Genomic DNA, 72,089 nt, shown 5'->3' with positions numbered 1-72,089 from the left:
AAAATCAAAGACTGAACATAATTTCAGCCAACTAACATTTAACAAAGTTTCCAAGCTAGACAAAAGAAAGCATTTTCAAAACATGGTGCTGGGAAAAGTGGATGTTCACATGCAGAAGAATGAAACAAATCCAATATTTATATCCTTAAATAAAAAGTAAATCAAAGTGTATAAAATAATTAAACATGAAATTTCAAACACTGAAGCTTCTAGAAGAAAACATAAACAGTACTATACATGATGTAGGTGCTGGATTTTCTGAATAGAACTCCATATGATCAAGAATTAAGGTCAACAATTGACAAGTAGGTTTTTGTAAAGCTAGCAAGCTTCTGTGCAGATAAGAGCAAATAATCTAAGAAAAGAGGAAGCCCACAGGATAGGAAAGAATCTTTGTCAAGTATACACCTGACATAGGATTAATATCTATAATATACAAAGAGCTCAAAAAATAAACAAAATATCAACCCTCTCAAAAAATAAGTATGGGACATGAGCAGTGTTCTAAAAGAAGGAAAAACAACAATGGCTAAAAAATATTTAAATTATATTCATCCCTAGCAATTAGTAAAATACAAATCTAAACAGCTTTAATATTTCATTTTATCCCAATTAGAATGGCCAAGATCAACAAAACAACTAAAAACAAATGTTGGGCATGTGAGGCAAGCCATCATTCACTGTTAATGGGATTGCAAATTGGTACAGCTATGGAAATCAGTGTGAAAGATACTCAAAAAGCTAAAAATAAATCCACCTTATAATCCAACTTTATAGCTTTTGGAAATATGCCCAAAGGACTTTACATCCTACTTCACAGTTTCACTGTTATATCCATTGCTATTCAATTTACAATAGCTCAAAAAGGAAAACAGCTTAAATTCCCTTCAACTAATAAATTTATAGTAAAAATGTAGTACAAATATACCATGCAAAAATATTCAGCCTTAAAGAAAATAAAATCATGAACTTTGCAAGTAAATGGAAAAAAACAGAAAAGATTTTATTAAGTGAGGTGACCCAGAAAGGCAAAGTGCTATGTTCTCTCTTATGGGAGGCTCCTTACTACAAATCTTCAGATAAAATTACATATCATGGAGTAATTGCAGAAACCAGTAGAGTTAAATGGGACCATTTCTCATATAGATTGGTGGGTAGCAATAGAGAGGGTATGTGATCTGGTTGGGGAAATGGGCAAAATAAAAGAGACTTAATTAGGAAGCATAGAGAGATAGAGACAGTAACAATAACGTTGTCTGAAAAAGAAATAAGGAATCATATTATTAACAATCTATTGAAAATTTTAAAAATATATAATATATGTAACTTAGCTTAACCAAATTTTCTCTTCTGGATTGATGGTAGCTCCTCTCAGAGCCAAATATCACTTAACAAAATCCTCAACAATTGGCATGACATCTCTTTTAAGTTGTAGTATGTGTAGTTATAGCTTGTTTCTTCAGAGAAGAGATTTGGTTACAAAAAAGTAAAAAAAAAAAATGTTGTTACACAAGATATGGAGGTAAACAATATAAAGCTTTAGACATTTTAAGTTTCAAAAACATTATAACAAAAAATAGGCCTAAACATATACAGCTTAAAGATTTATATGCCTCTATTTGTCAAGTGTCATAATCAAATGAGGAAATACATGATCTATTCAGATAAACATTATGTTTTTTTTTCAAGAATTTATGCAAAATTCATACTGTAGGCTCCATTCTCTCTTAGTTGGGTACTCATTGTTACTTATCTCTTTACTGTGACCTGTTATAATCAATGAATCTGATTTTTTTTTGTTATCAAGGTTAACATTATTTGAAAAAGAATGATGAAAACACAAATGTTTCTTTATAATGATCTTTAAATATAACACTGACTTCAATTAAAAAGCTTCTATATTCATTTCTTCATACAGTTTCATGATGTGATTGTTAATTTACCAGGCTATACAAAGCTAAGATTACATCCAAAAACAAAAATGATATATGTGCGAGATACAAGATGACCTCATTGGACAAGGGAATAGAGGCATAAAGGCAGATTCAGAGTCTGAGATACTTTGTAATGTGCCAATGCATAATATTCAGAAGAATCTGGAATAAATATAATTCCTGATTCCTAGCAGGAACTTCATCTTAAAGTCTTTAGAGTTCTTTCCCTGCCAAGTACAAATTTAGTTTCCACCAAATTAGAACTTCTTGGATATGTTATTTAACCAGTCTTATGTAATACTTGAAGTGCCAAACAAATTCAAGAAAAATCAAAGTATTTCTAAAATTTCTTACCAGTGGACAAGTTTTTATATAGAAAGATATTTTATCAAACATTAGATTTGACAGTTTAAGTATATTTGAAATGCATAAAGAAAATTTATTTACATATATACAATTAGGATGAAGCTCTGGTGCTTCAAAGCATTATCATTTTTAAATATTTAGATTATTTTGAGGTTTCACTGAGCAGAACCACAACTCTACCAATTTTCATTTGTAATGTAATGTAATTGTTCCAAATAAGTCAAAAATCCATAAGTCAAAATGAAATTAACATTTAATTGTACTGGAGCTGTATCACACTATAGAATCATATTTTTATAGACTACCTATTTACAACATTTTATAAGAATTGTTATTTATGATCTTAAGGAGATAAATTCACAATTACACTGTAAGTATTCCCACCCTCAGTTAAAAAACAAAGCAAAACACGAGACTGTACAACTGTTTTTATTACAGGCATCAATTTATAATGCAAGACTGGATAACACTGCATCCAAGAACAAGTCTATTACAAATTAGATAAAGCTATGCAAGAAGGAAGTATGCGTTCAAATAGGATTTTTTATTTTAAAAGCTACATGTTTTTCTTTTTAAAAGTTTATACAGTATATATTGATCACATGTTTCCTTTTCCCAAACTCTTCCCATACCTTCCCAACTTATCAACCCACTCAACCCATTTATCTTTCTTTTCCTCTTTAGAAAACAAACAAGCAAAAAAAAAAAATCAAAGCCACGCAAAGGGAAAATTATAAGAAATTCTCTCTCTCTCTCTCTCTCTCTCTCTCTCTCTCTCTCTCTCTCACACACACACACACACACACACATACACAAATATACAAAACTGGAGACAAGCCATTTATACAAGCAAAGCACCAGTAGGACAAAATTTCCCCAAACGAAGCAATATGAAACAAAGAAAAGTCCACAAAAATACCATTGAGCTCATTTTTTGTTTTCCATCAGCTCTTGATAATGGGGCCTACCCTGAAGTGCTCGAGCTCTGTAGAGCACGTTGACATCAAGCATGGATATGCAAAATTTGGAGTTTGTCCTGATGGTTTTTGAATTTGCTTTGGTCCAGTATTCCTCACTATGTTCTTTTTCCTTCTTTTGGAATGGTAAAATATGTTTTATGCCACTATATGCTAGAAATATGTAATTTGATCTTTGGTTTCTGATTGTACACAAGGTTATAGTTAAGATATCTCAGAAGAGACTTTGAACTTTGTACTTTTAAACAGTGTTGAGACTGTGGTAGACTATGGAGATTTTTGAAATAGGTCTAAATGAATTTTGTATTATTCTATGGGACAGGCCAATGGGAGTCAGTGAGTGGAATGTGGTGGTTTGAATAAGAATGACTCTTATAGACTCATATATTTGAATGCTTAGTCATCAGGGAGTATATAATATCCTTTCCTATCTTTTCTGGTTCATTTGACTTGATATTGATTTTGTCAGATATTGAAATGTCTATACCTGTTTACATCTTGGGTCCATTTTCTTGAATACTATTTTCTATATTTTATCATGAGGTGATGTCTATTATTGATGGTAAAGTGTATATATTCAATGTAGTATGAAAATAAATCCTTTTTTAAATCCAGTCTGTTAGTCTGTATCTTTTTTTTTTGAAGAATTGAGATCATTGATATTGAGAGTTACCTATGAGTGTTATATAATGATTTCTGATATTTAGGTGGGTGTAGGAATCCCCTCTTTTTGATTTACTCTTCTGAGATTATTTATTTCTTCTGTCATCTTGGATGTGGTTTAGACAGTTTTCCTTCTATTGCTTTCCATAGAACTAGACTGGTAGACAGAAGTAGATTGAATTCAGTTTTATTTATTTATTTATTTTTTGAAAAAAAATATTCCGCCTCCTCCCCGCCTCCCATTTCCCTCCCGCTCTTCCCGCCCCTCTCCTCCTCCCCCCACTCCTCTTCTCTTCCCTCTCCAGTCTGAGGAGCAGTCAAGGTTCCCTGCCCTGTGGAAAGTCCAAGGTCCTCCCCCCTCCATCCAGGTCTAGGAAGGTAAACATCCAAACTGGCTAGGCTCCCACAAAGCCAGAACATGAAGTACGATCAAAACCCCGTGCCATTGTCCTTGGCCTCTCATCAGCTCTCGTTGTCCGCCATGTTCAGAGTCCAGTTTTATCCCATGCTTTTTCAGTCACAGTCCAGCTGGCCTTGGTGAGCTCCCAATTGATCAGTCCCACTGTCTCAGTGGGTGGGTGCACCCCTCGTGGTCCTGACTTCCTTGCTCATGTTCTCTCTCCTTCTGCTCCTCAATGGGACCTTGGGAGCTCAGTCCGGTGTTCCAGTGTGGGTCTCTGTCTCTATCTCCATCCATCGCTAGATGAAGGTTCTATGGTGATATGCAAGATATTCATCAGTATGGCTATAGGATAGGGTCATTTCAGGTTCCCTATCCTCAGCTGCCCAAGGAACTAACTGGGGACATTGCCCTGGGCACCTGGTAGCCACTCCAGGTTCAAGTCTCTTGCCAACCCTTAGGTGGCTCCCTTAACTTTATAATGGGATCTTTTGCTTTTACCATTCACTGTAATTGATATCTTCCTAGGTATAGAGTCTGGCTGGAATCTGTAGTCTTGGCCCTTCTTGCTTTCTGAATATCCACTGAAAAGTCAGGTGTTATTCTAAGGTTTCTGGCTTTATATGTAACTTAATCTGCTCTGCTTGAAGATTTTAATATACTTTCTTTGTTCTGTTTAATATTTTGGTTATCATGTGTCCTTTGGAACTTTTCTAGTCTTGCTTATTTGGTATCTTGTATACTTCTTGTTTCTTTATAGACATCTCATTGTTCTGGTTGGAGAAAGCTTCTTCTATGACTTTGTTAGAAATATTTTTTGTAGAGTGAGATGGTTGAGATGAAGGAAAGATGGATATGGGAGCAGGAAAGAAGATATCTTAATTAAGGGAGGCATTGTGGGGTTAGCAAAAGGCTTGGATCTAGAGGAGTTCCCAGGTGTCCACAGGGATGTCCCCAGCTAGGACCCTGGGCACTGGAGGAGAGGGTGCCTGAACTGGCCTTGTCCTGTAGTCAGACTGATGATTATCTTGAATATCATCATAGAACCTTTGTCCGATGACAGATGGAGATAGAGACAGAGACCCACATGGGAGCCCTGGACTGAACTCCCAGAGTCCAGTTGAAAAGTGGAAGGAGGGAGAATATGAGCAAGGAAGTCAGGACTGCGAGGGGTTGGTCCACCCACTGAGACAGTGTGCCTGAGCTAATGGGAGCTCACCAAATCCGGGTGGACTGGGACTAAACGAGCATGGGATTGAACTGGACTCTCTGAATGTGGCTCACAATTGAGGCAGAATGAGAAGCCAACGATAATGGCACTGGTACAGCCCTTTTTATTTTTCATACATTGAGCTTTTTTCTATAACATGATCAAGTGGCTCAGTTAAACATGTCCCTTTTGTGTTATTAGGCAGGCTTTAGTTATTCGTTCTAATTCCAGTATAAATAGCCTGACTAACATGTAAGCACTTCCAGAAATCCTCACCTAGGCAAAGGAGATAATGGCTGGCATTTTCTAATAGATATGTTTTCCAGATGAAGTGCTTTTTATGGTTAGATACCATATTATTCTTCTATAGTTCGTATAGTTCCCCTGCACCCAACCAAAAGTCTTTTATGACCTTAACTTCTTGTCCTTATGTAGAAGTTCTGTTTCAGACCCCTTTTGTGGTGAAGCCTATGAAGTTCATGAGTGACTAGTATTTAAGATAGAATTAATATGTCTCCCCCACAATCTATAATCCTTCCTTTGTCCTCTGGTATTCTGTCCATAGGTTGTCACAGACTGGGGCAATCTTCAAAAGGAATCACAGTCTGTTTTACTCTTGTAGGCAGTTCCATCACAGCACTAGATCCAAGGGATGATCTGTGGCTGGACTGTTTCTCAAGAGAAGCACCAAATGAAAGAGATAAAATGAAAACCCCTCTGGGAGGCAGTTAGTTATACTGATGGGTGTCTATGAATTGGAGTTGCCTTGGAACAAGGTTGCTCTCCAGAGTAATTTATGAGACAGTTGAGAAGACTGAATGATGATTCTATGAATGTATTTTCACAGGATTAGGAAGGACATCAGGATGCAGAGTAGGAGCTGTCATCTACATTCTGAAGTCATTTTGAGATAGTTAATTTCAGAGGCTGATCTAGGTCAGCTCTCATTATACACTCCTAGCTAATGTTCACACAATCTTGGAATGAGTATGATGTATCCACAGATTGACACTATAAAAGCTTAGGGAGTAGTAAGGATTGAGCAGTTCTCGAGTGGCATTAGTCAGCTCTTTTAATACCTCCTGGAGGCAACTGTATCCACACTCTAGGAGGTCCTCTGAGTCCTTTAGGAACAGTGGAAGGAAGTGACTAAACATGATCTCAAAAGGAGAGTGGCTACATATACAGGGTATGCAATGTGCCCTAAACAATACAATTGGAAGAATTTCTGAACAAGGGAGGTCTGGTTCTTGACAATATTTGATCAATGTCATTCTCTCAACTGCTCTGATGATTAGGGATAATACTATATGCACAAGTTCCAAGTAAATTGTCTGTACAGGTAGGAAGAGCTTCTGCCAAGCCTGAAAAGTTATATATAATAAACAGCAGGTGTCATTACCCACTGCTGGTTGGAATGCCAGTAAAGGCCATTTCTAGATGTTTAAGTGCATAGGACCCCTGTTTTTGTGTTAACATGGGAGTCTTGGATCCTTGCTGGAAATTGTTCTAACTCCCATTACAGACAGGTGTTGCTAGCTTGTTGGGTCAGTGTTGGTAATCTTAGGACCACCAAATATCTCTGCAATAATTTTTCATAAGGCAGCTTTTCCAGATGGGTTGCTGGGCAAGGGTGGGGGCTAGCATCTCAGGAATTGCTATTTTTCTATCTGTGGTATTCAATCAGCCCTCTTGATTTTTGGTAGCTTCTTTATTGATTGCTCTTCTCCTATCTTCTGGCTTACATGAGAGAAGCACTGGGAACACAGGGAGTGTAAACATACCTTCTAAAGGTAAATGGCAGGGACTGCAGAACTCTTTCTTCATAAAGAACATTGTTTTGATGCCTTGCCTTATTGTTTGTTGCCCAAACTCACTTGACCTTGACTCTGTGTGAGCCTGAGTACCCAGTCAGCCTCTAGGAAGAGCTAGAAGATTTGGTCTTTGTTTTAATTTCTCTTCTGAGGTAAGCAGTCCCCTTTCCAGATATACTGCTGTTTTGATTCCTTAATATGAAGGACTATTCCCTCTATAGGGGCTTCAGCTCCCATCAGTAACTGAAGAGCAGCCCATCCCTGATATTAGGAGGTATGACATAGAGATGAATACTTCATATTGGTATGGATTTTGATCTGTTGATAGAAACATCATTCATTTGTTATTATTCTCTCTCTCTCTCTCTCATTTATGGCTACCATTAAAACTGTCAAGTCGGAAAATTATTTTTTTGTTTCTTTCAAAGAGTATTTAGGAACTCAATATTTAAGAATATCATCATTACTTTTGAGGAACAAATAAAAATTCATGTATTTTCCAAGAGTTTTTCACTTTTTTCTTTTTTTTTTTCTTTTCTTTTTTCTTTATTTTATTGAGACACGGTTTCTTTGTGTTGCTTTGGTGCCTGTCCTGGAACTAGCACTTGTAGACCAGGCTGGCCTCAAACTTACATAAATCTGCCTGCTTCTGCCTCCTGAGTGCTGGGATTAAAGGCATACACCACTACTGCCCAGTTAAGTTTTCTCACTTTCAATATGATTATGATTCAAATGTTGAATGTTACGTTCAAGTCATTCTAAAAAGTCACACATTAAAGAATTTTGTACTTTTGATTAGTCTGTGTCCTAAGGCAGTCTTTTGAATCTCCTCCCTATATTTATTTATAAACAATTTTCTAATAATTTGAGAAATCATATAAACAAGGTAACGTTCTTCAAAAAATATTATTTTGTGATAAATATATGTGATATTTGGCATTTAATGTCAGAAAAAGTGCATGTAGTACAGAAGATTAGATCATCTCTTCAGGGAAAAATAATTGAATGTGTAACAAAAGGGAGCTGTCTGCACCACCTTCTGTGGCCACATGAGGTCTCTCTAATGCAAGGTTATTAATTACGGAAGATAGAAAACTCAAAAGACATATTTTGTAGATAAAATTATTTAGAACAACAGGACAACACAAATTTTGAAACATAAGGTAATTCTAATTGCTAATATTATACACGATTTCACAAGACATAAAAAAATGAATCACTATTTGGAGAGTTCTAGAAAGTTTACGAGGACACTTGGTAAGGCTGATGAACAGTTCAGAAATACCACAGTAGATATGCACTTGGTTTTCCTTGCTATGTTTTCCTCTCTATAAAACAAGATGGATAAAGAAGATTCCATGCCTGGAAATGCTAGAGTGAAATTTAGATATATCAAAGACCCAGACATTATAATTATTATAGTTGTAGAGTTGCAGAGATAGCCTAACTTATCAGAACGCCAGGCTACAGTTAGTGCTACAATAGTATAGCTCTGGAGGAGTAGAACCACATAGAAGAGCTCTGGAGGCTGGAGCCACAATAGAACAGCTCAGCTCTGGAGGATACAGTCACAATAAAACAGCTCTAGAGGCTGGAGTCACAATAGGGCAACTCAGCTCTGGAAGACAAGTGTCCTGACTATGAGGAAGCCAGGCTACCTGAAGCTGGGGTGCAATGAGGGATGATCTCTTCACAGGATATAACAATCCTGCTTTTCTACTAGAAAGCAGGAACAGCTGAGCTTAGTTCTATTCTCTTACGGGAATGTCCTAGCAGCAGGGCTATGTGCTTCTTCTCTGGCCCAAGATGTTTCTTCTTTTGCTAACACTCTACTACAGGTTAAGCCCCTGCAGAAATGTAGCAATCTCTCTCCTCAGGTGAAAAGTTACTTTTTTCTGCTCTGCCTTTCTCAGCCCCCCCCCCCTTAAGGAGACCTTAGCAAGGTTCTTCTGTTCTACTCCTCTTTGCTCAAGCCCCCTAAAAGAGATTTTCAGCAAAGTTTTTCAGCTCAGTCCCCTAAGGGATGTCCCAGCCAGGTTCTTCTATCATGCACCAGCGAATGAAGATCATCACTCAAGACTATTTTGAGAAAGAGATTTATTTGGGAAGGAGGAGTCCAGGAGAGTGGCTGCCACTGCCAGGGAGGGATAAACAGTTGCCCTTTAACTGAACAGTCAGAGAGGCTTATTTAGGATTTCTTAGGGGTGGAGTTTTCCCAGAAAGAAGAGGGACTGATTAGTTTTCTCTGCTCAGGGATGGGTTAGTTTAGTTGATCAGGGTAAGAGATAGCTCTGAATTCATGGCCAAACTGTGTTTCTTTTATTGGTCCATTTTTTTTAAAAGCTTTTTGACTCTAATCTTAGGACCAGGCATATTTCTTTAACTAGCTCTGATTCTAAGGACAAAGTGTATTTCTTTGACACTGGTTTCAGAGTCAGGGCATATTTCTTTGGTCCTGAGTCCTGGGATAAATATGTTTCTCTCCCTGGCTCAGGTCTCAAACCCAGGCTGTGTTTATTTCACTGGCTCTGGGTTTAGTGTCAGGGTGCTCAGTGATTAGTTGGTTTCCTGCTCCAGTTGTCCCATTTTACCCTACAATAATGCTCTCAGGAAATTGGATCATCATCAAAGAAACAAAGATTAGAAAGAGACAGAACAGTGAAATGGATGTAAGAAAAGGAGGTTTGGATGTGTTTGAGGAAAGAGTGAAAATTGAGTGTAGACTGAAATATGCTTTTTAGAAATAAAATGTATATAATATACATCACTAATCTATCTACCCAACAACATGTCAGAAATGCATGTATATTAAAAAGTCTTTTCTAAACACTCATGAAGTAAATAATAAAATTACTTATTCTATGACATACAAGAAGTAAAGTTGCTCAAATGACATCATAAAGTATTTTTGTCTTCTAAAATCTAACTGTTGAAGAAATTAAAAAGACTATGTAAACTCAGTCTGAATTTTTAGAAAATATCAGCAGGTTGAAGAAGAAGAATATATATATATATATTCATACCACACACACACAGTGCCTTCATTTCTGCTAAGTGGCTGAAAATGCAATGGAAAATATGTAGGAGATGATGGCTGAAATTATCAAATTTCTTTCAAGAAATGTAGCTAAAAGGCTGTGATTTTTAGTCTGATAATATTCTGAAAAGATTGATATTTACCAAATTATTATAGGAATGAATACAGTGTTCATTTTTGTAATGCTGAATTGGGAAGCACTGTTTTTGTTTTTTTTTTGTTGTTGTTGTTTTTTGTTTTTTTTTTTTGGTTTTTCGAGACAGGGTTTCTCTGTGGCTTTGGAGCCTGTCCTGGAACTAGCTCTGTAGACCAGGCTGGTCTGGAACTCACAGAGATCCGCCTGCCTCTGCCTCCCAAGTGCTGGGATTAAAGGCGTGCGCCACCACCGCCCAGCAGGGAAGCACTGTTTTAAATCTGAAATAAACTCACAATTGTGACATTTGAATCACTGTAAATAAAACCCTATGGCATTTATGGATTTCTATTTGTGGTTTAAATATATACACAGTGCTCAAAATGTCTCCTAGGCAAAGCAATGACAGTAATATTCCCTTGGTATTTTCTTAATGTGGTATTCAAAACATTCTGTATCATGCTGAGTATAAAATGCAGTTTGAGTTTTGGGTGGGGGAAATGTACCCTGCCTTTAAACTAATCCCTATGCCCCAAAGATAATATAAGTGCATGCTTACTTACAGATAGAATAATTGGCTTTTCAAAGCTCATCACCTCTGTTTCTTAATAAGCCCTAAAAATAGCATCCCTTGAGGCAGGAAACTATTCTGTTCTTCCCAGAGGACAGGTTTACATTGGATACCATAGCAACCACAGCTAACTGCTTTCTCTGACTTTTTAAGCTTAGTGTGGGTTTCTTTGCAAAAATATTATTCTGTAAGTCACCAGTTCTGAAAATCTTGTTTGGGGAAGATCTTGGCTTTGTCCAAACTCAATTTTTATTCTAAATAAAGAATAAATTCTGTCATTCCTCCACTTTGCTCGAGTGCCGGTAACCCTTCCAAAAAAAAAAAAAAAAAAAAAAAGATGCAGACCTGTTGCTAGAACCATTGATGCTGAAGCATGTAATTCTGACATATCACCATTTTTGTCACTAACACAAAAATAGATAATCCTAGACTTCAAACGTAGTTTTTATAAAAAGCTTTTAGCAAAAATCATAATGTAAGCACAATATATCCATGATATCTAGTTTAAATTCTCCTTTATACATTGCCTTTTAGTAGTCTATGAAAGTATAGCAGGTAAATTTTCATTTTAGACAATTTTTGGCTGTTTTTTAGTTTCCTAAATTTCAATTAACTTATTGTCCTAGAGTTTCTAGTGCTGCAACAAAACATCATGACCAAAAATCAAGTTGGGGAAAGAAATGGTTTATTTGTCTTACACTTCCACAATGATATTCATCACTGAAGGAAGTCAAGGGAAGGAATTCAAACAGGGTATGAATCTGGAGGCAGGTGCAGAATTAGAGCACGATCTCCCACCTCTTTGTGTACTATCAGAGTACAGGCGCGTTCGCCGGACTTTAGTGGCAAGTTTAAAACGTGTGACAAAACTCAAGCTCGCAGTGCATGTCGGACCCGACCTCACCTCCACTAAATTCGCAATGCTACACGTGCACTTCTATAAGAGTCCTATGGCACACTCGCTCGGTCTAAGAAGAACTGCGCACGTAATCCCACCCTCTTCAGAGATCTGAGCGGGCGAAGGCTCCGTGGGAATCCGAATGCGCATGCGTACTGCTCCGGCGCATGCGTCGCAACCCGCGCATGCTCAGATGCTCCCACCGCCGGGCTACTGGGGGCCTGAGGAAGGCTACCCCGCCCCGTCCCGCCCAACCCCGCCCCGTCCCTGGCGGCTCGAAGCGCTCTTGCCTGCCGGGTCGTCCTCACTTCTCTTTCCCACAGGCTGGCGCCTGTCCCTTGCGTTTCTGAGTCTCTGCTCGCGCACGTCGCGGGATCCATGCCGCAATCCATGGCCAGGCCTACGGGGCTGAGGAGATGGGCGACCTCCCGGCTCTTCGCTGCCGGTGAGGAGCGAGAGGAGCGAGCGGTGGGAGGTTGTGCTGGGGATGAAGCCGAGCTGGGTTGGGGCTGCGCCGCGGGGAACCTAGGACGTCAGTGGGCCCTGGCTTCCTCAGCGGAACTATCTGCCTTCCGATGCCCGAAGGGTACAGCACTACCTACTGTGCAAACAGGAAGTTTCCTTGACTCCACTAATAAGACTGAGGATGTTGAGCCCCAACTTGGCATAGGTTCTGAGTCTAAAAACGGGATGATGCCTAAGGACAGATTTTGGACAGATAGCCAAGACTGTGTTGTGAAGAGAGACCCAATGTCTTTTAAGGTGTCAGCATGGAGCCGGGCGGTGGTGGCGTACGCCTTTAATCCCAGCACTCGGGAGGCAGAGGCAGGCGGATCTCTGTGAGTTTGAGACCAGCCTGGTCTACAAGAGCTAGTTCCAGGACAGGCTCCAAAACCACAGAGAAACCCTGTCTCGAAAAACAAAACAAAACAAAACAAAAAAAAAGGTGTCAGCATGGAATATTTGGGTTCTCTGTGGTTCACCCGACTTAGCCACCAATTTCGATACCCGTGTGAGCCAGGCATTGCCCTGTAATAAGTGCTATAACTGGAGCCCAGTTTTGTCATATTCTACCTATTTTAGGGAATTGCAGTTGGACTTTGTACCAAGGGGATAAATGCTACTAGAGAAAAAGAAAATTATTTTTATCTCTAGGCCAGAAAATTAGGTTAGCGAGAAGAAAAAATAAAGCGAGTGGAAATATGCAACTATGTATTATGTGTACTTACCTACATAGTGCTTGCCCTTTGCAATATGAGTGAATGCATTGTAAATCTTAATGAGTGAATGAACTACTTTTGCTTTTGTGTCGCTTAATACCTTGTAATGGTGAGCTTTTTGGTAAATAGTAATAAATAAATAAATTAAACTAACATTTTATAGGCAATTTAGACTTAAGGTAAAAACAAAGTGATAAATCATTTATCTTCTATATTTTGTCCTTTCCAGTTATTTTACTTGACCTGGCTGTCTGTAAAGGATTTGTAGAAGATCTAAATGAATCGTGAGTATACATATATGTGTAAAATACTATTATATACTATTTAACATCATCTAACTCAGATGGCCGTGCAAACTTCTGCACAGGAATCTCATTTTTTTAAATAATAGGTGCAGTGGTGACTGATGTTAACATATTGCCAATTTTGTTTCAGTTGTTTTAAGTTCCATTTACATGCAAAATTGAGGAGTGCACCAGCAAGTTTTGCTAAGTTATAAAGTGACAATCCAACCAATATTTCTATATTGCTTCTTTCTTTTAATTTAATCATACAGAGTGAGAGCTGAAATTCATGGTTTAATCTGTAGTATAACAGGTTTATTCGCAAGATCTTGCTCACACAGGAGGTGAAAAGTCTAACTTTATTGCAAAATTCAGGGTCAGTCTTTCTGCCTTGACTGCAGGGGATAATAATCTTTTCCCTGGCAGGCCACATGGGTGCCTTTCCTCACACCAAATTTGATGTATAACCAGTCTCTGGAGGGACTTGTAGTCAAGGACTCAGGCCTCCCATGCCAACCAAGCTCATAAATATACCAGCACTCCCAGCCTATTTGTTGAGTCATTATTGGCATCTTCACCTTTTTTATATACTTTACTACTAAAATGTTTTTGCTGAGGTCTTTAGCTTGGTCACTTTCCCATTTAGCGAGAGGCAGAAGTCTTTAAGACTTCTGTGCTTCTCATCAGTGAGATGGATATCTCTGTGCTACATCTGCTTGATGTTTGTATGGTACTGTTTCATAACAGGAACAAACGATACCCATCCAAGGAGTTACCATTTTTTTTTTAATCCCTCATATCTTTCACTGTTAACAGTAGATCAATCAGGACTTGTTACTTCCAGGTTTGTGTGTGTGTGTGTGGCGTGAATTTGTGTAGATGTTTGTAGTTTGTAGTGTGTGTGCACGTGTGAACACAACCTTTGCATGCATGTATAAAGGACAGACAATCACTGGAAGTCCTGCTTTACTGCTTTACGTCTTACTCCTTTGAGACAGGATCTTTCTCACTGAACCTGGTACTAGCCAGTATCTAGCAAGCCCCAGAAACTCTTCCTGTTTCAACCCCAGTGTACTGAAATTACAGGCATGGTAAAGGCTTTTTTGTGTGTGCTAGAATCTAAACCCAGGTCCTCCTTACACAGCAAACCCTCTTACCAACTGAACAAGTTTTGTAGACGGTTAATTTCAATTTTGTTCTTTGTCTCCATCAACCACCTTGGCACCTGACTGTATGACTGAATTGCTTTAGTCAGATCAGAGTAATGTGATCATTTGAATAAAGGTACTCTAATGGTACTACATTTCATATAGTAGGAAAGAAAGATACTCTAATGGATTGGCAAGACGTATGAACATCTCATGGGTCCTAGTCATAGCAATGGGCCATGTGGGTATGTTTGAAGATTGTTTATAGAAAATGGTTTTTGAGGAAAACTCTGATATCAAGAAAGTAGCTTTTTTTAACTCAATGGTGCCTTGCAGGGCATGTCACTATCAACCACCTTTTCACTCTCTTTTAATAATAAATAGTAACTCTGCCTGAGAAGAGTCTCACTTCTAGTAATCATTTTGCTGCTTATGTGAATGCTAACCTGAAAGACTCTTCTATTGGGAAATGTTAATGATAGAGAACCTTGCTTATTGGCTAAATGAGAAAAGTAAATTATATCTTGTAGTAGTGCCAGCAGATGTTATCACTCAGATCCACAAAATTCAGACATGATCCCAGACTGAGCATGGAATTTATTGTGAAAAAGCACCAAAACATATGAAAGAAAAAAGTGTCATTTCTCATATTCCAGTGAAAGCTAAAGATACCCCAGAAGGAGATTGCTGAAGCCCAAATTCATAACATTCCCACTAAATGGAATATGCTGCACCCTTTGTGTTGTCTGTAATATTCCTTGGGACCTGACTTCCAGTGATGTCACTGAGTTTGCTTAGTCATCCCCATGCTTTGTGCTGACTTGACCCACTCTGTCTAGGTCATGGGTGCCATATTTGCTTCCTGTTGAGGTTGTCTAGGAGCGATGCATCTCATGGTAACTGGTCCTGGAGTTTTGAATTAGCCTATACTCAGTTGACTTATTCGGGAGTATACAATTAAGTCCTATGCTGTGTCACACTAACCCGCAGGACTAGGTGAGTGTTAAGATGCACAGTTAAAGGACAATCCTAACTTAGCTGATGGCATTTTACAAGTTTATTATAGCCTGAAATATGAATCTCAGACCTTTGATCCCATTACAGCAATTCTGGATTTGCTGCATTTCACGAATATTTTATGAGAACAACATTCTTTACCAGGAAATGATGGAACTCCTAAAATCCACACTCTTAATACAAACCAGAGACATATCTTGTTAACAGAGTTTCCTATGAATATCCTTAGGCCACTGCATTAAATTTCTTGCGTGAATTTAATATGGAATACAGAAAAGAAGAGCTTAGGAAACACATCACATCCCTCAGTACTCATGGAGGGAGATTAGTTCCAGGATTTTCTGTAGATAGCAAAGTCTGGATGCTTAAGTACATTATATATATAATAGCTTATTTGCATATATCTGTACACATCTGTGTATTTTAGTTCATCCCTAGGTTTTTTTTGGTAACACCTAACAAAGCATAATGTAAATACTTTTGCTGTATTGTTAATGTAATAAAGACAAGAAAAGTAAAAAGCAGTACTTGTTCAGAATAGAGAAGCCCGTTCCTCAAGTGGAATATCAAAGGAAACAGACTACATTTGTGGTTTTTACCCATATTCTCCTTTCTTTTGTTGGAGTTTTTCAGTTCTTTAGACAGTTTTCAATTTTAATTCTTAAAGTGCTTGCTGGGTAGGAAAAGATTTAGTAGTTACTGAGTAAAATTTTTATATGAAACTTAGAAGATTTGTTCTGTGTTCTTTTATTGATCAGTTCAATATTCTTAAGTTGCACATTTGTAAATTATACTAGTTATTGTAATAAATACTATTGGTAGGGATATTGTTTGTGAACATAAATAAAAAATCAGATTTATTTTTCCTTTTGTTTTTAGATTTAAAGATAATCGAAAAGATGACATTTGGCTTGTTGATGTAAGTATGTAAATTTAAGTATCATTTTTGATCTCTTCTATGCAGAAAAACCAATTTGTTTTCTCAGATATTGCTACTTTCATTTCCCTCGTATGTATGTGTGTGTGGTGTTTGTGCATGTATGCGTGGGTATTTCTAAATGTGTGCATTCACTTATGCATGCAAATGTTTATGGTGTATATCTGTGCCTGTGAAGGCTGGAAATTGACACTGTGTCTTCTTCAGTTGCTGAACACCTTGTATAATGTGAAGCAGGCTCTCTCACTGATCCCAGATGGAAATCAAAATTTTCTCTGTTTTGGTTAAGTGTCTTGCTCTGGGGATTCCCCATCTCTTTCTCTTATGGACCATGATATGTTCTTGTTGCATGTAGCCACCTGGGTTGTACTTGTGTTTTGGTGCTCCAAATTCTGGTCCTTAGAAATGCATGGCAAAAGCTGGGCGGTGGTGGCACATACTTTTAATCCCAGCACTCGGGAGGCAGAGGCAGCTAGATCTATGTGAGTTCAAGGCCAGCCAGGTCTACAAGAGCTAGTTCCAGGACAGGCTCCAAAACTACCAGAGAAACCCTGTCTCAAAAAAAAAAAAAAAAGAAGAAGAGGAGGAGGAGGAAATGATGACGACAACGACATGCATGGCACCTCTTTACCCTCTCAGCTATATTCCTACCCCTACTTTCAAGATTCTGGCAAAGGAATTTATTTTGATAAAATTCTGGGAGTAAGGTCACATTTTTTGAGGAAGTTGGGGCCATTTCTTACAACGAAATTGTAGATTATATCTTAAGGAGATTACTTTATGATTTCAGTATAGACTTTACCCTTGTTTCTTCATTTTTTAAGAGATTGAGTTATAATAATATACAGTAATGCCAAACATGCTTCATCCCAATACTGAGCAAAATTAAGTTTGAGTGTTTGCTTTAACATGTATCAGTGGGAAAAAAGTATAGCCCACAAAGTGAAACAAGAGAGCAGAGTTAATGATTGTTGGGAGTGGAAAATAGAGCCTGAAAATCTGCTGCTTAAGTCTTCCTCCTTTTATTTATGTTTAAACATTTCCATGGAATCACCTTGAAAAATAAGTCTCATTTAATGAAAATACATAAATATTGTGTTAATACCATATAAATAGAATACCTAATTGAATTCTGTTTGATTCTGAAATATGAAGGGCAGTGGTTGTAATCAAACTGACTTGTCCCTGTGTCAAATCTCTCAATGATCATGCAAAATCCTGCCAGTGAAAACAGTAGAACTCAGCAAATGTATCTACCTCTGTGTTAATTTTTTGTACTAGAAACAGATGTTTTCCATGAACACAGATTGAATGTGGTATGGTGCATGCATGTTTGTTTAGTAGTTTTATCTTATGTAGAACATAAACACATTTGCACAGAATTAAAGATTTTTTTTTTTTTTTTTTTTTTTTGGTTTTTCGAGACAGGGTTTCTCTAGCTTTGGAGCCTGTCCTGGAACTCCCTTTGTAGCCCAGGGTGGCCTCGAACTCCCAGAGATCCTCCTGCCTCTGCCTCCCGAGTGCTGGGATTAAAGGCATGCACCACCACCGCCCGGCCAGAATTAAAGATTTTGAACCAATCATGATTCTATTCTAAATAGGTATCGATAGTCAATTAAAATGAAATTAAAATATTAGTTTTGAGGTATGCCCTAAGAGGTAAGCGATCTAGATTCATGCGTTTTTTTTTATTTTGTTATATTGCAACTTAAAAAACTATCTTGTCTGAAATAGATTAGTAATTAGATTGCTTAAATAAATTCTTTGAAAATTAAGGTTGAGCTTCATAGTGGTACAAGGTTTTAGTGTATTTTTTTTTTTCTTTTTGTGTAGTTTTATGCACCCTGGTGTGGCCATTGTAAAAAACTGGAACCAATTTGGAATGAAGTTGGATTTGAAATGAAAAGCATTGGTTCTCCAGTTAAAGTTGGAAAAATGGATGCTACTTCATACTCTAGTAAGCTCATAGTTAATTATTCTGTTATTTTATTAATGGAAATATTTTAATTATAGCATTCAGGGTAAGTAGAGGAGATGCTTTATCATGGAAAGTTATCTTATTAAGCTAAGACTATATACTTAGAGTTAAACAAAATTACCATTAAAATTTTAATACACTGTATGTGCTAATCTTAAGCATAGCATAGATATGCAAGTCATTGTTTGCTCCTAGTTGAGTCTACATTGATAATCTTATAGGAGGCAACTACAGAAAAGTTGAATTTGTAAGTGTAAGCTGAGGAAGCATAATATGGAAAAAACTAGGTACTTACAAAATGAGTTGAGTTAGGAAAAATATAAATGAAGATTAGAAAGGTACTGAAAGTTGAAAATGAAATTTGTGAGTTGGTACAGAGAACTGAATGATGCTGAGACGAGTATATGGCACCTCATAGGCCAAATTTGTTCTGCTGCTTTGTTTTGTAAATAGAATTATTGAACTATTGCTACAGTCATTTGTGTATTGTTATCTAGACTATTTTCATGCTCCATTATCAAAACTGAATTGTGACAGAACTACATATTCCCATAACCTAAAATATTTGCTATCTACCATTTCAGAAAATCTTTACTAGCAAGTGTCTTAAGGAAAATAATAAAAGAAGAAGTTAAGTTTACGGAAGTATGGGATGTCATATCAATTTGGAAAGAGTATAGCTTCAGAGAAAATAATAATGCTTTTGTTTGCAGTAGTGGGAATTCTTCTAAAGGCCCTAAACTTTGGCTTTATTGGTAAACATTTAGTTGTGTTATTTCTTTTACTGGCTGTTTTGAACTTTGAATGATGTGGCATATGTTAAATCCTTCATATTCAATAAGATTGGTTTCCTTGTCTTTTACTTCTGAAAGTAGAAGTATGCTATGTGGCAATATAGCACAATATAGTTTTAAAGACTTACAGTCTTACAAAAATGGGACAAAATCTTTCCCTGTCTAAAGACTGGCTTAGAACTTTCTATGAAATCTGTAGACTCATATCAGTATCCCTCCTCAGTCTCCCAAGTACTAGGATTACAAGTATGAATCAACACATCCTGCTACTTACTGTGCTTTTTTTCTTTTTTCGGGAAGCTAAGTATATGTTCTAGGTTGTACTTTACGTCAAGACAGACCCATGTTTTTTAATTTCAACTCTTATGCTCTACTTTGTGGCTTTGGGTAGGCTACTTAACCAAGTTTTAGTTATTGAATCTGTAAGGGACCAATAATCTTAAAGATGGAGACAATTGTATAATGCTTCATACTTAAAACCCCTTGGTGCAATGGCTAGTACATACAGAAGGTACCATATTGTTAAGAGTTTCCCAAGTGAGAAAGTGTTATACATTTTATCATTTGTCAATTGAGAGAGATTACAATAGAGGGAAAGCAAATGACTTGATAAAAATGTTTTGGGCTAAAACTTATGAGATCAAAGAGAATAACAATACATACATGAAGATTATCTATGTGAGCTTTCATATTTATTCTGTGTAGGATGCTAGGAGCTCAGAATTGAATGAAAACAGCAGAACTGTGAAAATATGGTAGTAAATGCTGGTAGTATTTATGGTAATAAATATATGGTAGTAAAATATGGTAGAAAAATGCTGGTAGTCATTTGCAAGGCTGAAGTTACAGATGGGATAGATTGCCATTGTAATCCTTAGTATACTTTGTTAAAAATGAGGCCACTTGTTGGTTCCTGGTTGCTCAGTCCCGAAATAATCACACAGAAACTATATTATTTAAATCACTGCTTGGTCCATTAGCTCTAGCTTCTTATTGGTTAACTCTTCTTAATTTAACCCATTTCTAGTAATCTGTGTATTGCCATGTAACTGTGGCTTACCAGGTAAAGTTCCCAGTGCTTATCTCCTTCAGGGGCTACATAGCTTCTCCCTGACTCTGCCTTCTTTATCCCAGCATTCAGTTTAGTTTTCCCAGCCTACCTAAATTCAACCATATCAGGCCGAGCCAGTTTCTTTATTCATTAACCAATAAAAGCAACACATAAACAGAAAGACCTCCCACACCAGTATTTGCTGAGCTGTATATCTCCACTGCTGTATGGCAAAGCATATTGTTTAGTTTTTTGTTTATGTTCACGATGTCAGCTAGCCCAAGTCTGCAATCTTTCAGATTACTGATGTTAATGAATCAGTGATCTAGAATGTAGTTGAGTTGTTAGAGTTGGAATTCCTAAATGAGATAAGAGGACTGACAGACCGCTGTTGAGGAGAGGGAGAATGTTTGGGCTAGTATATTTGAATTAGTTTTTAACTGTATTAGAAGAAGGAGTTGTAGAGATGGCTCTGGTTGAGAATGCTTGCTACAGTTGCAGAGGACCTGGATTTTGTTCCCAGCACTCGTATGTGACTTACAACCATCCTGAACTCCAGCTTCAGAGACTCTGACAGCATTCTTCTAGCCCTGAAAGCATTGTACACATATGGTACATGAAAGCATCCATGTTGTGATATATTGTGCACATTCATACGTGAAGGCAAAACACTTAAAAAATAAAATAAAACAAATAAATATAAAAGGAAAATAATGTTAAAGAAGTTTTTACATTCAGTGATTACCAACTGTGAGTAGTTACATCTTGATTATATCCGCAGCCATGCATATTTACTCATCTCACATACTTATTTATGGATATACTCATTCACTGAATAAGATATCATTTTCTATCTATTTATGAACTCACATTCCATTCTTTGGAGACTATTGAAAAGCTCACAAGTTTCATTTGGCCAGGAAATACTTATAGCCTATTAGAGAGAGAAGGAGGAATAAATTATTAAGTGCAAAAAAGTCTGGAAAAATGGCAGATTCATTGATCACTTGAATCATTTAGTGGAAAATAGAATAGCTATATTAAGAAGTTACTGGGAAAACACATACATATAATTTATATAATGCATTTAAACTGGAAATATCATAAAGATAAACTATAGTGCCTCTGTGATATTTACATTAACTCAAAGCTTGCAGTATCTGATCCCTTGATATTTAAATTTTGTATTCTTTAAGTGACTCTATTAAAGGAGTTCTGAGATTAGAAAAAATAACCAAAATAAGGGCTAGAAATGTTCCTCAATGGTAAAGCACTTCCTTGGGATGTATAAAGCCAAAAAGTTTGGTTATAGTTCAGGTGAAAAAATGTTTAAGTTGAGGAACTATAAAGTAGAATATTTTGATATGTAATTACATAGTTTGGGTTTGATTTCAAAGAGGACCATTCCAAACAGTCAAGTATAGAAAAATTGTCTAAGATTGACAGTAGCTTACTCTTAGCTGTAATTGTGGCAGAAACAAATGTCGTCAGGCTCAATAAAACAAATCCCAATGGATAGGACTTTTGAACAGGAATTTTGAAACTGTGGTTTATTTTTTTCTGTGTTGAAATTGCACCAAATATTTTTGATGCCATTTTAATTAATAATTAGTCAACCAAATTTTATAAAATCTGCACAGAGATCCGTTCTTCCTGGAATGAATACTAAGAATATTTTTCATTTGGAAGTTAAATCATATAGTTTCCTCTATCATAGTGAGTTTATTTCTATTCTGGAGCCCCTAAAACTCTGCTTACTGCACCATTCCAATTTTTTGTTTTTGTTAAAGGATTAGTTTTGAAAATTTCCTTTCTAGGTCACAAATTCTTTTGAATCTGTGACTGTAATTGATGGTTTTTCAAACTTGTATTATTGACATTTTAGACCAGCTATTTCTGGTTTTTTTTTTTTTTGGGTTTTGTTTTATTGTTGTTGTTTGTGCTATATAAGTTATTTTCCATGTATTTTTGGAATTTTTAGCAGCACCATATCTCTGACTTCTCTAGATTAAAGAAAGATTCCTACACATCCCAGTTCTTCCTCCTATGCCCATATGTAAATTAAAAGTTTCCTAAGAGTCATTATTTGTGCCCTTTTCATGTTGGTCATATGGTAACAAGAAGTATGAAAAAAATAGTATTTTTTTAGCTAACTCCACCTCCCTTTTCAGTTCATAGATATTAACAGAAGGTAAATAAGCAAAGTGAAAAAAATAATCTCACATGTCAAAATTAGATGCCAAGTTAGGCCCGGAATCTTCTATGAAGGGATTAATAACAAGTTTGTATGTGAATCATTTTTCTTTAATGTTAGAAGAAAAGCAAGTCTATCAGACTGAGTTTCTACTTCACTCTTGCCTCCTAATTGATATTTTCACCCAAATAATATTCCAAGTGTTCAAAAGTTATGTTTTATGTGAGAATGGACAAGTTTTTCCTCACACAAAATTATTCTGAGCTACATTTAAAGGATTTTAAAGCCAGTTACAATATTCCACCTCAGTATATATTAGCATGTATACTGTGATGTGCAATTAGATATCACTTAGTAATGAGTTCAAGATCAGGGATCAGGAACTAGATCTTCAGTTGTGGAGTTCTGTGTGCTAGACTGTGTGCTAGAAATTTTCCTGTTTGTCTTCATTTAAAAATCCTTCTGAGCCAGGCGATGGTGGCGCACGCCTTTAATCCCAGCACTTGGGAGGCAGAGGCAGGCAGATCTCTTTGAGTTCGAGACCAGCCTGGTCTAAAAAGCTAGTTCCAGGACAGGCTCCAAAGCCACAGAAAAACCCTGTCTCGAAAAACAAAATAAAAACAAAAAAAAAAACAAACAAACAAAAAATCCTTCTGCACACTTCAGCTCATGAGTCTTTAGAATTTTAATTTGCTTGTGTGTCTGTGTGTGTACGGGAAGTATAGATCATAAAACTAGGAGAGGGACCATGAGAGGGAAAGAAGATAAGAGAAGAGGGAGGACAAAGTGTAATCATTGTTTTTTTTCCGATTAATTATGCATGCACACGTCATCCACACACACAGAGAGACATTCATTCACAGCACAGACAGAGACAGACACATTCACACACACAGAGACTCGAACCGCGAACCTCGGCACTGCAGGCGGCGCTCCAAACCTCTGAGCCAGCTCTCCGACGTAATCATTGTTTTGATAGTCACTTTTTATCTTTTCAAAGTATTTTCTGAAGTTCATATGTGAGATTATTAACTAATTATAATAAATTTTCATGTTTTTGTTCTAAGATTTTAATATTTAAAAACATTCACTTGGGTTTGTGTGAATGCACTTTTTTTTAAGTAAAATGCTCATGTTACCCAGTTTTCTCTGTTTAAAAAGAACTTAGAAATATTTATTCTTTTCCTTATCAAGGCATTGCTTCAGAATTTGGAGTTCGAGGTTATCCAACAATTAAGCTGTAAGTTGAGTGTTGTATATTTATGTGTATATTTTAAATAGTTTACTCTTTTTACAATTTATTTATTCTAGTACTTTCTTTGGAGGTTGTAAGTTTGTGTTTTTAAACCAATTGTGTGATCAAAGGTGAGAGGCTCTATATGTGTGTGAGGTGTACAGCTAAGTGAGTAACTGTATTCTGAGTGCTTGCTGTATATTATGCATTTACAGAACGAGGTATACATTCATAAATTATGAAAGGTCTCCTGAAGGACCACATTATATATTCTGCTTTGCATCCGCTAATCACATGAAACAGATTTCATTCTTGTATATTTAAAGAGACTTACTTCATTAGAGAAAAAAGAAATCAAGAAAAGGAAAATTGATAGATGTTAATTTTAATAGATGAGTATTTATCAAGTCTCGTAGAGAATTTAAGCTGTAAAAATGATATGGTGATTCTAAAGGAAATTGTTTTATAATGATTTTGCTACATTTTGCTATTTTCATTGACCTTATTTTGGCATTATGAGTAGCTAAGCTTTCTTTTCAAAGTTATATTTATAAGTAAGCTAGCTTCCCCCAATACTTTAAAACCTCAGATTTTACAATTTTAAGTAAGTATATTATTCTGGGGTTTTTTATTGATATTTTTCTTTTGTTTTTGAAAATGTTACAGTGTGTGTTAATGACCCTTTCTCTTTGTTATTAGGAGTTCTGTTTTGCTTATTAGTTGTTTTTTTCCTGTACAGTTGATTAGATATAAATTTATTTATTAACAGATTTCTTGGAAGATAATCTATGTTTTAGGAAAGCCATTTTTATTTCTGATTTATGATGAATATTGGAGAATTTATCAAGTAATTTGTATTATATTGGTGAAAATGAGCTTTGCTACCATTCTAGTTCCTTTTTTTTTTTACTGCTTGATCGAGCGTCTAATTAAAACTACTCTGACTTAAGCCCTTTACTGTAAATGTGCAAATTACTCACTTTTTTTAGACAGTGCATACTAAAACTCAATACCACAGAGTAAAATGTATTCCTCTTGTGTGAGTGAAGTATATTCTTATGCATCTTAAGGTGCTGTTTATCAGAAGACAGTTGCATATTGTTTTACACAAGTGTGCTTCTTGTAAAGTTTCCCCTTATTTGGCATTTTGTGCATTTTAAGTTTATATTTCAGTAAATTATGATTGAGATTAAAAATGAAGAAAGTTAATTTCCAATTTTTATTTTTAAGATTGAAGGGGGACTTGGCATATAATTACAGAGGACCACGGACTAAAGATGATATAATTGAGTTTGCTCACAGAGTGTCTGGGTAAGTTGAAAAACCTTTAATATGTGAATTTAATATTTGAAAGAAAATATATTTTAGTAGACCACATTGGAATGCATATTTTAGATACAAATGTGTTGTATACATGTATGAAACAACCTAAGGTTTTATAGCATATGCAGTGAAATTCTGTAAAGATATATCGTATTTTGTAATATATGTTAATTTTGTGTTTAAGGCCATTTTATGTTTAAAAGAATCGTTTTTTTCCTCCAGTGAATTTTAATACATTTTCAAATTTTTTATTATAACAATCTTTTTTATTTATAAAAGACATCCTAAGCTAACCCTGACACCACCCTCAAGGGATGCTTGAAGTGGTGCCTACTACCAGACCATATGAACGTGCTCTATTTCTTTCTCTCAAAATATCTTGTAAAGAAACACTTGAATTCCTTTCTTTAGTATCTGTATTTCCAGTATCACTAACTTCTGTACTTTGGGTCCTTCATTAAACAAAGTAAGAATTACTTACACTTAACTCGTGCAGTTCCTTCATAAGTCAGTCTGGTGACTCAAAAGGCTGTAGAATTGCTGCTAATGGGCAGGTCTTGTATACACCATGCTGATGGAGAAGGGTCATTTGTCTATTGGTTAAGGTCATTTGTCTATCTGTTGCTTTCATTGATTAATTAATAAAGAAACTGCTTGGCCTTTGATAGGACAGAAAATTAGGTAGGCGGAGTAAACAGAACAGAATGCTGGGAGAAAGAAGCCGAGTGAGGCAGTAGCCATGATTCTCCCACTCCAGACAGACGCAGGTTAAGATCTTTCCTGGTAAGCCACCTTGTGGTGTTACACAGATTATTAGAAATGGGTTAGATCAATATGTAAGAGCTAGCCAATAAGAGGTTATAACTAATGGGCCAGGCAGTGTTTAAAAGAATATAGTTTCCGTGTAATTATTTCTGGTAAAGCTAGCCATGTGGAGCTGGGCGGGAATGCAGCCCACCTCCCCTATTACAGCACCATGCATACACTGATCGAAGAGATGATTCACTGGCTTTCTATCTATGTACCTTTGAGGGAAAATAGTATAGAGTAGGGTTTCATAATACTCAGAGCAGTGCACAATTTAATTTATGGACTGTTTCCTGTGAAAGCTTGTATTTAGTACTATCAGACCATAGTTGCGAAGGGTAATTGGAAACATGGGAAATGAAATGGGGAGGATTACTCTAACAATTTTTTGAATCTTAACTTTTAAATATATTTTTCTTATGTAGTAATGCCTTATATCAACTTTGATTTCTTTTTCTCTAATTTCAGAATCTTAAGAGAAGCCCAGAATGTTCTTATTCTGATAGTCTTGGGATTCTATCCCTAGTTTGTGGTTCTGAAAATATTTTTTAGATTCACCTAAATTAATTTTTTTTTTACCATCATATTTTTTATGCCATCTGCAAAGTGATCTGACAGTATGTGTTTATCAGATGATATAGTTAGAACCCAGTGAGCCATTTGCATTGAATGACAAATATTTGACCTATTGCTGGTCAGGAAGTAGATCCTTTCACAAGCAATTCTTACTAATTTAAATGTGATTCTTAAAAAAAGTCTGAGCCGGGCGATGGTGGCGCACGCCTTTAATCCCAGCACTCGGGAGGCAGAGGCAGGCGGATCTCTGTGAGTTCCAGACCAGCCTGGTCTACAGAGCTAGTTCCAGGACAGGCTCCAAAGCCACAGAGAAACCCTGTCTCGAAAAACCAAAAAAAAAAAAAAAAAAAAAAAAAAAGTCTATACCTTGCTAAGGTGTAGAGAATATCAGTGTTTATAATTATATTTATGTGTTTCTCTTTTGAAGAACATTTGTCAAGATTAATCTATATTGCCTTTAAAGTTCTAGGCACTTTCATATTAGCTTGACAAGATAAATTATAAATAGCTTTAAGTTAAAACATGATAGTTTGTTGTATAAAATGATGCCTCAGAATATCTGTATAAATGCACAAAACTAAGAATAATTTATGTTAAAGTTTGTGATGCTTATATGTGTAATTTCCATTGTATTTTCTCATTGTGATTGCATATTTCTCTTCATTTACTTTGTGAATAAATTTTGAAATGGTTTTGTTGGAGATGAGTACTAGTGAGATGCACTTGAAACCCCCATGACTTCAGATAGCTTTATGTTTTGCAGTTATGTTAATTTTTCTTTAACTCTAAAAAGGAATTCTCCTGATGTGAGGGTGCCTCTGAAGTAGGGGAGATTTCATGACTCAGTTCTAATGTTGCATCACTTACTGGTTAATTATGAAGGATTGAAGCAGAAGCTAGGGAGAGTTATACAATGACCTTAAGAGCTGTGTGTTTGGAAAGTGTTTGCCTTTGCAAAATAGGTTCTGTTCATTTTGTAAGTTTTGAGTACTGAAAGTATGATAATCTATACCATATTTAAAAGAAAAAAGCATTTACTCATTTCTTAACTGTATTTTATAAGTGATATGTTTTATAATACTCTTTAGTATTGATGTATTCCTTTTTTTAAATGACTATGATAAATTCCATAGAAATATTTTCTCTTTGTATTATTGTATAACTATTGCTACATTTTATTTTTCTAAAAATAACTAATTGAAAGCTTGGGTCTTTGACCTCCATAGGGTACTTAAGAAGTATATAACTTTTAGATTAAATCATATTATATAAATTTTAATTCTTTTTATTTTGTTTTGTTTTTTGAGACAAGGTTTCTCTGTGTAACTTTGGAGCCTGTCCTGAAACTCTCTCTCTCTCTCTCTCTCTCTCTCTCTCTCTCTCTCTCTCTCTCTCTCTCTCTCTGTCTCTCTCTCTGGAGATCTGATTGGCCTTGAACTCACATAGATCCACCTACCTCTGCCTCCCAAATTCTGGGATTAAAGGCTTGCACTACCACCACCTGGCTAATTTTAGCTCTTGTTGACTCCTGGGATACTGTTTCATAATCTGTTTCTTTAAAACATGCTTTTGAAAAGGAAAATTTTTTCAGGTGAATTGTCTTGCTTTTAGTCAAGGTCTGTAAATAAATACTCATTGTGTCTTACTAATCAGAAATATTATTGATGTTTTTCTAAAGAGATATATTTGAAACTGCCAGATTTAATTCTGGGTATTACAATAAGCATTACTATGTATTACACAAGCACCATAGACTGAAATTTTACTTGAGTAGATTTGGGATATACTTAAGTGCAGATAAAACATTGCTAGCATTATAAATATTATCAGCTATCACATAATTGGTATGAATTGTGCACTGTCTTTAGTTCGTACCCATTTGTTTTCTTTTCAAATAGAGCTCTGATTCGGCCACTTCCAAGTCAACAAATGTTCGACCATGTACAGAAGAGGCATCGGGTATTTTTTGTTTATATTGGTGGAGAATCACCCTTGAAAGTATGAAGTTATCTTTTTTCCACATAAGCATACATATTGTAATTCTTTTTACTGTACAGTTATGATTTTATGAAAACTTGAAAGCAAAATATTTTAGCTTATCTAAATATTTTTCACAATGAAAATACTTTCTTTAATCTCCCTTACTAAATTGGCCATTATGAAATTGAGGTAAGTGAAAAATTTGAGAAAATATTCCCTGCCATAGTAATTTTTATGTAACTAACTTTATTATTTAATTTTTACATTTTTAAACACTTTAAGTGAAAGACTGGAAACTGCAGTGAAATGGTAACTTTGTAAAACAAAACACTGTGCCGAAGTTTCCTTAATGTATATGTGTTTCTGCATACCTTGCCTACTGTGATCACCATCATCATTATTCATCATTGTTAATCTGTTAATAACCTGAATCGACTTTGTGTTATAATTTATCAGTTCTCTTTGACGGGGAGGGTAGGAGCACTTAATTGCTGTGATTGTTTGTGGTCACAACAGTGTATTTTGTTTGGTTATATTTTCTCCTTTCACTGAAAGGTGACATGGTAAAAACTTCTTATACTGCTTATAAATAGCTTTGATTGTTAAATGAGAATCAAATTTTAATCTTTGATATTCAAGATATCTTTTTTCTGTTTGTATTATCATAGGAGAAATACATAGATGCTGCATCAGAATTAATTGTATATACATACTTCTTTTCTGCCTCAGAAGATGTGGTTCCTGAGGTAATATTTAATATCTGGTTTAATGACTAAAAATTACTCATAAGAATTAATATTTGATTTTATGTATCTGAGAAATTTTTACTATTGGTGTCAGATTATTTATAATTCATGAGCCAGTACATCCACAATCATGACATATAGAGACTGTCGTGTTTAGTAACTTTTTTCTCTATGAAATAACTGGTGAGCAGTGATATACATCAAACTCCAAAGATGCTTGTACGTATGCTGCAAATACAGTCTTCTCTTGTCCTTTCAAACACTATAGTAAATAAATATTACAGAAACAAATTTTCATTGATACTATCAAAGTAAATAGGTAGTTTGAGAGTTGGAATAGGTAAGGATGGACAACTTTTCTGCATTTCTTTGTCCAAAAACTAAAGGCAGGAAGAAAAGAAGAGAGGGAGGTCTCAGAGTAGAAAATATTTGAACTGAAAACTGCCTCATGTGGAAGAGCCTCACATAGGTCTATGAACAGAATATATCAGAAACAAGTAAGATAGATGCCCAGGATAAGAACATCTGAGGAACAGTGCAGTAGCCAGTACTGTGAGAAGGGAATAGAAGCAAGCAGAAAACAGATCCTGTCTTGGGCATTATAGTGTGTATAATAAAGTTGAACTTCATTTGAAAATACCAAGATCACAGTGAATTGAACAAGTGTGAAAGTAGGTCCAGAGATCAGTTGACCTTTGAGCTTGAGAGTCAATAAGAAAGCAGGGGAATATGAAATAACTTAAGAATGTTCACCTGAGCCGGGCGATGGTGGCGCACGCCTTTAATCCCAGCACTCGGGAGGCAGAGGCAGGCGGATCTCTGTGAGTTCGAGGCCAGCCTGGTCTACAAGAGCTAGTTCCAGGACAGGCTCTAAAACTACAGCGAAACCCTGTCTCCAAAAACAAAACAAAATAAAAAAATAAAAAAAAAAAAAGAATGTTCACCTGATACAGTGCTTCTCAAACTTTTTAATGCTGCAACTCTCATGTTATAGTAACACCCAACCATAAAATTATTTTCATTGCTACTTCATAACTAATTTTATTACAGTTATGAATTGTAATGTATATATCAGAAATGCAGAATATCTGATATGCTACCCCTGTCAAAGGGTAGTTTGACCACAAAGGGGTTTCAACCTATAGGCTGAAAACCACTGGTCTAGTACATATTTTGATTCTTATATTATAATGGGAATTCTGGAATGATTTGAGTTTGTTGAAGAACCTCTATTTTTTCCAATCTAAATCCATTCCAGTTTTCCTAGTTTGTTTTAAGACATGTTATTTTTCAGAGCAGATCATGTTCATATCCTTAATTTGAGATTTCTCCTTTGTAGCTCTAAGTATTGATGTTTATATTTTACAGTGAGACCCTCCCATTTTGGTATTCAGGCATATGATTTTTAGCATATACAACTAGTTGTATAACCACTACATCTTTGAAGATGTAGAATTAGCTGGGCAGGATATTGTACACCTGAAAATAGAAGCAACAGCTCAAGGCCAACCTGGGCTACATTAAATTTTGTATTTAAAAAACAAAGAAACAAAAAATTAAAAATATAGAGAACAGACGGACTACCCCATGCAATGTGTAAGTGAACGTCAGGGAATGTAGGAGACAGATGAATGTGGAGCTGGATTATCTGCAACAAGTTCTTCAGGAAGGACCGCTTTGTTGCTTTGTAAGGGAATATTGCTTTGTGTTGAAAATAGAACGTTTATATCATTTTTGTGGATGAGTTGCCAAGAGCAAATGGATCTAGTCATGTTTAAGAGCTTTTTCACTACCTAAGGTAGTTCTTTTCATGATGTTTAAATCTTAGTCATAATGTTTCAAGACCCTTTATTATATGGCCTCTGTGCTGAGATGAACCTGGATCCTTTTATTTGTTGTTATTTTTATATTTCATGTGTTCATGGGCAATTGCTTAGCCAAATTATTTGTCTTCTGATAGTCATAATTTTACCTTAAATAAATGCAAAATAGAAAATGTATTTTTAGGTGAAATATTATGAATGACAATTGTGTTTCAAAAGCACTCTGTAGAGTTCTTTTTTCCTAATGTCATTCATAATTATCATAAGCTTTGTGATTCTAGAATGCTATCATGCTATCCACACACTTTGTGTTTCTAGAATGAGGCAGTCAACTCCCTATATAAAGTGGCTGCATCTCACATAGCTGGTGAGTGGTGGGAATGACATCCTTAGGTAGGCGGTTGAAGTGTTGGTCCTCCTGTTCTGTGCTCCAGAACCCTCCATCTTTTCCAACCCAGGATGCTATCTGTGTTCTTTTTTAAACTCTTTATGAGTTGTCTGATTTTTCTCACATTTTTGGTCAAACAGGATGCTTTCTGGGATGTACCTGAAAACATTCAGACAGAAAAATTGGTTGAATTTAAGATTATACTCTTTTTAGTCTTTTGTTGTTGTATGTATGTTTCCTTGTTCTTTTCTTTCCTAGTGCTTTTTTTTTTTTTTTTTTTTTTCTTTTTTGGTTTTTTGAGACAGGGTTTCTCTGTAGCTTTGGAGTCTGTCCTGGAACTCCCTTTGTAGACCAGGCCAAGCTGGCCTCGAACTCACAGAGATCCGCCTGCCTCTGCCTCCCAAGTGCTGGGATTAAAGGCGTGCGCCACCACCACCCGGCTTTTCCTAGTGCTTTTGAAATTGTAGGTACTAATTGGATTGTTAGTGTTAAAACTTAAACTTCTGATATTTTTCTGCAGTATGTGACACTGAAAGAGATGCCCGCTGTGCTTGTTTTCAAAGATAACACTTACTTTGTTTATGATGGTAAGTTCCAAAGCTTTAACTCATACATATAAAGCCTTTCATAATTGCAACATTGTTACAAGGAGGTATTTATAAAAGTTTTTTTTTGTTTTTTTTTTTGTTTGTTTGTTTTTTTGGTTTTTCGAGACAGGGTTTCTCTGTAGCTTTGGTGCCTGTCCTAGAATTAGCTCTTGTAGACCAGGCTGGCCTCGAACTCCCAGAGATCCGCCTGCCTCTGCCTCTCGAGTGCTTGGATTAAAGGCGTGTGCCACCACCGCCCGGCTTATAAAAGATTTTATGTGTCGCCAGTATCACAGTTCCCAATGGTAGAATGATCTTTTTAACCCTTCAATAGTTTTTCCATTAGTGCACTTTCATCCTTAGTTTCTTTCAGTGATTTTGTATATGTGTATGTGCATGCGCGTGCGTTCATGCATGCGTGGGGGGGTATGTGTGTGTGAAATTTTTTGCCAGTTTAAGAATAATATGTATGCGATTTCTATGCATTAAAATGTTCAGACTTGATTTTTAAGAGGGCAATTAACATTTCACCACACACAGATAAAATAAAACATCCTCAGAAAAATAGAACCCTATACCGTCTTTAAGTATTTCTCCCCCTCTGTCTGAAAACACTTCCTTAAAGTGAGTACTTAATTTCAGCTAAATTTTATTTTGATACCACCCATGCATCATAAAAAGAATGATATAATACAACCCTAATACTCACAGTAATATTAAATGGTTAACTGGACCTTGCTGTATTTGCTTTAGTTTTGTTGTTTCTCTTTTGAAGCATTTCAAAGCAAATCCTAAAGGCATTTTGTTACTGTTTCATTTTTCTTTTTTTTTATTATTAAAAAAATGTGGGCTATATATTTAGGTAACCACTTGGTTATTGGACCACTAAAGACAAAGTTTTTTCTTTGTTTCAGTAAAGGAACATGTTATTTTGATAATTGTGCAGAAAAAACTAAGCATCTTTTTTTTTTGCTGGGTTTAATTGAACTAACTTTAATTTCTTGATATACAATCATCATTACTCTATATGCTGTTAGTATATAGGAGGTATACAGTGTTAACCTACTTAATGAAGGTCCTACATCACTAGAACATTAAATAAAGAGATTTATAGAATGAAACAGAAAGTAGTTCATAGGCTCATTCATTCAGGGGTTAGTTATTTAATGTTTACAGTTATCACCAAACAGTCAAATGTTTGCTGTCAAAGGAACTTGAGAGGAATTATTCATACATAAAAATGAGAGAAAAGACATAACCCATATCTGTGTCTTTACCTTCCTTCTTTTTGATGACAGAACAGCTACTAGAGGTACTCACTATTGTTATTATTTTATGTATTTTTAAAGTAGAATATTTTCTTTTTTCTCCCAAGTTAAAATGCTTATTAACAGTATCTTAAGTCAACCTTCTCATCTCATTACTCTAGTCCTGCTAAGAGGTCCTTAACACAGATACCTTCCTTTTTTACTTTCTTAGAAATTAAAAAAAAAAGTTATATCTGTTTAGATTTTACATATTCTTTGTACCTGCCTAAGAAAGTTCCCTTCCTTTTGTCTTGCTTCCTGCTTCAGATGTCTTTTGTGCTTGAGACAGAAGTAGTAGGTGCAGTTTCTGCAGGTGTTGTACATGTCCAGCTTTGTTGCTATTTCACAGACAGTATTTTGAAGTCTTCAGGTGGACAATAGGTTCCATAATGCCTCAGATGTTTACTCTGCTGCTGATTATTTGTGAATCTGGAAGCATTAAGATGCTTCAGGGACAGTTTATCTGAAGAGTTTTAAGTTTATCATATGCAGTCTTTAGGAAATTTGCTCTGGACATGGAATTAAGATTCTTGCCCAGTAATCACTTTGTAGTTTTAGGTTTGTTGCAAGGGAGAGGCTGCTTGTTCATCCCAGCCATCCGGCTAGGTTAGCCCTGAAATAACCAAACAGAAATTGTATCAATTAAATCACTTGCTTGGCCCATTAGTTTTATCTCTTATTAGCTAACTCTCACATCTTGATTTAACCCATTTCTATTAATCTGTTTATCGCCACGTGGCAGTGGCTTACCGTGAAAGATTCTAACCAGCTTCCATCTCAGGCGGAGGATCCATGGCTTCTCCCTGACTCTGCTTTCTTCCTCCCAGAATTCAGTTCCGTCTTCTCCGCCTACCTAAGTTCTGCCCCTATCAGGCCAAGGTAGTTTCTTTATCCATTAACCAATACAAGCAACAGATAGAAAGAAGGACCTCCTGTTTAAACAGAAAAAAGGAAGATGGGCATCTGGGATGAACAAGCAGGCCCCTCCCTACAACATAGGTACAGTTTTCTAATTTCTAAATTCAGCTCCACAAATACTTTTAATTTGACATTTATTCTGTAGGTTTGATTGTTTAAAAATAGTTTACTTAGCTTATATAAGAGACAGGAAAAGCACACCTTTCAGTCAGTGGGTACAATATAGTCAAAACACACTGATAGGCGTTTAAAGGCCTATACTTTTAATGGTTTTTTCATGTCATTATCATGTTTCCAAAAGTATTTCAGAACTCGATTTTTTTTCCAAGACAGGGTTTCTCTGTAGCTTTAGAGCCTGTCCTGGAACTAAATCCAATAAGGAGTAAATTTCCCCCTAAATACCATATTTCCTGTCAGTCTAGGAAAGGAAGTACTTGATGTTGAAATAAAACTCATGAACTATGTTTTATGTTTGTGTTTAAGTTGTATATATGAGAAAGAATTATAAACTAAGATAAAATCTAATAAGCAGTACAGATTACCAGCAATCATAGGAACCAGGTAAAACCTTTACCAGGCTGTCATTTTAGGAGCATATGTTTTCTTTGATCAGTCTGTAACTGTCTTTCCAACTTCATTTTTAAGTGAATATTGAGATTATAATAACTTTGCATTTAACTTATGTAACTTACTTTTAAATTTATAAGTGGAATTTTCAGCTTTTTACAAAATATATTCAGTTTTGTTTTAGGGGATTTTAATTTCTCTTATTTGAATTCTTTGTTAATTTTAGTTGGTGCTATAGTAAATAACTGCATTGTTCATTAATCCTTCCCTACATCTGATTAATAGAATAAACTACCTTAGAACTATCTTAAGATTTTAAAATAATAATACTGTATTAAATACTTTATTCACATTGCCAGATTAAGATAGTACAGCTATCTTGTACTCCAGTATATTTCATTTGCTTTGTTTTCAAGAGTATGAAGATGGTGATCTGTCCTCATGGATCAGCAGGGAGAGGTTTCAGAACTACCTTACTATGGATGGCTTCCTTTTGTATGAACTTGGAGACACAGGTAACAAGCATATGGCCATTCCTTTTTCATTACAGAATTTTTCTTTGATTGAATACTTAATTACTGGTTCTTTTAAAGCTGCATTTCCTAACTAAAGTAGACTTATGTTTACTAGGTCTGCTTTTTAAGAATTGAAACTTAGGTATCCATACCACATTTATAACTATATATTCTTAAATGTACTTTCATATGAGGATCTCTTTTCTTTTTGGTTTTTAAAGACACGGTTTCTCTGTAGCTTTGGAACCTGTCCTAGAACTCACTATGTAGACTAGGGTGGCCTAGAACACATAGAGATCCTCCTGCCTCTGCCTCCTGAGTGCTGGAATTAAAAGCATGTGCCACCACTGCCCTGCTGAGGGTTTTTCTAACACCTAATGGTGAAGAGCAAAACAAGGAGATTGGATGTTTAGTAATGATGGGGGAAAACAAAACAAAACAAAACATAAAAGCTTTGCGTTAAAATGAAGCTTTACCAGCACTCGGGAGGCAGAGGCCTCTGTGAATTCTAGGCCAGTTTGGTCTACAAGAGCTAGTTCCAGGACAGGTTCCAAAACTACAGAGAAACTCTTTTTTGAAGAAGAAAAAAACAGAAGAAGCTTTCTTACAATTTTCTAAAGTCTGCTTTTACTTGTGAGTAGGAATCAGTCATATTGTTCTATTTATTTTCTTGCTTTATTTGTAATTTTCTATTATGACCTTAACTACACATAAATAGAAAGTTCAGAACTTACAGGACACCTGCATTTTTAGGAGAAAGTGTTGTGCATACTTAGACTAATTTTAAGTGGAATATCTATTTGTTGGTACCACATGTGTTTCCTCTCACAATTTCATGGTCATGGGTTGGAAGTCCAGCTATAGAGAAGAGACATTTGAAAATTAAATTAACACAGAATAAAAACTAAATAAGAGCCGGGCGGTGGTGGCGCATGCCTTTAATCCCAGCACTCGGGAGGCAGAGGCAGGCGGATCTCTGTGAGTTCGAGGCCAGCCTGGTCTACAAAGGGAGTTCCAGGACAGGCTCCCAAGCTACAGAGAAACCCTGTCTCGAAAAACCAAAAAACAAAAAACAAAACAAAAAAAAAAACTAAATATGAAATATTTCAAGAAATGAAATAATCTTTATAGACTGATGTTTTAAACAAAAAGATAACAGTGAGTTCAGATTGTATTGTCTAAAGATGTATTATGCTGGGCAAGATTAGAAAAAGCAGCAAAATAATGTAGAATTATGTGCTTTGTTTTGTTTTATACTTAATCTTGTTCCTGCCCTTGTCAAATAATACTCCAGTATATTTAGGTATAAACATTCATTTAACTTCCCTTATAACTCTGAAAAACTATTCTTTTCCTGAAATGAATGGGAGTTTCTTGAAGCTAAGGTATTTAGCTAGGAAACAGTGGTACCTTATTTTTGTTCTCCCAGTGCTTGGTATAGTGCTAAGAACATAACACTTCAACTCACACAAGCACCACCAGAGCACCACTGTTCTACCCTTCTGAATATATCAGTATGCATATAATGTATGTTTTACTTATACTTCAGGATATGTAGTATATCACTCAGTTTGATGCTATGTACCATTTCTGGTAAATGGTGATCCATTGTACTAGAGTAAGTGGCCATGTAAAAAGCATTTCCTTCATGTTTTAAACTATTGCAATTTTAGCACCAACAATTTTTTCTTTTTTTTCCTTTTTTTTTTTTTTTTTTGTTTTTTCAAGATGGTTTCTCTGTGTAACGACCCTACCTTTCCTAGAACTAGCTCTTGTAGAACAGGCTGGCTTCAAACCTACAAAGATCTGCCTACTTCTTCCTCCTGAGTGCTGGGATTAAAAGCATGCACTTCCACCACCTGGCTTATTTTTACTAATTTTTTTTTAAATCAATATCTTCATTATGGTATAGCTTTTGACAAAATACTGTGCCAGTCTGTGTGTTGCATAACACATTTTAATAGAGAAATTACTACAAATTTATTATGATTTACTTCTTTTTTTTTTTTTTTTTGGTTTTTCGAGACAGGGTTTCTCTGTGGTTTTGGAGCCTGTCCTGGAACTAGCTCTTATAGACCAGGCTGGTCTCGAACTCACAGAGATCCGCCTGCCTCTGCCTCCCAAGTGCTGGGATTAAAGGCGTGCGCCACCACCGCCCGGCTATGATTTACTTCTTAGAGGAAATTTATCATTTGCAGTTGACTAATCTATTGGTCCAGGCTATAGACACTATATAATAATATGGTGGCTTAACTTTTTGTAACATGTAAAGGATGATTGGAATTAAAATCTAGAAACATATTCTGATAGTTCTCAGTTACAACAGAAGTAATATTTGACAAGAATGTGAATGTGTTATGTCATTCTCAATTCCAGGAGATGAAAGATATTATTCTTAATTTTAGGAAAGCTTGTGGCCATTGCAGTTATTGATGAGAAAAACACATCACTTGAACATACCAGGTATAGTTGCTTTGAAACAGATTTAACCTTCAAATGTCATTCATGTCTTGCTTTGTCTGTAATCATTTAGATAAAATGACAGATATTATAATGTAATAATTAAACTTTTTAACTGGAAGGTGAAATATTTATATATTTGTTCTCTTACAGATTAAAGTCAATTGTTCAGGAAGTTGCTAGAGACTTCAGAGACCTCTTCCACAGGTATGTGCATGTGTTCTGAAAGTTGTCTTTGTTAGAAATGTTGTCTTTGTGTAACTTGGTGTCACAGTAAAATAAATCTAAAACAGTAAGATAAATTGAGTAACCATAATCTCCGAAATTTAAATCTGAAATCTGAGATGCTCTGAGGTCTACATACATGAGCTTTGATATGACATTAAATAGAAAATTTCACAGCTACCTTCACATGGTATGATCAGAACATAGAGTCAACTTTAAAGGATTGTATGAAACTCCTTCAGGATACATGTATAAGGTATATATAGGAGAAAAAAAATAATTCTGTAATTAACATTTTGGTCCCTGCCCTAGGGAGCTCATTGTTTATGTGCAAATGTTCCAAACCACGAAAACTTTCAGAAATGTGAAGCACTTCTAGCCCCAAGCTTTCTAGAAAAGAGAGTTCATCTCACACTTAGAAAGGTGAATCAAGAATTGTAATAAATGACTAGGAGCTTCAGATCAACATGAGGATAAATCTATGTCACATCTTACAAGTTAGAGAAGCTGTTCCCAGTCATTTATAATTAATTCCATTTCTGCTTCCTGTGAGTGTTTGACATGTGTTTTATGGAAGGAAAATATGCCCATAGACTTGAAAATATGAAACAAATCAAATGAGCAGTCACATGTCAGGTAGATGATTAAAACAAATATTCAAATTAACAAAACGTAAAAATTTACTTAGAAATGAGAATTGTTTCTGTGTTCCAGATTTTTGTGTTTGTTGCTGTCTCTAGTAACAGAAATAGATACTTGTATGATTCATTATTTTCTTCGTATTTCAAACCTACTGGAAGTTCATTGTGTAGTTCTAATGGTACATGAGACCTCATCTGAGTGATCCTATTTCATGGTAAATCAGCTTTCCTTAACTGCATTTTACTGAGAGCACATTTTCTTTCCCTGTCTTTTTTTTTTTTTTTTTTTTTGGTTTTTCGAGACAGGGTTTCTCTGTGGTTTTGGAGCCTGTCCTGGAACTAGCTCTTGTAGACCAGGCTGGTCTCGAACTCACAGAGATCCGCCTGCCTCTGCCTCCCAAGTGCTGGGATTAAAGGCGTGCGCCACCACCGCCCGGCCTTTCCCTGTCTTTTAAACATGTATAATGAGATGAAATATCTTAGAGTTTGTTGCTACTGCTCATGTCCTTATCAAACCACAGTAACATAAACTTTATGTGCATATCATAGGGATTTCCCTCTTTAGTATTTAAAGTTTATGTGTTTACCAAATTCTTATTGTGTTGTGTACCTTTTTTTAAAATCTAATATTGTGTTCTTTCTCTTCTCTCTATTGTTGCTGATATCTTATAGAAATTTTCAGTTTGGCCATATGGATGGAAATGACTATATAAACACTTTGCTGATGGAGTAAGTAAAGTGTTAATGGTTTTACTAACAGTTTTTCCACTTTGGTATTTCTGATTTTGAGAGAATGGGAAAGACTTAATAAGAAAAACATGCCCCATCAACAAAAAAAATCCACATCATTTTCTGATGCTGACATTCTCCCATTAAATGTCTTATTTTGGTTTATAAATCCCTTATTTTGAATTTATTGAGATTCAGTTTTAATCTTTACTATGAAAGATTATTTCCCACTTCAACATTATAACTTATAGCATTATCAGATTATTCTACAATATGTATATTTGTGGGTTTTTATAATATATACATTAATAATTTTAATAGGTAATTATGGGTTGGTAAAGTTGTTCACTGGGTAGAGGCACTGGCATACAAGCCTGAGAACTTGAGTTTGATCCCAGTGTACAAGGTAGCAGGAGAGACCCCATCTCTGAGTTGGTGGCTGACATCCACATGCAATTATTGAAGGTACATGAAGTATTTGACACTAGTATTTTTTTTCAGTTTTAAAAGTTCATTGGTAGATTCATATGTTTGTAGAATAAATTTTATTTATATCCACCTCATTCTGTCCCTCTCTCTTTTATATCTTCTTTTTATGTGTGACCCAACTGAATTTAATTAGAGTTGTGTGCATGAGTATGTGGTAGGCTGTTGACTGGAGTATTGGTAATATTGCTGAAGAAAATGATAACCTCCTGACACGAAAGCCATTTACTGCAAATAATCACACAAGAAGGGATAGGGGCTCATAGGCTTCTCCCTCGTTCATGCTGATGAAATGCTGACAGGCCCATGTTGTTCCCAAGATGACACTAATGTTTTAATATCAAAAGCAAAATAGAGGGATAGAGAGCTGGCTTAGAAGTTAAGAGCACTGGTTGATCTTCTAGAGGTCCTGAGTTCAATTCCCAGCAACCACATGATGACTCACAGCCATCTATAATGGAATCTGATGCCCTCTTCTGGTATAAAGTTGTACTTGCAGTGAGTTCGAGGCCAGCTTGGTCTACAAGAGCTAGTTCCAGGACAGGAACCAAAAACTACGGAGAAACCCTGTCTCGAAAAATTCAAAAAAAAAAAAAAAGAAAGAAAAGTTGTACTTGCAGATAGAGCATGCATACATAAAATAAATTTTAAAATTTTACAAAAAAAATTGAAAAGCAATTGTTTATATATTAACTATATCCAATAGAATAGTTAATGTTTATAGAAGTTGTAAGGTTGATCTTGTTTAAACCTAAGAGGAAATATATTCTGTATAATCTTATAAAGAAGATATCCTATAATAGAAATACTTTTTTGTAGTGTATATTCATTAGAGGACTTAATAAGATCATTTTTAAGTCCTTTGCAGTGAATATATATGATTGATTAAGAAAAAAATTGCATCATTCCACAGCAATTTTATTCCAATGACTAGTATCATAATTCAGGGTTATAGTATCAACAGTAGATAAACATTTTTTAATACATTTGTGGGATAGTAGAAAATCTAAGCTCAAATTAGAATCAGAGCATAATTAGCTTAAGTTGCTAAGTTTGAAGATTATGTTAGTTTTTTTGTCTCTGACAAATATCTGAGGGAAAGATTTTAAAGGAGGTTAGATTTATTTTGGCTATAATTTATAGGTTTCAGTCAGTGTTGGTGGTCACCATTGCTTTCAATCTAAATAAAGCATCATGGCAGCATGAGTGTGTGGCTGATACTTCTCACCTTAGATGACTAAGAAATAAAAGAAGAGGAAGAAAAAAAGGAGACAGACCATCAAGAACACGTTTCCAGTGACTTGATACATCGAACTAGATTTAATGGTTGAAGATTCCCCTACATACCAAGATAATATCATCAGTTGAGGATCAAGCCTTCCACACATGAATTTGTCCAGGCCATTTCATATTCAAGCTATGATAACAGGGCTTTATGTGCTAAGATATGATCTGCTTTATATATATAACAAGAGACTACAGAGAATTCACAATACTATTTATTCAACATGTTTTCTATATGTTTACTCAACTATACAAGGTACCATGCTAAATTTTCTCATGTAATTGTCTAACAAGTTAGGTACTGTTGGTATCCTTATTATATCAGAAAAAAAATTGCTTGTAAGAAGCTAATTACTTAACTGACATCCTGTAATGTTAAGAGAAAACTCCAGATGCAAACACAGTGTGACTCCAGATACTGCCCTCTTGCATGTGTTGGTTTTAGAGTGCCATCTGAGGCAGGGCTAAATGTTACTAGTATTCTATGTAATACTGTGCAGAAATTTATACTTTGTATAGCACAACTTTTATTCTTATATTTAATCATTGTTGCTCAGGTGTTGTTGGAATATTTTCATACATTCTTGGTTAATGGGGTAATGGTAAATTTGATGCAAAATTTGAAAGTTTCCTGTAGACCACAGACGTAAAGGTATTAAAAATCTGTTTTCTTCCCTAATTATAGTTACTCAGAGATACATGAGCATTAGGGTATTATTACTGTGCTTAATACAATTGTTTTTTTTTTTTTACTTTTTTTTAGTGAATTGACAGTCCCAACCATAGTTGTACTGAATACTTCAAATCAACAGTACTTTTTGCTAGATAGACATATTAAGGATGCCAGTGATATGGTCCAGTTCATTAACAGCATTTTGGATGGTACAGTACCAGTAAGTAATTGACATTCATTTCAGAGGGATGAAGAGAAGGAGGCAGAAGATAAATTAGCAGATTTTTACCTCTGATCATGAAAAAAAAAAAAGTATTCATTGCCTGGAGGGAAGAGGGAATCAACTTCACCCACTGCATTTTCGTGTCTCATTCACTCAGTCTCATACTCTTCTGTGGCAGATGCTCATAGGTACAAATGTCCTTCAAAGAGTTACTTGAAATACCTTTGCTTGTCATAGTGATAGAAAAAGTGCTCTTGGGCTGTAGGGTTGGATTAGAGATAATAAGATGTTTGTGATGCAGAATAATGTTTTTTAGAGAATTTTCATGGCACATAACACCCTTTTTGGTAAATTGAATTAAGGCTAACTGAATTAAGTTACCAGAAATAACTATTTTTTTTTAAAGTTGTGAAAAACATCAGTTTACTAAGCAATCAAGAAATATATTGAGAATCATGGCTCCAACAAAGAGTTCTAAAAATAATCATATGGAAAAATTGTCATAAAGACTACATGATCTTAATTTTCTTTTTTCCCTTTGTTACTGTAATTCTTATTGCAGTATTTCTCAAACTAGGTTGCAAGTTATATAACAGTCATGAAGTCCTGCTCAAGTGTACTAGCACGCTTCTTAATTCAGTGAAAAAATCAGGAAGGGTCTTTGTTACTTCAATAGTATTTACTGTTTTCCTATATTTTTGTTTCAGTTTTACACAAACATTGAAAAGCCAACTTGCTTACCTACCTTGGTTTAAAACCAATAAATTGGGGGAAACTCTCTTAGTCACATAGTCTCAATATGATATATAGAGAAATGATATTTTTATTATAACAAATTCATTTGTAGTAGTGTGAGCCCTTCTGTTAGTGAAACCTCATCAGATTTTTATAATAAAGATTACATTGGTCCTGTAGCTTAAGAATTCAAAGAATGGGCCAGAATTCTGGGATGGCTAGATGCCAGAGTTGATTTCCTCAAGAACTTTTCTATTTCTCAGCACTCTCTGTTGAGTTCCATCTGCAGGAGGATGCTGCTACTTAGTAGGAAAGTCTTCAACCACAGTGTGTCTACACAGCCCAGAGAAATGTAAAACTTGTACAAGCCTAGAGAGGGTGAACCCACTTCCAGCAAACCACAAGGATCATGAGAAAGGGCAGAATGAGTTTTTAGGGTGCATTAGCATGATACACTAGGAATATAAGACATGAGGGGGTATAAATATTTATCATGAATTTAGGGATGATATGTGTATTTTGTAAGTCAACTTTATGGCCTCCAGTTACATGATTATGTATCATAAAATAGAGTACTAGAATATGCATAACATATTTTATTCTTCTTATATTGAAGGCCCAAGGAGGTGATAGCATTTTGCAGAGATTGAAAAGAATAATGTTTGATGCCAAATCTACAATTGTGGTAAGTTCTGACAGTTAATTTAATATTCTTTTTTTTTTTTTTTTTTGGTTTTTCGAGACAGGGTTTCTCTGTGGTTTTGGAGCCTGTCCTGGAACTAGCTCTTGTAGACCAGGCTGGTCTCGAACTCACAGAGATCCGCCTGCCTCTGCCTCCCGAGTGCTGGGATTAAAGGCGTGTGCCACCACCGCCCGGCTCTAATATTCTTGATAACTGAAAAACTTGAGGTTCTCAGTCACCTCTCTCTTTCTTTCCACATACCACCTTTCTTTAGAGGCAGACTTAAATTATAGACTGAAAATGTGACAGTAAATCTCTAAGAATGTCTTTCTTTATTTGTTCAACCCAGATGTCATGCTAGCTGTTCCATGTCACTTTTCATTTGTTGAGTCCTAGACCTCCATGAAAATGTAGCTAGCATTCTTTATTATTAAGAGTTCATATAGACAATAACCATCTAATAGGTCTTCATGAGTAATGCGAGAAAAAGAAGGATCTTTATTAAATATTCAGGCTATTTGGTTCCTTTTCCTGTTGCCAATAGCCAGTTCTGCACACATGTACACTCACATGTGCATATATGAGCATAGTTTTTATCTTAGAGTCTTTAACATGGTACGTATTGCCCAACGTATGTATTTGTTGAAACTAAGTTCAGTGGCAGTGAGTTGAAATTTAAGTAAGTGGCCTTAAATTTACATCGTGCTTTTTTTTAAGTTATAAACTGAGTGGCCCATTAGCTCAAGCTTCCTATTAGCTCTTCTAACTTATATTAGCCTATTATTCTAATATATGTTAGCCACATGGCTCAATACCTTTTTCAGCAGGGCAGGTGTCTGGACAAGACTGCAGAAACAGCTTCCTTCTTCCCAGAATACTCCTGTTCTCATTGGCCCCCCCCATACTTCCTGCCTGGTTATCCTGCTTATACTTCCTGGCTGGCTATTGGCCAATCAGTATTTATTTAAAACATAATTGACAGAATACAGAATTGTCTCCCACCATTAGACTTTCTGGTGGAATTACATTTGGCTCTCTTGATGGAGGGCCTCTATAAAACTTCTCTTAGGACTGGAGAGCGAGGGGGAGGGAATGAGAGGATGGGAGGAGGGGGAAATTTTAAATTAATTAATTAATTAAAAAAATAAAAAGAATAGACAGGTTTTTACTAAGCTATCCTCAGAGCTCTTGGCATTTTTCTCAATTTTTAATCTTTTATCATCAATGTACATAATGAGACAAGTGAAGCTTTAAGTTTTAAATTATCTTAAAAGCAATAAAAATCAGTGTGATTATAATTTTTGTTTAAAACACACTTTGCTTCTCTTTTCTATGTCTATGTCAATGATAGCTCTGAAATTTGGTGTTTAATTAGTATTAAGTGTTTTACAGAGGCCCTATATCGTGCTTTTCATGTCAGAATTCTGTTCAAGTGCAACTTAATTCTCTCCCCACAGTCTGTATTTAAGAGTTCTCCACTTTTGGGCTGCTTTCTCTTCGGCCTGCCACTTGGTGTCATCAGCATTATGTGCTATGGAATCTACACAGCTGATACAGAGGGAAGCTATATAGAAGAGCGATATGAAGTGTCCAAAAGCGAAATGGAAAATCAGGAACAAATAGAAGAGAGAAAAGAGCAAGAGTCCATCAGTGGAGAATCTCTAGTGCCTACTATGCAAGAGCCCAAGGATGTATTAGAAAAGAAGAAAGATTGAGACTTCATAGGAAAAAATTGATAGGATTTCAAATTATTAAAAATTATTTATTCATTTTAGAAATTTAATCATGATCTATTTACAGAAGAGAACATGTTACTTGTATTTTGCTAATAACAACTGCATGAATTAAAGTAATCCTTCCATAAATGGGAACTTATTTGGAGCACAGAGATGAAGAGTTTGTTTAAAACAAAACCAGATCATTGTTTCAGTTTACCTTAAAGATGCGCATTCTGTTCACACTCCTTTGTGTGCATGTTCTATGACAAAGTTAAAAAACTTGGACAGAATATTATCTTGACAATTGGGGTGGAAGATATGTGGTTTTACGGAGAGAAATAGTGTTTCACCTACTATTGTCAAGTCTCCTATATTTTGGATAAAATTTATATAAACAAATTAAGTCTTTAAAATTTAGATGTTTTAAGAGAAATTACTAACCTTTTCCATATATAAAATTTTAGATTCTGAGTTTAAAAATAGTGAGGATTTTATATAGCATAGTGATTTTATTTTACTAGTTGTTTTTAAAGGAGAAATGTTACTTTTTTACTTATACTCAGTTGAATTATTATAATACTGGCTTATGGTCTCATGAAGTGGGGAAAGAATCTTTGACCTTTACAGAATGACCAGGGTATGCGGGGAGTGGTGGCTTTAGCCCCTGCCCTATGCTGCTCAGCAGGGTGCACTGTCCATCACTGCAAGAAGTAGAAGCCCTCTTAGTACACCTTGCTTTTAACCAAAGCAATGTAGTATTTTGTTCTTTTATTTTTATTTTATAGCGTGACATTACTTCTAAAATTTCTAATAGTTAAGAATGTTTTCAGAAGTAATAAATCTGTTTTTATGATATATAAACTAATAATTTAAAAATTACTGCCACACCTCTGTTGTGGGAGGCCATGACATGTCAGTGATACAATCAGCATATTAAACTTGGATGTCAGGAACAAAGAGATCCATGTTCCCTTCTCTAGCCTCTCAACTTTGCCTCCGTGTCATTCATGACCTCTCGTCTTTGATCAGAATGCAGTCTAAGACTAAGAGTGGGTATTTTGTGATAACATGTTTACTAAACATTAATTTGTTAATTTTGAAACCTTCATTTTAGTTCATCTTAGAATTTTTATTAGATAATATTTAGGTGGCTGTTCTTTGAGTAATTTAGGGTTTATTGAAAGGATCTGCTGAAAATTTGCAAACATGGTTTGCAGTTCTAACACTGTTGTTACTTAGGGCTTTTTTGGTAACCAGGGGAGTTTCTGCCTTCTGATGCAATATTAATCAGCACTGAACTGAAACTGTCTGTAGAGCCAGGAAATTGCTAGTCATAGTTTGTATCCAGGTATTCTTTTCATATTTTAAAAAACATCTATTTTTAATATTTAATCAACCATAATTAACTTTATTGATAATGGTATAAATATAAAGTCACAGGAAATTTCAGAAAATAGAAAGTATTTTCAAATGGAAGCTGGAGATAAACACTGTTCATAATTGCTGTGAAAAGTAAACTCCTCCAAAGAATAAAGACTCCTTGGGAAGACTTCATGATAGTTGTCTGAATGGTTAATTCTTTTTACAGGAGGAAAGACCTGAAGTTTATACAAGATGATTCATTTATGATGCTCTATGGTATCATGAGAGAGACATGAGGAAATAGAGAGTACCACTAATAAATTTTATTATTGTCATCACTATCAAAAGTTATGTGTATTTTGTCTTATCAATCTCAACTTGTAAATAAGTTCTCAGTAGTAAAAAAGATAAGTCACAGCTTTGTATCAGTAAACAGAAACACAGAGGTAGTTTTGGGGAATTTTGTTTGGTTTTTGTTTTTTCTTTTGTTTTCTTTGTTTTTGGCAATACTTTTCTTGAATGACTATTTTGGTTCTGTATTGTGAAACAACTTCATGCTGATCCTCAGTTTATTTGTACTTTCAAAATGTTTTCTTTGAGGAAAAAAACCCAATGTGTAAGTGGTTTATAAGTGAATAGTTTCATTTATTCTTGTATTAAACTTATACTTTTTTTTTTTTTTTTTGGTTTTTCGAGACAGGGTTTCTCTGTGGTTTTGGAGCCTGTCCTGGAACTAGCTCTTGTAGACCAGGCTGGTCTCGAACTCACAGAGATCCGCCTACCTCTGCCTCCCGAGTGCTGGAATTAAAGGCGTGCGCCACCACCGCCCGACCTTTTTGCTTATTCTTGAGGATATTTTTATCTGCATTGTCAGGTTGCTCACATAAAAAAATTTAAAGTTTGTTCACGCATGTGTTTTTCTTGTTGATGTGTTATTCTAAATACTGTTTGCTTACCAGGAGAACATACTACAGAATCAAGGCAGCTTCTTCATAATCTAGGAAAAGATTGATCCTCTAATTCAGTGATAAATTTCATGGTTAAATACCAACAAAAGAGTCCTTTCAGGAAATTGGAATTCCACCTTTTCTTTCATGTGTAAAGTTCTGATTTTTGAAATTCAAAAATTTAGCTCTTTGGTGCTCAAACAACATTCAAGAGTATTCCAGAGAATGTTCATGCTTAGTCCAGCATCTCTTTATGAAATCCTTTATTGTGTATGTCAATAGTTTTGTACCTTCTATTGTTTGAAACTTCTTTGAGATTTATTAGATATATAGGTTTTGTTTTCCTCCTCTCTTTAAAGAACATTTGGACCTGGTTTAGAAATGCCAAATAAGTAAAGATGATGGAAAGGACTCTTAAGAGCTGAAGCAATTGCGTTTGTTGTTTCTGTTTTATCCATCTTATTGCCCGTGATGTTTCTAAGATTTTGACTTGGTAGCTCTTGGTTTTAAAATATTTTTATCAGTGTTTTCTGATGAAATGGACAGGGAAAAAAAATCACTCAGCTATTCTTATGTAGAAATTATTAAGCCAGTATAAGATGTTAAGATTTAAGTAGAGGGATTGAGTCTGTCATTTTATTTTTTACAAATATATATATTTTTTTCTGAATGTTTCTGAGTCCCAAGAATGAGCAAAATAATAATAGTAATTTTCTAGTTTGGACTAAGCTATAAAGGTTTTTGAAAGTCTGTATTACTACTAACTTGTTAAATTGTGATAATATGCCTTATGTCATCAGTTGCAAACTTTTCTTTTCTAAAATAAATTAAAAACATGATTGCATAATTTCTACACAATATGTATTTTTCAGAAATTTGCCATATGGCTATGGGGCAGTGGAATAAGAATAAACAGCCCAAAATAGGAGTTGGCACTGATTTGCAGGTTATAAGCAGAGATAGCCTACTGAGCTATATGGGGCACCAATCTTATGGAACTGTAGTCTTAACTCCATTTTTCTTTTTCTTACTCTACCCTAGTGAAATCAGGAAAGCCAATTAACTTCTCCCACTTCTGAATTACATGCGATTTGAGGATAATGCCACTTATCTAGATTATGAAGTACCTGTGTCTGGCACATAGCTCATTAACTGACTGACATTTATTGTTTAAATTTAGTTGACTTATCACTTCATTTAGAATTCTGTCATTGATAGAGGGAAAAAACAATTTACTGTAATTTGAATTCCTGGTATTTTAAATTTTTCTTGGCTAATTTGCTGCAGTTTTTGAATTCTATCATTTTATATAGTGATAGAAAATATTTTAATATTGAAATTAAAACTAAGTATTTAGGTTTAGTTACCTGTAAAAATTCTCTGGCTTTTCTACTTTTTAGATGAAAATGTTACACAAGAAGGTGTAACTTGTCAGTAAGGTTATTATGTGTGAATATCTTACTTAGATTTCTGTATGATTTAGACAGAGTTAAATGCAGGTATGTTACTGGAGGTAGGTTTTGAGGTTTCCAAAGCTGTCTGTGGGTCAGGATGTAGCTCTCAGTTGCTTTTCTAGCATCATGTCTGCCTGCCACCATGCTCCCCATGATGATGATGATGGTGATGATGTCTTGTGAAGCTGTAAGAAAGCCTCTGATTAAATGTTTTGGCAAGAATTGTGTTGGCTGTGGTATTTCATCATAATACTGATAATCCTAACTAAGACAATCTTGTTATGCCTCTACATAGACGACTACTTTGGACACGTGAACTGGTCAGAACTGAGCTGATTTTCACGCTGGAGTGCAAGCATTTGTTGTGTGTATGTAAGATATTTGAATTTCTTTAGAAAAAAACTTGCTGAAATGACATTTTCCTGTCTTTTTGGATAATTAATAGTTTCTTGTGTGAGAGTGGAAAGAAACAATTATTCTAAATTGGAGTGGGGATTAGTGTCAAAAATAAGTGTGGTAAGAGCTTAGTCTTACCTCAAATTGATAGGCCATTTTAACATCCATGGAAGACACTTTCTGAACAGAAACAGGCAGAGTGGATGGGGGGTCAGGAGAGAGGCATGAGGGGTGATGCAATGAGAAAAGAGGAGGGAGGGGAAATGGGTTGAAATGTAAAATAAATGAAAAAATGTAATTAGTAAAAAGATATTTAAAAAAGTAAATGTGTACCGGGCGGTGGTGGCGCACGCCTTTAATCCCAGCACTCGGGAGGCAGAGGCAGGCGGATCTCTGTGAGTTCGAGACCAGCCTGGTCTACAAGAGCTAGTTCCAAAACCACAGAGAAACCCTGTCTCGAAAAACCAAAAAAAAAAAAAAAAAAAAAAAAAGACCACTCAGGGGTCTTACTTGATCTAACCATATTAGCCTGGAAGGAATACACAGCTTCTCATCTTCTGTAGAAACAAAAATAGAATCTCTCTTTTTTTTTTTTTTTTGTGGTTTTTCGAGACAGGGTTTCTCTGTGGTTTTGGAGCCTGTCCTGGAACTAGCTCTGTAGACCAGGCTGGTCTCGAACTCACAGAGATCCGCCTGCCTCTGCCTCCCGAGTGCTGGGATTAAAGGCGTGCGCCACCACCGCCCGGCTAGAATCTCTTTTCCAAAGCAACATATCCTTCGACACAAATTTTGAAGTCAATATATCTGTATGTTGATTTAGCTTAGTAGTCCCCCCAATCAAATTTATCTCTAAAGTTAGTTCATTAGCAGTTAAAAAATTCAAAGAAAGCATGATAGTAAACATAATTCAGACTTTATTATTCACATTTATGTGCTTATTATAATTTTTACTACTCTATTTCCTTTTTAAGGACTTTAGTTTATTATCTTTAAATTATTCTTCTAATCTGTGACTCTTGCTGCTCTTTATTCTCTTCTCTCCCAAGTCTATGCATATTTATCAAACTCATTGTGAAGTGTTGAGAGGGTTTTTATCTGAATCTGTCTTTATTGTGTAGCTCTAATCATTTTCTGACTAGGAGAGTTTTTTTTTAAATGCAAAGTAGGTGTGGCTAGAATTGAAACCACAACTTTACTCCTCTTTAGGCTTTTTAACATGGTGGAGGTATGTTTACCAGCAGCTTTGGGAGCCATGCTCACACCCTAACTCTGAGAAACAGAATTAAGTAGTGTGCAACTCTGCCCTTAAGCCCACAGCTGTGCTTTCAAGCCAGCAGGCAGCTGCTGGGAGCCTCTTTACCATATCCCATGTAAGAAATTGTGGGAACCCACCATGCAACTCAGCCTATGGCAGTTGGCAGCTAGCTCCATTTCTTGGGTTGTCCAGAGATGTGTCTCTGTACCATGGCCAACATGAGAGACTAGGAAGCCCAGTATAGCTTGTTTCTTTTTCCTTAGAATATTTTTAAGCTTTTTTTTTTTTTTTAGATCTTATGTGAATCCATGCCAGATGGAGGTTTCTCTCCCATCCACCAGTTTCCAAAGAACCACTCTGAGGTTTAATATTAATTATAAACTGGCCTATTAGCTCAGGTTTATTATCAACTTGCTCTTATAACCTAAATTAACCCATTTCTATTATTCTATATTTTACCACAAGGCACATGGCTTGTTACCTCACATCTTTCTTTTCTGGCAACTGCTGGCATCTCCCCAACTTTGTATTCTTTCTCCCTCTATCTCTGTTTGATTTCTTCCTTGCTATATTCTTCCTGCCATTGGCCAAAGTACCTTCTTTATTAACCAATATTAATAAAACATTCACATCATACAGAGAGGCATCCCACATCAGACCAGTCTGGCCTTAAACTCAGAGATGTTTCTGTCTCTGCCTCCTGAGTACTACTATCAAAGTTGGTACTCATTTACCTTTACCATAACACTGTTTGGGAACATGTATAGTTCTTTTTCTTCAGAAGATAGTATTCCTCTATGGAAACTGACTTGGTGAAGTTAAATCAAGTAAGTATTTACTCAACCTTGTTCAAGATGTCCTTGTTCAAGCTGAGACCTACCAGGTTTAAAACACCTTTCTTTCTAGTGCTGTCCATTTAACTTGCTTGTCTTTGTGTTTCTAGTATGGATACAGTATGTTGCTGTGAGATTTTTATACTACTGTTGATCTCCATTGGTGAAATAAGTTAGCAGGGCAAAGGCCAAGGAACCATCTGATGACATCTACTTGAGTCATTCTGAGAACAGCAAATAGAGGGATCTAGAAGGAAAAAGAAGACATTTAGCATACATACATTGTGACTGAGTAGTGGAGTACTACACAGTACATGAGAAGCCATTTACAACTTCCACAAATTAACTCCAAATTGACCTTATACCTAAATGTCAAATGTCAAGTGCAGAACTTCTAGAAGATACTAAAACTAGGCCTCTCTGAGTTTGGCAACCTCCCTAGGCTTTGGGAGGTTTCTCTAAGGCCATAATGTATAGAGCAATTACAGAGCTCTGTCTCTAATCTCTGAAATATGCTGGGGAGAGCTGGTAAAGATGGTAAAGGCCCTTTTCCAGGGCCTTTGGAAAAGGGTTGTTTCAGATCCTCAGAAGCTATGACTTTTCGCAGAAGGGCGGAAACTGTGGCTATCAGTTCCAACACCACTGTGGACTTTGTTTATAATGTTCTTGAGTTACACAGTGTTCCTCATATGCAACATGGTCTAATTAGCCTCTTTCTGAATTTGTATACTTCCTTTTAAAACCGAACCCATTCATTGATTTACATTAGCAAGAGACTTGCTGTACACCTTAACATAGCATAAGATTCTGACTTCCAGAACAATGATTGTCTTAACATTACAAACTGAGGCTCCTTCCATGTGACAAAACCACTGGGAAGAATCTGCTTCTTTGGGGTGCTGTCTTAAAGAATCACCTGTCCTGAATTCAGTGAAACTGGTTTTGTGTCTTTCAGAAACTCTCACACTTAAATTTACTTCTATGCATAGGCTACTATAGTCTGAGAATACTAATTAGCTGTCCTAATTTCTTTAGCTAAGATCTTAAATTAAAAAGTTACATGCAAAACCCTCCTCTAGCCTCTCAAAATGTGTTTCTTAATCCCATCATTCATGCCATATCATTAAAAGGAGCCCTGGAAAATAGCCTAGGCAGAACACAGAAACTCACATGATTCAATATATCCAAGGTACATGTTCTGTATCTAGTTCCCTCAATTGTCAAAAAAATTACAATGCAATATTTTTGTTTTTTAGTCTTACTAGACAGATAGCAGGTGCATTGTGAAGATCTTAAGGTTGATAAGGTGATACGTGATATTTGCAAAGAAGAAGGTGCTTAGTGAGATTTCAGAAACACTCCTATACATGGTATTATTCTTTATTATATATTTAAGTATCCTCACTGTTTTGTTTAGTCTGAAGCTTATCTGAGAAGTAGTTAGTCAACTTCTTAAAATAATTCTGGGGTTTATGCCCACTGTAGGTAAAAAGTAATATCATTTTAGAAGGATGTAAAAACATTCATAATATACTGTAATATACATTACTCTGATCAAAAATTGAATTTGCTCATCACAAAGCTGCCTCTTCCCAAAAGAATTGTCAAAGCTGTTATTCTATATTAAATATCTCTCCAAATTTTGTTAGAGATGTTATCTTCCAGGATTCTTGTGAAAATGGATAGTTTTTGGGCAGTCTAATCTCATCTAGCTACTTTACATGAAAATATTTGAGAATGCTTCTATACTTTACTACCAGATTCACGGTCAGGAGTGGATTAAATTTTTTTATTAAAAATTTCCACCTCCCCCACATCTCCCTTTTCCCTCCCCTTTCCCCCCTCTCCAGTCCAAAGAGAAGTCAGGGTGATTGATGGTTTTAATTATTCACAATTACTAGGATAGGAAGACAAGATGTACATTATTGACATTGTTATAAAATTTGCTAATAACAGCTCCCACTCTCAAATATCTTTTTGGCTCTACATGCTTTCCTTTTCCTCCATATAAACATCATTCAAGGTCTTCAGATTTTAAGCTTAGAAGGAGCTTTTGGTCATTATACAGCTCCTTGTTTCCTTCAATGACGTCATGTGGGAATGTTGCTTGTAGTGATGAGATGAGCAGCCCTGCTTTTTGTCCCACATGGCCTCCACATGGCTAGCTTTATACCCGAAATAACAACACACAAATTGTATTCTTTTAAACACTGCCTGGCCCATTAGTTCTAGCCTCTTATTGGCTGATTCTCACATCTTGATTAACCCATTTCTAATAATCTGTGTAGCACCACAAGGTGGTGGCTTACCAGGAAGATCTTAACCTGTGTCTGTCTCGGAGAGGAGAGTCATGGTGACTGCCTGACTCGGCTTCTTTCTCCCAGCATTTTGTTCAGTCTACTCCGCTTAACTAATTTTCTGTCCTATTAAAGGGCCAAGGCAGTCTCTTTATTTAACCAATGAAATCAACACAAAACAGAAGACTCTTCCACATCAGTTGCTGAAGCAGCCAGCTGTGATGTCTCCCCTGCTTTTTGAGACTAATGTTTTCATCCAAAGGTGGTTATAAAAATACAGCTTAGTTTTTAGTGTGTTGGAAAAGGGCTGCTTGTTGGTTCCCAGCCATCCGGCTAGCTTAGATCTGAAATGATGGCACAGAAACTGTATTAATTAAATCAATGCTTGGCCCATTAGTTTTAGCTGCTTGTTGGCTAATGCTTATATTAATTTAACCAATTTTTATTCATCTGTAAATTGCCACGTGGCTGTGGCTTATCGGGGAAAGTTCCCAGTGTCTGTCACTGGTGGCTTTATGGCTTCTCTGACTCTGCTCTCTTTCTCACAGCATTCAGTTTAGTTTTCCTCACCTAACTAAGTTCTGCCCTGTTATAGGTTCAAAGCAGTTTCTTTATTCATTAATGGTAATCACAGCATACAGAGGGAAATCCCACATCACCAGTGGTCACTTTTTCATGACTTGAAGGTATATTTGTTTTCTGATTATTTTGAGTTTAGAGCTTTTTGAAAATTTGAGGCGAGTCTCAGTTACCCTGATTTGAAAGTATATCTTTCCTGGTGCTTCTTCAGTAACTGGGCCCTACAGTTTCTTTCACAGATGCCAATGACATGGAGGTCAAGGGATTAAATCTATCTGAAGTAACATTTGGTGTGACTTCTGGGTTTTCCTCCATTCTCCAGTGAAGCCCTCCAATTGTGCTCTCTCTCAGCATGGGACTGTGCTTTTGTTTTGATTTGGGAAAGTAAACCTGTACTATTGGTTTCTATCTATTACCTCATTCTTAGCCAAGCAGTGCTGAATCTAGTCTGGGTGAAGAGAGGAACACCAGTCTGAGCTCATTTACTTCAGCTGGCTTAGTTTATAGATGAGAAGCAGAAATCTGTGACTACTAGGGTCATCGTTCTGCCTTCTCCTATCTGCCTGGCTTTCAGGCTTTGGTCTGCATCTTTTTTCTTCAGCTGTCACAACCCAAGAAGAATCAGCTTCAGGGCTGTAGGCAGAGCTCAAAGGAAAAGTTCACAGTGTCATGAAGCTAAGACTTTTTTCTATCTGAGGGGTTTTTAGGAAAATGACATAGTTACACCTATTCTGATAGTTTCCTTCTTTATTCTCTCCTATTGCATTCTTCAAGGTGTTCCTCTGGTACATTCTCTACTTTCTCTATTCTATGTCTCATTTTAGCTCTATCTTTACTCTTGATGTTTCCCTTCTAGTTCTCTCATACATGATGTTTTCCTTCTAGCCCATTCTAACTTCTCATAATGTTTTCTCGTGATGTTCCAAAGTTTCTCTGTTCTTCATTGGTTTTTGAAACTTTATGAATATAATTCTTCATAATAACATTATGAAAGGTGTAAGTCCAAAGGAAAATGTGAATATCTGCAAATACAAATTGATATATAACTTTGATCAGTCCTAAAATGTCCTCATTAAAATTGTACTTTAATTGTTACAATTATAAAATGTGTTCATCCAAATAATCCCCTTAGAAAATATATCAATAAATAATTTCAAGATCATAAAAATCTTGGCATCTGCTGGGCAGTGGTGGCGCACGCTTTTAATCCCAGCACTTGGGAGGCAGAGGCAGGTGGATCTCTGTGAGTTCGAGACCAGCCTGGTCTACAAGAGCTAGTTCCAGGACAGGCTCCAAAACCACAGAGAAACCCTGTCTCTAAAAAACCAAAAAAAAAAAAAAAAAAAATCTTGGCATCTTTTATATTAGTAACCCAAGTTCCAAAATCTTATTCTATAGCAAAATGAGATGGGGAAATTTCAAATCATAATATGTTATTGTGTCACAAACATATTGAGAAATTAAAATAACCATTCAGTAACAGTGATATCTAATTTTATTAAAATTCACTAATGCAAATCACTAATATAAGTAAAATTCCAATTTATGAGGTTGGAATGATTGAACATTATAATAGTCTATGTGAGGAAGTGGAAAAAAATCTAATATAGATAGTATACATGCAATTTATAACCTAGAAGGTAGTATATCACAGTAGGGGAGACTTTTAATTTTTCTGCATTTGTCATCTTACTAGTGCCATAATATTTGGAGTATAAAATGTAGTTGAAAATTCTCCAAATCAACTTTCCTTCTTTTAAAAAGTTGGATGGAAAGGGAAGAGGGGAGGATTTGGGGTGAATTGGGGGAAGGGAAATAATAAGGACAAAATATATTGGAAGAAAAACTTTGAATAAAAATGTAAATACATAATCTATTTTCTTAAATTCTAAAGAAGGAATGAGATTTGTGGATATGAAAGTCAGGCTAGGAGCCGGGTGGTGGTAGCGCACGCCTTTAATCCCAGCACTCGGGAGGCAGAGGCAGGCGGATCTCTGTGAGTTCGAGACCAGCCTGGTCTACAAGAGCTAGTTCAAGGACAGGCTCCAAAACCACAGAGAAACCCTGTCTCGAAAAACCAAAAAAAAAAAAAAAAAAAAAAAAAAGAAAGTCAGGCTAGTACTACAAAACTGTTTTCATTAACACTGTAAGACTGTTATAAACTTTATATAAACAGCAATACCATGGACCCAAACCCCAACCACAGTATGTTCTTTGATAAAGATTTCAAATCCCCATTCTCATTTATTCTGTCCATGTCTCCAGAAATATTCCATAATTTTTTTTCCTTAAGAAACAAAATCTTATGTAAAATAAATGAAAAAATAATAAAAAATTAAAAAGAACCAAAATCTTGAAAGTCATACATCAGTACCTCACCATGTTCAGGAATCCATCAAAAAAGGAGATTAGGCCACTGAGGTAAATCCTGGAGGAGTGATCTCTGAAATAATGCTTTTCTGGTCCCCACTGTTTGCATTGGCACTATTTCCTTCACATTAATTTTAACAAGTCTATTGTTAGCAACATTTTTGTTATTCTTCAAATAACAGGATTTCTATATTAATGAAAAACTATATGTAACACTCAAGTTCATCAGAAGTGTTAAAGAACATTTAACTCTGTCAATATAAATACTATTTCTATAATATATAGTTCAAACAAATACTATTTTACTAAGAAAAAGAATAACTAAACATCTTCTTTGAAATGGTTTTTATGTCAAATTTCTTAAACCTATCCTATTTTGATCTAAGATTATCACTAAAAATAAATGTTTTTTATAAATGCAGCTAAGCAGACATTTTTCTGTGATGTTTTTGTTACTAACAGTTACTAACAGTCACTCTCTCTTCTTACCCTTGCACTTTAGATTTTCCTAAGTGGGATGAAAACCTGATGATGTCTACAGAGCCAGTACAATGAGAGAAAATTAAATGAACATAATTGACTCAATAATTGGAGTCACTCTGATATTTAATGTTCTTGTCTGTGCTGTGTGTTAATATGTATTTGTAGAAACTATACACTTTATCTTCTCTCACAATAACTATATGAGGTAGAATATCACTTCAATCTCTGACATAGTGTCAGTTTACTTTATAAAGTCTCAAACTATACTATATTCATTAAAAATCAGAAGAATGATGAGAACATTAGTATAGTAACCAATGATACTGTGATTGCTAAAACCAAAGTCCTATTTAGAGATAGAATTGAGAAAAATGTCCATTTAATGAATTTTTAGTTTGCTAAAAGTTTAATTTTGTAACAGTTGAAGAGCTTTTGAAACATATGTTCATAATTAAGAAATGAAAGAAAGGATTATAGAAGAAAGGGAAAAGTAATGTAGGAGTGAGGGAGGGAAGGAAGAGAAGGAAGAAAGTAATAAGGAAGGGAGGAAGTAATGATGGAATGATAAAAGGAAGAGGAAAGAATTAAAGAGGGAGTTTGTACTCTAACAGTCATTACATATTTGACACTTACAAGATGTCCTATTTGTTCCACATGTTCTCTTCATTCTTGAATGTCTGCATTGTGCTTGCTATGTGTTCTATACTAAAGATGAGAACTCTAAACACCAGAATTTTGTAACTCTCTTAAGAACAATTACAAATCAAAGGCCCATGACTACATTAAACATAGCAGTCTGCCCACAATCTGCACTCTATCATTTTTTTATAGTTTAAAAGCACCTTGAAATACAAAAAAAAAGTGAGAAAAGTTTATGTTTCTTTTCCAAAGCATAGTGGAGTAAACATATATTCACACAGTGTATTGAAACATATTAAAATATGTATATTTACCAAATCTGTAGTAATGTATGTTTGGACTAACAATGTGGAGGTAATCTCTCTCACCTGTTAGAAGACCAGCTACATAAGTCTCACTTGCCCAAGACCTTTTAATAGCAGCCAACCCACAGGATTCTTGAAAAGAATATTTTTCTGCCCTCCTGAGGGACTATATTAGCACATACTGTTACAGAACATTGATGTTATTTGTAGCATTATCACCTGAAATTTCCCCTCTGCAGCTAGTCAAAACCATTCCAGAGACTATAATACATCTAATTTACACTGTCTGTTTAGACTATAGCAATATTAAATGAATCATCCTTGAATTCACTCACAAGAAAGGAGTTAGGACAAAAAATTTGCATTAAAGTGCCAGAGTAGAAAAAATACAAATGTATGAGTGAGTAGTGAAGACAATATTAGGACCAAAAATAAAAAAGGAGGAAATAATATTGGTACAAGAGAATTTGAATCATGAATCCTTGCTTCAAAGTATGGCCTTAAATTAGCCTTACTACCTTGGTTGGGGGATGTGGAGAAATTGTAGCTCGCATGGTGAATTTGGAAAGTAGTTGTTAAATATTATCAGGAAGGGAAGTTTTGAGTGATAAAACCTAAAGTCTATTCTGTGGTCTACAGAAGATACATTTCTTTTTTTTAAAGAAATAAGATTTTTATTTAATATATATATATATATATATATATATATATATATATATAAAATGTTTCTTCCTTCATGTATCCTGCAGTACAGAAGAGGACACCAAATCTTATTACAGATGGTTGTGAGCCACCATGTGGTTGCTGGGAATTGAACACAGGACCTCTAGAAGAGCAGCCAGTGCTCTATTCCTCTGAGCCATCTCTCCAGCCACTTAGAAGATACATTGTTTGTTTTTTGTTTTTTGAGACAGGGTTTCTCTGTGGTTTTGGAGCCTGTCCTGGAACTAGCTCTTGTAGACCAGGCTGGTCTCGAACTCACAGAGATCCGCCTGCCTCTGCCTCCCAAGTGCTGGGATTAAAGGCGTGCGCCACCACCGCCTGGCTAGAAGATACATTTCAAGATCACTGAATTGTTAACAATTTCTCTGAGGATTAGTATGAATACAGAGCTCTGAATCTCACTTTAATAACCTCTCCATTTGTTTTACAAACCCAAATCATTGGAAACAGATGTTTTCATTTTTCAGGTCTTCTTAGATAAAATAAACATTACTCAGATATTTGAGTTAGATCACATCAAAATATGGAAAAGAAAAATGAAACAAGCAAAACCCAAAACAAACGAATAGAGTAGACAAGCTAGAGATAGCCCCAGCTCCTGTAGAAAGAATAAATAGGGGAAATTAGGCTTTTTAAGTTATAATCGAAAACACTCTCAGGTCTATCTATCTATCTATCTATCTATCTATCTATCTATCTATCTATCTATTTACTTATTTTTGTTTTTCCAGACAGGGTTTCTTTGCGGTTTTGGAGCCTGTCCTGGAACTAGCTCTTGTAGACCAGGCTGGTCTCGAACTCACAGAGATCCGCCTGCCTCTGCCTCCCGAGTGCTGGGATTAAAGGCCTGCGCCACCACCGCCCGGCACTCTCAGATTTAGTAAAAGAATTCTGTAAACAATCTAATGGGAAATGGGATGTATTCAGAAAGAATGTCTAGGGTTTCAGGGCATGTAGTTTAGGCTTTGGTCCATTGTGCTGAGATAAGATCAGGAAAGAAAAAAAAAAGGTTTCTGGGTTGGAAGGCATAAAACAGGTATCTTAGCAGTGAAGGTCTGCAAGCAACTACATTAGTCAGAGGGGTTTCTGGGGCATATTAAAGCATATCTCATCCGGGAGACAGTCCTCCCATCTTACTACGTTTCACATGCATCATGCATCATGTTTATTTTCTCCCTCTGGAGTCATGCTGCTCTGATCAGGGTGTAAAACTTGATTTTCTCCTACTCATAGGCTTCTTTAGTTGTGCCAGTGAACCTCTCTGAAGTTCTTGTCAGAAAGTATTATGAACTGCATGACGCTTTTGTCAAGGAGATTACTGGTGATCGATCACAATATTTTAAAATCCATGGAGTGATAATTTGATGCTTCTTTCTTCTTTAAAAAGTTAAGTGTTAACAAGAACGCATGGTATTATATCCAAAGCATAGTTAAGCAGGAATCCAGTCTTCTATAGCTTTCAAACCTGCTAATTTTATTTATTTATTTATTTATTTATTTATTTATTTATTTATTTTGCCATCCAATGTGTCCCAGGCTTTATTTATTATTTAAGAACAAAATGAGTAGCCGGGCGATGGTGGCGCACGCCTTTAATCCCAGCACTCGGGAGGCAGAGGCAGGCGGATCTCTGTGAGTTCGAGACCAGCCTGGTCTACAGGGCTAGTTCCAGGACAGGTTCCAAAGCCACAGAGAAACCCTGTCTCGAAAAACAAAAAACAAACCAACAAAAAAGAACAAAATGAGTGACAGGCTCACGATCAAAACAGCATCACTGAACTTCATCTTCCCCACCCTTTTTGTGCTTGCGACCCCTCCTCAGTAAAGGAGCTTCACTCCAATGCTGTGGTGGCTCCAGGTTCTATCTACCTCTCTCTCCCCCTCGCCTCAGCTCACCTCATCCCCAGGCAGGGCTGGCCGCTCAGTTTGAATGCATGGGAGAGCCCAGAGCAGCGATGGGAACAGTAGGAACGGCCTCGCCCTCAGGAAACGGGACTGGAGAGTAGAGTGTGGTAAAGTGGGGGCTCCCATAGCTTGGGGCACCAAAATGGGGCCCTGGGGGTGGAGGGCTACACTTCTCGTTGGGAATAATCAGTGCTTCATCGTTTGCCCTTCTGGCGACGGTTACAAAACCACACTCGGACCACATCCTTCCCCAGGCCGAGCTGCTTGGCGATAATGCTTATCTGCTGTAGGGTGGGCTTCGGGCACTGCAGAAACATGCTCTCCAGGTTCCCCCTCACGCGGTTCTCAATGCTCATCTCGTTGTCGGCTTCCTCTACCCACTTCTCCAGCAGGGGGCGCATCTTGCACATGTTCTTGAAGCTGAGCTGCAGCACTTCAAAGTTGAACACCTTTCCAAAGAGAATACCCAGGGTGTAACCCAAGGTGATCCTCTTCTGCTTCAGCACCTTGGCAAACTGCTCTAGCTCCTTCTCCAGATCTTTCATGTCCTGGGACTCCTCGTGACTTGGTTCCACCTTCTCCGACTTCACGGCACTGGGACCGACAGTACTGGGCTCAGAGGAGGCCCCCTCCGAGTTGCTCTTCACTCCTGCTCCTGCCTGATCCTCAGGCTGCCAAGTCTCCAGGCCAACTTGGGGCACTAGGTCCAGTCCAACCTGAGGTCCACAGTATGCCATCCCTCCACAGAATTCATACGGCGGGGGACAAGAGGAGATCCCCAACACCTCTGAGCCTGGCCCAACCCCTGGCCGGATTCCAGGCCCACGTGGAGGCCCTTGGAAGCTTATCCAAGTCCAAGGGTCCAAACAGCCTGGCTCTAGCCCCTCCCGACCTATCACCCCCACCAGGTGGGGGTGAGAAGGCGAAGTCTGAAGCCAGGTGTCCAGCCACAGGGAAGGGGGGCACCCCAAGCCGGGGGCCTGACGGAAGGAGGGCTCACCTAGGGACTGCTTAAACCTCTCTCCCTCCAAACCTGCTAATTTTTAATAGATACCTGGAAATTGTGGTGAAAACACATTGAAAATTAGCTATCTAGCCGGGCGGTGGTGGCGCACGCCTTTAATCCCAGCACTTGGGAGGCAGAGGCAGGTGGATCTCTGTGAGTTCGAGACCAGCCTGGTCTACAAGAGCTAGTTCCAGGACAGGCTCCAAAACCACAGAGAAACCCTGTCTCGAAAAACTTAAAAAAAAAATAGCTATCTAGCAATTTCAGTAAAAAGACACATTAAAGAATACATTTTTCAAAAAAAAAAGTGCTGGGCGATGGTGGCATACGCCTTTAATCTCAGCACTTGGAATGCAGAGGCAGGCGGATCTCTGTGAGTTCGAGACCAGCCTGGTCTACAGAGCTAGTTCCAGGACAGGCTCCAATGCCACAGAGAAACCTTCCTAGACCTGGATGGAGGGGGGAGGACCTCGGACTTTCCACAGGGCAGGGAACCCTGACTGCTCCTGGTACTGGAGAGGGAGGAGAAGAGAAGTGGGGGGAGGGGAAGAGGGGCGGGAGGAGGGGAAGGGAAATGGGAGGCGGAAATTTTTTTTTTCACAAAAAAAAGAATAAAATAACATCCAATTGTTTTAAAACCTTCATGAAGTATATGAATGTGACGTCTATGCAATAAATCAGATCAAGCTGAATTAAAAGCCTAGGGTTAATGTACAAAGCAGCTCCTGGATGGCCTCAGTGAGGAAGTAGAATACCATGAGGGGTAAAGACGAGGCAGGTGGGTTATTGCATCATAAGTATTGTAGGCACAGTCCTGTGCTTGTCAGAGGAGGAATTGACCCTTGACAGGCTTTCTGAGGGGGTGGGGTCTGGAATGGGAGGAATGAGGCTGGGTGGGGCTTCCATATAAACATCCCAGAGTTCTTAGATATATGGGTACACATTCAAGTCTGACTAATTCCTGGAGGCATGGGACAACATGGGGAAGGGGTAGATAGGAGTCTGTGGGCCCAGGCTTATCAGGTGGTACGTGTGGAAAAGCAGCTAATTGTCATCCTAGAGACCCCAGGCATCTGTTCCTTAAGGAGGGTAAGAAGAAAGACTGGTAAGGAAATAATAGATTATCACCAGCCCTATTAACTGGGCTAGCCATGGGAAGAAAGAAGACTGGCAGAAAGAATGGAGCAGATAAGTACCCTGGTTGTACAAAAAAGACAGAGACAAGGCTGAAAGAGTGAGACATGAGAGTAGATGTGCTCTTTATTGGGACATGTTTGGAAAACTAGGTCCCAGTTACTCAATAGGTGTCTGCTCTAGTGTGGAAAGTTGGTACCAGCACTGATGTCCCAGGAGCTTGGGAGCCGGAGGTAGCATGCCAAATGGATGGATGATGTGTTCTTCAGAAGTACTTGAGGCATCATATCTGCTACTTCAATGGAGGTGGTGAATACATCCATCCTCTAAAGGTGTTAATAAAAGTTAACAGATAATGGTGCCTTTATTAGTGGGCTTGTGGCTGAGATCAACGTACCATTACTTGCCCAGTTAGCATCCACGAAGATGATGCTGGAGTTGATGTATCTGGAGGGCCCCCTGTGGCAAGAGGAGTGAACCTACAAAATGTGCTTGAAAATAGGTAGGGTCAAAGAGGGGCTCTGGAGACTGTTTCCAACAGACCAAATTTCTTGACACAGTAGCAGAACATGCCCCAGGAACCTGCAGATGTCTTTAAAACAACTGGGACAGATTTACATCTTGTTGTCAAAGCAAAAGTCTTTGGATTAAAAGGCATGAACATTTTTCCTACGGCATGGTTTTAGCCAGATGAAACAAACATTTAAGTCTAAATTCATTGAACAAAAGAGGTTGAGTGAGTGGAGGAGGATGAAACTGAACATACCTATAGGGTTCTATTCCCTCTCTTATCGTAACCTGTGTTTTAAAGCTGGGACCAGTAAAATCAGCAGAAAGTTAAGCACTACATAAAACTGTTTGCAGTCATGGCCCTATCAGTTCATCAGGACTGCATTTTCAGTGCTAAAACTGTAAACCTCTGAAGTTATATCTGAAACCTGTTTATCCCCTACAACAAACCCTGTGAATGAGGAACATCTGTCTGTACTCTTAAGAGGAAACGACTAATGAACCAAGAGCTACCAAGCTGGTTGTAGCCTTGAGGGGTGTGGGTCAGGGGAAAGCTGCTAAACTGGTAAGGCTATCAGTTTCCTACTCATCCAATGCCATCAGATCTGAGAAGGATAAGCATAAGTGAGACAGATTTCCAACTACCTAGGAAGTCCCAAATTTCTCTGTGGTTATTGTGGGACCAAAGATCCAGAAGCAGTAAATGTCTTTAGATGCCAAGTTCAAAAGATCTGACAGACATTCCTGTGGGTAGGAATTTGGGGAGAGTGACCTACTTGAGTTAACAAAATGGAGCAATGGATCCTCCAATGCACTGTTGTGGAGTCTTGACAGGGTCCTCTCCTTGGTTTAAAGATTAAGCAGTTTCTTGCTTCATAGCTGGTTTTGCCATATTTAAAGCATGCTTCCAGGTGGAAGTTCTGTGGCCATCAGTCTTTTTTGAAGAGATACAGGACACTGCCTTCAAGAGGACAATATTCTTCTTTAAAGATTTCTTAAGTAACAATGGTAAAATAACATGCTTAAGGCCATTGCATCCATTGGTCTTGAGTTCAGAACTATTCGTAGTGTAAAGCCTGTCCTTTCTGATTACCTCACAATCATGATGATGAGCTTAGTTAGAGTCACAATATATGACCAGGCTTCCTTTTAGCTAATTTATAGTATTAGTGACTAAGCAAGACAAGCACTTTGGGAGCATACTACTCTGTTAAGACTGTACCTTGAAAGTTTGTTTTCTTTTATTTCAAGCTAAAACATTATGGTCCAAGCTATGCTCACTCAGGGGAATTCAGTACCTTACTGAAATATTTTATAGATGTTCTTCATGACTTTGAGCTAAGCAAGGTTTCTACTCCATGTGCCTAATATGTTTTTTCTTTAAAGTATAATCTTATATATACTCACTCATGAGTATACTCCACAAATGAGCATGTTTAGGGCTGGTTTTATCCTCTTGATCAAGGAGAGCAAAAATATCGCAGGAGAGGCTATTGGTTTTATCTTAGATATTTATGAGTGAAGACTGCACTTGTTTCTATAGCCATTACATGAAATGCAATAAGGGAGCCTGAACTTTGTACTGTGAACCAAGAGGGAATATATAAAAAACAAACATATAAACCGGGCGATGGTGATGCACGCCTTTAATCACAGCACTCGGGAGGCAGAGGCAGGTGGATCTCTGTGAGTTCGAGACCAGCCTGGTCTACATAGTTAGTTCCAGGACAGGCTCCAAAGCCACAGAGAAACCCTGTCTCGAAAAAACAAATAAATAAATAAATAAATAAATAAACAAACAAACAAACAAACATATATACAGCTGTCATAGATCCTAGCCAGGAGTTAATTTCTACTGTTTGGTTAAATAGCTATTTCTAAACATCTGTCTATGTCAGTTACTGTTGGTCATGAACCTTTTTCATGGAAGAAAAGGTCTTTACAAATTGGTGGTAGTTAAAACAGAGAGTAGCAACAGGCCACCTGTACATCCCAGCCTCCCATCCTGAAATAACCTCACAGATACTGTATTAATCAAATCACTGCTTGGCCCACTAGCTCTAACTTCTTATTGGCTAACTCTTACATCTTAATTTAACCCATTTATATTAATCTGTTTATTACCACGATGTTGTGGTCTACCAGCAAAGACTCAGCATGTCTGACTCCAGCAGCTCCATGGCATCTCTCTGACTCCATCCTTCTTTCTCCCCATTCAGTCCAGTCCTCCCCACCTACCTAAGTTCTGTGCTATCAGCAGGCCAAGGCAGTTTCTTTATTCATTAATGGCAATTACAACACATAGAAGGGACTCCCACATCACCTCCTGTTTTCTGTTTAAATAAAAAGAAAGGTTATAATTTTTTTTTATTTTTCTCTATTTTTTTTAAAATTTCCACCTGCTCCCCGTTTCCCATTTCCCTCCCCTCCTCCCAAATATTGCCCCCTATCCCCACTCCTCTTCTCCTCCCCCCACACCATTTACCCTCCCTCTTGATACTGAAGAGCAATTCAAATTCCCTGCCCTGCGGGAAGACGAAGGTCTTCTACCTACATCCAGGAAAGTGAGCGTCTAAATAGGCTAAGCTCCCACAAAGCCAGTTCATGTATTAGGATCAAAACCTAGTGCCATTGTCCTTGGCTTCTCATCAGCCTTCATTGTCCGCCATGCTCAGAGAGTCCAGTTTCAACCCATGCTTATTCAGTCCCAGACCAGCTGGCCTTGGTGGGCTCCCAACAGATCAGTTCCACTGTCACAGTGGGTGGGTGCACCCCTCGTGGTCCTGATTTCCTTGCTCATGTTCTCCTTCCTTCTGCTCCTCATTTGGACTTTAAGAGCTCAGACCGTTGCTCCAAATTGAGTCTCTGTCTCTACCTCGATCCATGGCCAGATGAAGGTTCTAAGGTGATATGTAAGATATTCATCAGTAGCCGGGCGGTGGTGGCGCACGCCTTTAATCCCAGCACTCGGGAGGCAGAGGCAGGCGGATCTCTGTGAGTTCGAGGCCAGCCTGGTCTACAAAGGGAGTTCCAGGACAGGCTCCAAAACCACAGAGAAACCCTGTCTCGAAAAACCAAAAAAAAAAAAAAAAGATATTCATCAGTATAGGATAGGGTCATTTCAGGTTCCCTCTCCTCAGTTGCCCAAGGTACCAGCTGGGGACATCTCCCTGGACACCTGCGAACCCCTCTAGAGTCAAGTCTCTTGCCAACCGTAAGATGGCTCCCTTAGTTAGGATATATACTTCGCTGCTCCCGTATCCACCCTTCCTATATCCCAACCATCCCAATCCCCCAAGCTCCTACCATCCTCCCCTTCTCACGTTTCTCATCCCATTTCCCCTTTGCCCCATGCCACCTCACCCGCAAGTTCACAGTTTTTGCCCTGCAATCTTGTCTACTTCCCCTATCCAGGCGGCTGACTACGATTTTCTTTAGGTTCACTTTCTTATTTAGCTTCTCTAGGATCACAAATTATATGCTCAATGTCCTTTATTTATGGCTAGAAACCGATTATGAGTGAGTACATCTCATGTTCCTCTTTTTGGGTCTGGGATACCTCACTCAGGATAGTGTTTTCCATTTCCATCCATTTGCACGCAAAATTCGAGAAGTCATTGTTTTTTACCGCTGAGTAGTACTCTAATATGTATATATTCCACACTTTCTTCATCCATTCCTCCATTGAAGGGCATCTAGGTTGTTTCCAGGTTCTGGCTATTACAAACAATGCTGCTATGAACATAGTTGAACAGATACTTTTGTCATATGATAGGGCATCTCTTGGGTATATTCCCAAGAGTGGTATTACTGGATCTTGGGGTAAGTTGACCCCAAATTTCCTGAGAAATCGCCACACTGATTTCCAAAGTGGTTGCACAAGTTTGCATTCCCACCAGCAATGGATGAGTGTGCCCCTTTCTCCACAACCTCTCCAGCAAAGGCTATCATTGGTGTTTTTGATTTTAGTCATTCTGACAGGTGTAAGATGGTATCTCAAAGTTGTTTTAATTTGCATTTCCCTTATCACTAAGGAGGTTGAGCATGACCTTAAGTGTCTTTTGGCCATTTGAATTTCTTCTGTTGAGAATTCTCTGTTCAGTTCAGTGCCCCATTTTTTATTGGGTTAATTAGCATTTTAAAGTCTAGTTTCTTTCTTTTTTTTTAAATTTTTATGGTTTATTTAACTTTATTTTATGTGCATTGGTGTGAAGGTGTCAGATCCCCTGGAACTGGATCTTCAGACAGTTGTGAGCTGCCATGTGGGTGCTGGGAATTGAACTCGGGTCTTCGGAAAGAAAAGTCAGTTCTCTTAACCGCTGAGCCACCTCTCCATCCCTAAAGTCTAGTCTCTTGAGTTCTTTTTATATTCTGGAGATCAGACCTTTTTCTGTTGCAGGGTTGGTGAAGATCTTCACCCAGTCAGTGGGTTGCCTTTTTGTCTTAGTGACAGTGTCCTTTGCTTTACAGAAGCTTCTCAGTTTCAGGAGGTCCCATTTATTCAATGTTGTCTTTAATGTCTGTGCTGCTGGGGCTAAATGTAGGAAGTGATCTCCTGTACCCATATGTTGTAGAGTACTTTCCACTTTTTCTTCTATCAGGTTCAGTGTGTTCAGACTAATATTGAGGTCTTTAATTCATTTGGAATTGAGTTTTGTGCATGGCGATAGATATGGATCTATTTTCATTCTTCTACAGGTTGCCAACCAGTTCTGCCAGCACCATTTGTTGAAGATGCTCTCTTTTTTTCCATTGAATACTTTTAGCTCCTTTATCAAAAATTAGGTGTTCATATGTTTGTGTGTTAAAATCAGGGTCTTCTACTCGGTTCCATTGATCGACTTCTCTGTTTTTATGCCAATACCAAGCTGTTTTCAATACTGAAGCTCTGTAATAGAGTTTGAAGTCAGGGATGGTAATGCCTCCAGACGATCCTTTATTATATAAGATTGTTTTGGCTGCCCTGGGTTTTTTGTTTCTCCATATAAAGTATATTATTGTCCTCTCAAGATCTGTGAAGAATTTTGATGGGATTTTAATGGGGATTGCATTGAATCTATAAATTGCCCTTGGTAGAATTGCCATTTTTACTATGTTGATCCTCCCAATCCAAGAGCAAGGGAGATCCTTCCATTTTCTGGTATCCTCCTCAATTTCTTTCTTCATAGACTTAAAGTTCTTGTCAAATAGATCCTTCACTTCCTTGGTTAGAGTTACCCCAAAATATTTTATGGTATTTGTGACTATCGTGAAGGGTGATGCTTCTCTGATTTCCCTCTCTGCTTCCTTATCCTTTGTGTATAGGAGGGCAACTGATTTTTTGGAATTGATCTTGTATCCTGCAACACTACTAAAGGTGTTTATCAGCTGAAGGAGTTCTTTGCTGGAGTTTTTGGGGTCGCTTATGTACACTATCATATCGTCTGCAAATAATGAAAGTTTAACTTCTTCCTTTCCAATTTGAATCCCTTTGATCCCTTTATGTTGTCTTATTGCTATTGCTAGAATTTCAAGCACTATATTAAAGAGGTATGGAGAGAGTGGACAACCTTGTCATGTTCCTGATTTTAGTGGAATAGCTTTGAGTTTCTCTCCATTTAATTTGATGTTAGCTGACGGCTTGCTATAAATAGCTTTTATTATACTTAGGTATGACCCTTGTATCCCTAATCTCTCTAAGACCTTTATCATAAAGGGATGTTGAATTTTGTCAAATGCTTTTTCAGCATCTAATGAAATGATCATATGTTTTTTTTCTTTCAGTTTATTTATATGATGGATTACATTGATAGATTTTCGTTTTTTGTTTTTTTTTTTTTTTTTTTTTTTTTTTTTTGGTTTTTCGAGACAGGGTTCCTCTGTGGCTTTGGAGCCTGTCCTGGAACTAGCTCTTGTAGACCAGGATGGTCTCAAACTCACAGAGATTCACCTGTCTCTGCCTCCCAAGTGCTGGGATTAAAGGCGTGCGCCACCACCGCCCAGCTAGATTTTCGTATGTTGAACCAGCACTGCATCTCTGGGATGAAGCCTACTTGATCATAATGGATAATTTTTCTAATGTGTTCTTGGATTCGGTTTGCTAGTATTTTTTTGAGTATTTTTGTGTCGATGTTCATGAGTGAGATTGGCCTGTAGTTCTCTTTCTTGGTTGTGTCTTTGTGTGGTTTTGGTATCAGAGTAGCTGCAGCTTCATAAAAGGAATTTGGCAATGACTTATCTGTTTCTATATTGTGAAATACATTAAGGAGTATAGGTATTAAGTCTTCTTGGAAGTTCTTGTAGAATTCTGCATTGAAGCCGTCTGGACCTGGGCTTTTTTTGGTGGGGAGGATTTTTATAACAACTTCTAATTCTTCGCGACTAACAGGTCTATTTATTTATTTATTTATTTATTTATTTATTATTTTTTTTTTAAAGATTTATTTATTTATTATGCATACAACGTTCTGTCTCCATGTATGCCCACACACCAGAAGAGAGCGCCAGATTTCATTACAGGTGGTTGTGAGCCACCATGTGGTTGCTGGGAATTGAACTCAGGACCTCTGAGAGAGCAGCCAGTGCTCTTAACCTCTGAGCCATCTCTCCAGCCCCTAACAGGTCTATTTAGATTGTTCACCTGGTCCTGGTTTAACTTTGGTATATGGTACTTATCTAAAAAAGTGTCCATTTCTTTTACATTTTCCAATTTTGTGGCATACAGGTTTTTGTAGTAAGATCTAATGATTCTCTGAATTTCCTCTGTGTCTGTGGTTATGTCTCCCTTTTCGTTTCTGATTTTGTTAATTTGCGTATTCTCTCTCCGCCGTTTGATTAGTTTGGATAGGGGTTTATCAATCTTATTGATTTTCTCCAAGAACCAGCTTTTTGTTTCATTGATTCTTTGGATTGTTTTCTGTGTTTCTATTTTGTTGATTTCAGCCCTCAATTTGATTATTTCGAGTCTTCTACTTCTCCTAGGTGAGTCTGCTTCTTTTTTTCTAAAGCTTTCAGGTGGGCTATTAAGTCTCCAATGTGTGCTTTCTCTGTTTTCTTTAAGTGGGCACTTAATGCTATGAACTTTCCTCTTAGCACTGCTTTCATAGTGTCCCATAGGTTTGAGTATGTTGTCTCTTCGTTTTCATTGAATTCAAGAAAGACTTTAATTTCTTTCTTTATTTCTTCCTTGATCCAGGTATGGTTCAGTAGTTGACTGTCCAGTTTCCATGAGTTCGTAGGCATTCTGGGGATAGCATTGTTGTTGAATTCTAACTTTAATCCATGGTGATCTGATAAGACACAGGTGGTTACCGATATTTTTTTGTAACTGTGTAAGTTTGCTTTGTTACCGAGTATGTGGTCTATTTTCGAGAAGGTTCCATGAGCTGCAGTGAAGAAGGTATATTCTTTCCTATTTGAGTGGAATGTTCTATAGATATCTGTTAAGTCCATTTGATTCATTACCTCCCTTAATCCTCTTATTTCTCTGTTAGGTTTCTGTCTGATTGACCTGTCCATTGGTGAGAGAGGAGTGTTGAAATCTCCTACTATTAGTGTGTGTGGTTTGATGACTGCCTTGAGTTTTAGTAACGTTTCTTTTACATAAGTGGGTGCTTTTATATTAGGGGCATATATATTCAGGATTGAAACTTCATCCTGATGAATTGTTCCTGTTATGAGTAAAAAATGTCCCTCTCCATCTCTTTTGATTGATTTTAGTTTGAAGTTAACTTTCTTAGAAATTAGTAGGGCCACACCTGCTTGTTTCTTAGGTCCGTTTGCTTGATAAACCTTTTCCCAGCCCTTTACTCTGAGTAGATGTCTGTCTTTGTGGTTGAGGTGTGTTTCTTTTTTTTTTTTTCTTTTTTTTTTTTTTTTTTGGTTTTTCGAGACAAGGTTTCTCTGTGGTTTTTGGAGCCTGTCCTGGAACTAGCTCTTGTAGACCAGGCTGGTCTCGAACTCACAGAGATCCGCCTGCCTCTGCCTCCCGAGTGCTGGGATTAAAGGCGTGCGCCACCACCGCCCGGCTGAGGTGTGTTTCTTGTAAGCAGCAGAATGTTGGATCCTGTTTTCATATCCAATCTCTTAGCCTGTGCCTCTTTATAGGTGAGTTGAGTCCATTGATATTAAGTGATATTAATGACCAGTGGTTGTTAACTCCGGTCATTTTTCCTTTCTTTCTTTCTTTCTTTCTTTCTTTCTTTCTTTCTTTCTTTCTTTCGGTAGTAGAGTTTGTGTGTTTCCCTTCTTCAAGTTGTGCTGGTGAAGGGTCATTAGATGTCTGAGTTATTGTGAGCATTGTTGGACTCCTTGGTTTGTGATTTTCCTTCTATTACTTTCTGTAAGGCTGAATTTGTGGCTACGTATTGTTTAAATTTGGTTTTATCCTGGAAAATTTTGTTTTCTCCATTTATAGTGAATGAAAGCTTGGCTGGGTATAGTAGTCTGGCCTTGCATCCATGGTCTCTTAGTTTCTGCAGTACATCTATCCAGGACCTTCTGGTTTTCATGGTTTCCATAGAGAAATCAGGTGTAAGTCTGATAGGTTTACCTTTATAGGTAACTTGACCTTTTACCTTTGCAGCTCTTAATATTCTTTCTTTATTCTGTATGTTTTGTGTTTTGATTATTATATGACGAGGAGATGTTTTTTTTTGAT

General features: G+C 36.8%; 1 protein-coding gene and 1 pseudogene across 1 annotated transcript; one reads left to right on the top strand and one right to left on the bottom strand.

Annotated features, from left to right (window-relative positions):
- Positions 1-12,244: 12,244 nt before the first annotated feature.
- Positions 12,245-49,231, top strand: Tmx3 (thioredoxin related transmembrane protein 3). Its single transcript, XM_057788912.1, has 16 exons — positions 12,245-12,448; positions 13,453-13,507; positions 16,552-16,591; positions 18,443-18,566; positions 23,821-23,866; positions 25,091-25,171; positions 28,465-28,564; positions 29,215-29,292; positions 32,024-32,090; positions 35,299-35,397; positions 37,803-37,860; positions 38,011-38,064; positions 39,396-39,452; positions 41,986-42,115; positions 43,470-43,538; positions 44,993-49,231. The coding sequence occupies exons 1-16, from the start codon at positions 12,382-12,384 to the stop codon at positions 45,248-45,250; spliced, it is 1,383 nt and encodes a 460-aa protein (XP_057644895.1). The 5' UTR covers positions 12,245-12,381; the 3' UTR covers positions 45,251-49,231.
- An 11,586-nt stretch (positions 49,232-60,817) lies between these two features.
- On the bottom strand, positions 60,818-63,619 carry LOC130886975 (POU domain, class 5, transcription factor 1-like; annotated as a pseudogene).
- Positions 63,620-72,089: the final 8,470 nt, after the last annotated feature.

Source organism: Chionomys nivalis, chromosome 14, assembly GCF_950005125.1.
Source record: "Chionomys nivalis chromosome 14, mChiNiv1.1, whole genome shotgun sequence".
Classification (NCBI taxonomy): Eukaryota; Metazoa; Chordata; class Mammalia; order Rodentia; family Cricetidae; genus Chionomys; species Chionomys nivalis.
This window is presented reverse-complemented; position numbering and strand designations above follow the sequence as displayed.

Bases quoted from the DNA above. Each gene is read 5' to 3' on its own strand.
- Tmx3 (XM_057788912.1), top strand. From the start codon at position 12,382: ATGCCGCAATCCATGGCCAGGCCTACGGGGCTGAGGAGATGGGCGACC. The intron at 23,867-25,090 runs GTAAGTTGAGTG...TTTATTTTTAAG, and splicing joins GGTTATCCAACAATTAAGCT to ATTGAAGGGGGACTTGGCAT. The intron at 28,565-29,214 runs GTATGAAGTTAT...GTATTATCATAG, and splicing joins GTGGAGAATCACCCTTGAAA to GAGAAATACATAGATGCTGC.